Consider the following 72,089-nt stretch of genomic DNA (forward strand, 5'->3'; position numbering starts at 1 on the left):
ATATCTTGTTTCTCATAGTACTTACACCCACTAATTTTAGCATCCATTAATGATCCTTGCCTGAAACCATTATTATTGTAGTGGTAGCCAAGGGGTGATTTTCTAATTCCATCTTTTCTTCTCCATTTATTAGTTGGAATTCTGGCATGTCGTCTTCATCCATGTCCTCTTTGCCTAGTTCAGTCTGGTCCAAAGAAGGCTTTATTTTGTGAGTTGTTTTAGTAGTTACTTACTTGGTGTTATCATTAAAATATTTGAAGCGAGGACATTGTTTTAAAGAGGAAATTCTGCCAACATAATAGGATGTGCTGTTCAATAAATTTTAAATGGATTGCAAGTTAAGTGGGTCTTTAAAAAATGAGCACAGATAAAGGCATTTTGCAAAATTTGTCAAAATAAACTGGTCCAAGACCCCTTTCCAAGCTCAGTAAAGGGTTCAGGGTCAAGTCTTCATTGTCTCATCTCTCAGTGGGAGGGTGTTGACTCTGTCAGAGATGGAAGACTGAGTCACATCAGGCACCATTTTTTGCTCATAGGTCAGTAAACTGCCCATGTGATACTTGACACTGTGATGACACAGTTGAGGAAGAGTGGGTAATCGTCACAGACAACTCCTACTAATTCTCTTTTTTCTTTAAGTTTGTGGATTTGTTTGCTTGTTTCTCCCTGATCCTTATACAATGGAGTTGATCTATATGCTGCCCCATTATCCTTTTACAGCATATTGTCACATTCAGGCATACATAATGGGGGCCACAAGAGGGGTTAAGTAAAGCCATTTATATAGATGATGCAACTAACTCAGAGTCCCACCAATGCCTTCTTGCCTGCCCTCCCTCTCTTTTCTGAAGTTCCTTGGACAGTGCTCCATTGTCCCAAACTTGACCCTAGCCGCTAACCAGTTTCCCCCATGACTCAGTCCAAACACTGCCCAAACCTTTACCTTCACCCCTCTGGGGTTTTGCATCTGGGCAAGTGGCTCTTGTTCCTGGCCAGCCTTTGATCTTATTTCCTGGAATCCTCCACTGCCACATCTGTCAGTTTGAGGTCTCTGACCCCGTCTGGCTTCTCTTCTGGGCCACTGGCCCTCTCCCAAAGACAGCCAGTTAATGAGTTAGGGTCACATTGCTTCCCTGTCTATCCTGACTTAAAAGGGGGGAAAATCCATTTCCCATTTGGTTCTTCAAAAGGGACTAGAATTTCTCAAAAAGAATCTCCACTGAGAAATAAGGATAAAACAGAGACCAAAAGATTAAACAAGTAAACACTTTTTTTTTTCTTAATGAATTTATTTACTTATTTTTGTCTGTGTTGTGTCTTTGTTGCTGCTCACGGGCTTTATCTAGTTGCGGAGAGCGGGGGCTACTCTTTGTTGCGGTGCGCAGGCTTCTCATTGCGGTGGCTTCTCTTGTTGTGGAGCATGGGCTCTAGGCCCGCGGGCCTCAGTAGTTGTGGCACACGGGCTCAGTAGTTGTGGCTCGTGGGCTCTAGAGCACAGGCTCAGTGTTTGTGGTGCACGGGCTAGTTGCTTTGAGGCATGTGAGATCTTCCCGGACCAGGGATCGAACCTGTGTCCCCTGCATTGGCAGGTGGATTCTTAACCACTGTGCCACCAGGGAAGCCCCAAGTAAATAGTTTAAAGAGACCCCAAGCTTCACACCAAGTTTAATTTTGAGCACAGGTTATATTAAGTGGCCCAAGTTAGAAAACAGGGACCCATAGTACTGATGACTACACCATTCTTCAATTTTATCTTTTAGGGAAAGCCTTTGGTGGGGGATGTCTTTTTGAATTATTGAATGTTTTCTTGTCTCAACTTCTAGGAAAGGGACAAAAGTATAGCCTCACAATCTCACAGTCTCAATGAGAGCTAAGGATAGGCCTGTGGTGGTCAAATCACCTGGGCCTCATACAAAGTCTGGAATAGAGTAGGTGACCCAGTGAATGTGCACTTGAATTTCCTTAGAACATCCTCCTCAAAACTTTTGTAGATCCCTGAATTTCCAGTATTTAGGCATTGGGACTATAGCTTCCAAACTGGAGGACTAGAAAATAACGTTATATGCAAATAGGCAGCTTTCAGTTGGCATTAGAAACTTATACCAACCTAGGTCCACATCAGGCAGCCTGGTGTCTACCCAGGACATTCCTTTCTAGGTGGTTGGAAGGACTCAGGGCACTTTATAGCTTTTGTGCATAAATTCCTAAGACCTGAGATTGCCAAAGTGTTTTGAAAAGGCAAGTGGAAATATGGAAGCAGGGTTAATGTGGTGTATAGTTGTCTTTGTTAAGCTTTCCAATGGCCACATCATTTTCCAGAAAGAAATCAAGCCTTTAATTACTGCCTGATTTCCACATTAATGTGTATTTTCTCTTATTTTCAAACAAAAACTTGGAGTCATCAGTTAGACAGACCAACACTGAAACCTTGGGGGAATTGTTCAATTGCTGAAGAGTTTCTTCATCTGTAAAATGGGATCATGGCTTATCATATAATGTTGTTATAAAGATTAAGCAAAAAAGAAGGGACCTTGCAGGGAACCAGCTTGAAATAACTTGTAAGTGGTTTCATTCCAGAGTCTCAGGATAAGAACCCAGTCCAATTGACCCACTGACTTCAACCTTGTGAGATGTTCAGCAGAGAACCAATCAAGCCCACCTGGACTTCCAAACTTACAGAACCATGAGATAAATGAGTCTTGTTTTAAGACATTAAAGCTTGTCATAAACCAGCACACATTCCTTCCTTCCTTTTTCTTTCATTTGTAAACATTTATTCTTGGCATAGTCTGTGTTGGGTACTGCTTCAGGCACCCTATAAAAATTGGGGCATTTAATGCACAGAACACTGCTAAGGAAGTGCGTTTCCACATCCCCATTTCCACAAGGATGACTGTAGGGTTATAGAATTTGGGAAACCATCTGGTCTCTCACCCAAAGCCTTCTGCAACACCATGTTATCTCCACTTTCCCCTCTTCCCTATAAGATTTGGATTTTCCTCTGCCCACATGGCTGAGAGGGGTTGAAGAATCTGAGGGCAGGGGAGGAGTGGGGAACATTACTTCTGAGGTTACCATGGAGATAACACAGCATCGAGATGGAAGCAGCACTTGGTGACTTCTGAAAACCTTGGATTATTGTCCAGCTTGCTTTCATCATCTTCCTCTCAGCTCTTCAGAACCGTATTTGGCAGAGTCAGCCGGAAGTCCTGCTTCTGATTTGGAGCTCAGGAGAAGAGATTGTGATAACAATAACAGCTAACACTTAAAACATATTTATTCTGTTGCAAGAATTAATTAATCTTCAAATCTATCCTCTGCCTTGCCCAGAGGACTGCCATGCCAAGTCATATTGGAACCTGAGACAGAAGCAAGTATGTGTGCCCTGGATTCCATGAAAGCAAACACATCAACAATGTTTTCAAAATTGACTTCATTGCTTGTCTCATTTTCAGTTGAGAGAGTGCCATGTTGATGATTTTTCTTCACCAAGTGACAATCTTACACAATTTTTAGTTAACTTAAGCTGAAGTAAAATGATCATAAATTATAATTTGGTATAAACAAAACACTTAATCTGAAAATAATGTCAGTTTTAGTCCACTTACACTTCAAGTTTCAAGATTTTCCCAAATACTTTAATGTTCTGCAAAAAAATTAGCCACTAATAAAATATATAAAAACATGTGTATAGAGACACACATTTTTCCTGTTACCTCAAGCTCCATATGACTCAACAGAGAAATGGTCTTTATTTAAAATATTGATATTTGTTCATCATTGATGTGTTTGGATTAATTCTGATTTCTTAAAAAGATTGCATTAAATTATTATTTATCTTGAATACTGATTTCTTGGCATCCCCTTAAATTTGACGCCTGAGGTGAGTACCTTACTTGCCTCACCCTAGTCCTGGGCCTTGCTCAGGGCACACACACAGCTTCTAGAGAAACATCTCTAGACTTTTCTGTACATTGAAGAAAATCCTGATATTGGCTGTCTTATTCTTCAGGGATGTATTGACAGATTTTGACGTTTCAAAACTCTCAAAGTGTTATTGCCTTCTCGGTAACTTCAGTCTATCCTAGGCTAGATTAGAAAAACACAGGGCTTTGCAAAGATTCGGTGTGAAAAAAAAAAATCTTGCAAAGACCATAGTTGCACTAGTGTAGCTGGACTTGTAACTTTAGTATGAGACACACTCAAACTAATATTTAAGGGGATCAAGAAGACTGCTGAGGGCCAGTTTACAAGCCGAGTAAATGAGCCTCCTAGGAAAGAGAGAAGGCAGGTGTTCAATTTTCCACAATGTTAATTATTTGACCAATGGTGTCTTTATTGTTTTAATAATAATAGTAAAAAAGCATCAGTGCAAATATATTCCGGGTCATAGAGACAACTACTCTCTACTTATATATTACTAGACACTAGACACATTTATTTCCCTATACTCCCATTTGTGTTTTTATCAAAAAAAAAAAAAGATGAGAGGAGAGTTAACTGCATAACTGAGGTGTCCATTTTCAAGTGAAGGTCAATTAATGTCCACAATCCATTTGTAAGAACAAAGCTTCAGTAACAGCTCAAACAGGCAAACAATGTGAGAGAGTGGGATGGGTATTGACTCATCACACAGTGCATTGTAGTATCAGCTTGCCGGAACCGAAAAGATGCTGTCGAAACAGAGTAATCAGTGTGCCATGTTTAGATTTCAAATGGCAATTTAGTTTCAGGAGCACAACACAAGATGCACATTGAATTAATATTTTAATTCAAATGTAATGGCTATTGTTGTTTTGCTTCTGTTCCAGTTGTGAATGGGTTTTGTATTATAGTTGTATATGAGACACGAGGACAAAGAGTTAATACAAAGCTTTATGTTTGTATACACTGAAGATATATTGTGATAGAAATTATATCAGAACTTGGCATACGTGCAATTTTTTTCTTCCTTCAGACAAGAGCCGTTATGTTACCCAAGTGTAAAATTCTGAGGCTGAAAGCAATGTCTTGGCTTCATAGTGAATACTTGGGAAGGAGAGAGAAGGTGGTTCTTAATCCAGATGAGCTAATAGCTTGTGGCACACAGACTTTCAGCCATGATGGAAGAGACATTTGGGAGCTCTGTCTCCTGGACCCCCTTCAACCATAGCTGCAGGCTTTGCTTAAGGAGGAAACGGGTCTGAGCAGCTCTGTAGTTTGTTCAAAAAGTGCTAGAGCGAAGTTAGAAGGGCTCTTGCTTCCTCCTTACACCAAACAGCCTAATGAGATTGTTAACAGCATTGTGAGAATCCATTATCACCGTTACATTTTAGCAAGAGGGTGTGTACATGCGGGGGTCAGGAGGGATGCAGCAAGCCCACGTGTGGGCAGAGTGCAGAATTGTCACTGCCGCTACATTTCCAAATCCCGGAGCTGTGAATTTGGCTGGTAAGGGTCTGGGCTTCCAGCCAACTGCTAAGCTGTCCAGGTAGATGACAAACTAATTAGGGAACTGTGAACCAATTAGCACTTGGGCTGGGTTGGCTGGTCTGTCTTAAAGATTTCTTCACTGAATGTTTGGCAATAAGACCCATCTCCATGCCCCCTCCTCCCACTGTCTAGATGGGTCATACAATCTGTCTTGGAAAGGGGGGTGCTTTAGCCCTAGAGACATTAGTAATGTTCCAAGCAAAGTTTCAGTCCTACAATGTTAGCTTTCCTTTGAAGGTGACAATTGTCTCCGAGAGATGACCATCATGCTTTAGGGCAAGCGGACTGGGCCAACCCTTCCACAGTGAAGAGGCAAAACAAAGCAAGCCCTCCTGGGAGACTGGAAAGTAAAAATCTCCCTGACCAACATATTAATCCATATGTCACTGTCACCTCTGATACAGATTCCAGAAATGGGTTTATTTTCTTATCTTCTGAAGCATCCTTGACCTCCTCTTCTGTAGATCATAGACACCTGACCTTGCTGCTCTCCTCCCTGGAAAGCTTTGCCTTTTGCCTTCACTGGTGCAGGTCCCCTACACCCATCCTGCCCTGTTGGCTTCTGTTGTCCTATGGTTGAGGAGGAGAGGGACTCCCCAGAGGGGCATCTTCTGCTTAATTAATGTTTCCTGTTATATTTTAAGAGCTATTCAATGCATCTGAGGAAATGGCTTACTTCTGATCAGTAACAACAAATAGTCAAGAAACACGTTTCTCATTTTTTTAGCAAGTATGTTATTTTCTTAGTATATAATACCCACTGAGTGGCAATAAAAATTGGGACAAAGGAACAAGGGACTCTGTCCACCACTAGAATCTTTAATAGGAATGAGTGATTCCTAGGAATCTCCTCTGAGTGCCTGAATCTAGGTGTTCTCTTGAGTGTGCACCGTGGGGGGTTTGTCTGTGTGTGCCTGAGTGTGTGACCTAGGACCACAGTCTTACTTATGGCATGTCAGCCATTCCATCCTAAATGGAGTCTGACCCCTCCCATTCATAAGAAAAGGTGATTTTAAGAGACCTCCTCTTTGAGAATAGACTTATCATGGCGCTCAGGACAGTGTTTCCTTGGTTCATGGTCTGCGTGCATGATAATATGTTTGACCTCCCTTATTCTAGAGGAAGCAAATAAAAAATGATGTGTATGGTTCAAATGGTAATTCTCGCACACCTTTGTATGAGCAGCCTCTGCGGTTCTCATCTTAGCACCTTGACATGTCTAGACAAGCCAGGAGAGTTTTGCATGATGGGGAACGGGACATTGGATTGAAGACAAAGAAGCCTCTTGGGATAGGATTTACTCAAAAGGTGGTTTCTTTCTTTCTCCAGATCCAATCAATTTACTGTGGAGCACTGTGCTGAGAGAAGGTCTGAAGTGTGTTCCAGACCCTCCATCAAGCATGCTGGACTCTGTGCACCACAGCTGTCATGGAGGTAGGAGGTGGGGATGGTGACATTTGTAATCTCTGCCTTAAGGACAAGACAGTCAATATAAAAATAAAAGATTGGGCTTCCCTGGTGGTGCAGTGGTTGAGAGTCTGCCTGCCAATGCAGGGAACATGGGTTCGAGCCCTGGTCTGGGAAGATCCCGCATGCCACAGAGCAACTAGGCCTGTGAGCTACAACTACTGAACCTGCGCGTCTGGAGCCTGTGCTCCGCAACAGGAGAGGCCGTGATAGTGAGAGGCCCACGCACCGTGATGAAGAGTGGCCCCCACTTGCCACAACTAGAGAAAGCCCTCGCACAGAAACGAAGACCCAACACAACCAAAAATATAAATAAATTAATTAATTAATTTTAAAAAGATGCCTCTCTCTCTCTTTTTTTGCGGTACGAGGGCCTCTCACTGTTGTGGCCTCTTCCGTTGTGGAGCACAGGCTCCAGATGCGCAGGCTCAGCGGCCATGGCTCACGGGCCCAGCTGCTCTGGAGCATGTGGGATCTTCCCGGACCGGGGCACGAACCCGTGTCCCCTACATCGGCAGGTGGACTCTCAACCACTGCGTCACCAGGGAAGCCCAAGATGCCTCTCTTTAAAAAAAAAAATAAAATAAAAATAAAAGATTGATTAATGGGTTAGATCTCATTATAGTTCCTATTCGTCACCATTCCCTGCATCCACACGTGCACATGCCATGGCCTTATCATAGGTGGAGTACATTCCTCTTACCCTTGACTTTGGACTTGACCATGTGATTTGGTTTGACCAATGACATGTGGGTAGAAGTGAGAGCTGACTGATTCTGAGACTAGGACTTAAAAGGCCTTATCTATTTCTACTTGCCCTAGTCTGTCTCTGCCCCCACCATGGATGACACATGCCTTGGCTAACACCCTGGTCCCAGGAGGAGTTTGAGAGATAGAACAGAGCTTCCCCAGGCAAGCTTCTCTAGCCAAGCCTAATCAGCTGAACTCCAGCCACTCTGAGGCATGTAAGTCTTGATAGTTTGTTACACAACAGGAGTCATCAAGACAATCCACAAACAAAAACCTTGGTTACAAAATGAAAGTGTGACTCTGAGTACAGAAGAGTATCATTTCCCCAGTCTAGCATCAAGTGACTTACATCTGAGTCCCAGGGCAAGGGGACTGAAAACAAATACTTGCCAGTAAAATGGCAAGAGGCGTTTCATTAATAAATCATAATAAAGACTCGGAACCTGCTAATGCCAGGCAAAGCAGGGTTTTAGCCCTTATTGAAGAATGTAATACTTATGGGGCTGGATGTAAGGGTGTGGTGCTTTCAAAATATGCCTGTAAATTCTTGACACTCTTACCACCAAAAGGTGGTAAGGGTGTGGTGCTCCCTTGATTACATGATAGTCTTAGTATTTAGAAGTGACTTGCTTCTAATAAATATTATGTTGCTGTGACACCATGTGGCTTCCAAGGCTAGGTCATACAGTTCCATCTCCCTCTCTGTCTCTCTTCCTCTTTCTCCCCCACTGCAGTCACCCCTGCCCTTAGAACCCAGATACCAGGCCATGGGGAAGCCAACCAGCTACATACAAAGACCACATCCAGGTGGTCCAGCCCTAGCTCCAGTGAATGTTCCATCTAATCCTCAACATTAATTGTCAGAGATGGATGTGAATGACCTTCCAGATGATCCCAGCCCCCTGTGATGCTGAGTGGATCTGAAGTGACCTGTTCTCTGAGCCCTGCTCAAACTGCAGAATCACGAGCAACATGAATGTCATTGCTTAAGTAGCTAGGTGTGATGCCAGAAACTCCATTTCTGTGCACCAGTGCCGAATCAAATCTCAGAGACAGAATTTTGAGTGAAGTAGAAAAGAATAGCTTTATTGCTTTGCCAGGCAAAAGAGGACACAGTGGGCTCGTGCCCTCAAACACTGTCCCAACCCAGGGAGATTTGGCAAGGAGTTTTATAGCATTGGTTCAAGGCCAGGGTTGCTGACAAGGATCAGGGTGTGTGCAGGGTCTGGATTCCTTTAATCTGGCCTCAGGTGGTCTCCTGATGAGCTTTTATGGTTCTCGAGGTTATCAAACTGTTACCTTCTCTCTGGAATGAAGAATGCTTCATTAAGTAGTTAACATCTCCATTTTTGGGGGGTTTTAGTTCTGTAGAAGAGCTCAAAGATACTGATATATGTATACCTTGAGGAGGAACCAGGACCCTGTTCCAAGGCTACACTCTTGTTTCTTGACTGCTCCTGCCTTGTCTCTGCATCTGCTCCCTTCCCTGATTAGCAACTGTTTGAATCTGCCCTTTGGAACTCAGGGAAGGTCATGGAGACTGAAGCTTATTTCCTACAACCAAGAAATGGGGGGACACAAAAGGGCTTCCATGCCTAGGAGGGAAGACCCACAGGGTCTTGTTCAGTTTCGGGTTTGTGGGGTGATATTTTATGCAGCCACAGGTAACCAGAATGAGGGTGTTTCTTTTTGAGGGATAATATTGGCCTGTGGAGGACACAATTGTATAAACCAGCAAGCTCCATGACTGGACCAAGAGAAAATTACTTTCCAAGGGCTTGAGGAGGAGGTGGCCCTGGCAGCTTCAGCATGGACAGGAGATGCACCCACATTTCCCCATGACTTGAAGGCACCAGGAGCCTGAGCAATGAGAACAAATGCTGTGGAGTAACAGAGAAGTCCATGTGTGCAAGAATCCAAAGACACCCTGGGGGGTCACCCCCACGTGTGTGTATGGGCTGGCCTTCCCATACTCTGGACTGATGTAGGCCCGTGTGTGTGACCGGCTTTTCCTTCTGGGCCGCCTTGGCCTGGAAAGCCAAGCTTGCACATTTGTTATGACACTCCTGTTTCCCAAAGCCCTCACATACATCATCTGTTTAAGTGCTCACATTAACACCTGTGAGGTAGGTATTCTCATTCCCAGGTCTTGCAGCCTGTAAATGGCAACTCTGTCAGGAAATCAAGTCTTGGTTCACTCTCTGGACCACAGCTGCCCTGGCAAATCAAATCTTATTTTTAATGTAAGTCCAGAGAAAGCTTCTTAAATTAGCTCTGGGGTGAATTTAACCCTTATCCTAAACCCTCAATGATTCATCCGTCCTGTGAGCTCAGAGCGCTGCATAGTAAAATCCCATGAATTCAATGTCCATGAACGTAGACTTTGGGGTGGGAACCAGATGGATGGTCTCTCCTTGATAACGTAGACACACTTAGTCTGGCCCATTGAACCAAAGGTTTTGTGTTAAGGCCTTTCTTCAAAATAATCTCTAAGGCATGCACTTTATAAATGGAGGCCACATAAGCCTAAGGCTTGGTGGTGGGTCTGCCTTGGTCTTGCAGGTGTCACCTTCATACCTGCCTGAGGAGCAGGCCTGCCTACAGGTGCTTAAGGTCCTTCTAGCTTGGTCCCTTGACTCTTTTGCATTGTGTGCAAGGTCTTGGTTTGAGCACACTTATTCCTTCTCATTGGCCTTTCCCACCTTGGAATCTTGCTTCATAGGCAGATCAGCATCTTGGCTGATACAGATTCTGTCTTTAAGGTTCAGGAGAGCTCACACCATGCCTTACTGGCATTGACCACAGACCTAGGTCCCAGATATCTGCCAGGCAGCATGGGCCAATGGTTGACCCTCGTTTGGCCTTTCCATAATTATACACCCTGAAGAACTCCTGCAGTCAGTCTACAAGTTGGATTGTTTATTAAATAATCACTATTCTACTGGTGAAATGGTGCCTCTGCAGAAATTGAACTTGTGGTGGCAAAGAGAAACCCCCATTCCATACCTCCAAATCCTCCTTCCTTAGTATAAGTGTTGTCACTTGAAATTGATGATACACAGTTCAGGGGATTGTCCTTAACTATTTGGAGTGTGAATTGGAGGCAGTTTACCAACATCTATCTTTTTTTTTTTAATGCACATAAACTTTGTTCCAGCAGCTAGATTTTCAAAAATGTATCCTACATCTGGGTGTCATGAAACATCTGAGGAGTCTTATTGTAACTTTGCTTGCAATGATCAAGTATTGGTAACAACCTAGATACCCATCAATGGAAACTAGTTGAATAATTGGTTTCATCAATACATGGGAAAGTGCTCAGTCTTTACAGAGAATTAGGTGAAGCTTTAACAAACTTTGTAAGACATATTTTCAAGTAAACACAAAGAACAAATGAAAAGAACAATGACATGATTCAGAAAAGTGTGTAAAGTAAAGCACAAAGAGCACACACACAGACATACATGTCAGTCCTACAGAGAAGATTTTGGAAAGATAAAAGAGAAACAACTGTAGTAGTTACATCTGACATTCTGGAATGGGAAGAAAATTTACTTTCAAGATACTCTTTTTGATGTTTGAAGTTTTATTTAATTTCTTTCTTTCTTTTTTCATGTACATGTATTAATTTTTTAAATTAAAAGAAACCAAAAGCTAAAAACAATATTGACATAGAAAAGTTGGTTCAGGATTGTCAATATGTAAGGTATGAAAGCACAGATTTTTCAAAACTGAATCACAGGAAAGTCAAGGGATATTCACACTTTGGAAAACAAATTGCATCCCAGTCCAGGGAATAGGGTTAGGAGTAGGTGGATGAGTTTGATTTGAAGACTTGAGGCCTGGAGAATCTTGCTGCAAAATTGTTCTTTATATCCTAAATTGGTCATGGTCCTTGGGTTGACCATATTCAATATTTTATCAAGGCACCTTTTCTTATATTATAGAGAAATGCTATATAGCACTATTTCCAAATCAGATTTGGGCCACTTTGTTCCAGCTGGTGAAAGCCAAGCTCAAACTGGCATCCATGGTGCTGCCTGCTGGTCCATAGCTTTATTTCAGAATGTTTCCCACTTTCATGAAAAATACCATCTTTGTTTTCATTTACTTTTTTTGAGACTATGATTGGAATTTTACGGCTCAGAGTTTTCCAGGGTGAACATTTAGGTGTAGTCCAGGGGAAGGGAGCGGCTGCCAAGATCCTTGCCTCCTCCCCTCCCCACAACCCCATCTTCTTCCAGGACCCCCCTGCTTCCTCCTCCCACTTCAGCTGGAAAAATTTAACATTTTACCTACCTTGGGATTTGGGGTAAATTTTTATTTGAAAGATTGAATGTCGCTACTCAAACACATTTGGAAAATAGTCTTTTATTGCAGTTTGCACATAATGTTGTTTCAAAATAAATAGAACCCAGAAAAATTCAGAAGCTAATGCTAGTGCTGAAAATGAGACTTTCCTAAATGTAGTATAATTGAGATAAAATGGCAATCTTTGGGCTTGAAAAGAGGTGACAATTTGAACAGAAGAAATACGAGGTAGGGTTGAGCACAAGATTTTTAGAGCCAGAATGTCTGGGTTTGGATTCAGTGCTGCTAATTACTAGTGATGGGACCTTAGGAAATCACTTACACTTTCTGCCCTCTCATTCTCAAATATAAAACATAGAAATGATCATTGTGGTAGCGACAACCGTAGCTTTGTTGTGCAATTAAATCAAATACCTGAAGGGCTTAGGCAATGCCCCACGCACAGTAAGGGTTATATAAACATTAGCTCTTGTCCTTTACCTTCTTCATTTGGCTTAATGCCATGTTCAAGTGTGAATCTGCATGAAATATTGGAAACATTTAATTATTTGGAGTTTTATGATATGTTTTGGCTTTGGGGGAATTCAATCACTCTTAGGATATGGAAACAGATTATTCAACTTCTAAACATTTGAATTCCATACAGATTGTTCAGGAACACACTAAACAAGACAGATGAAGCCGTTCTGTCCAAATATCTTGGTAAGTTTTTTAAAATTTATTTATTTATGGCTGCTTTGGGTCCTTGTTGCTGCGCACAGGCTTTCTCTAGCTGCCGCGAGCGGGAGATGCTCTTCCTTGCAGTGCGAGCGCTTCTCATTGCGGTGGCTTCCCTTGTTGCAGAGCATGGGCTCTAGACGCGCAGGCTTCAGTAGTTGTGGCACGTGGGCTCAGTAGTTGTGGCTCGTGGGCTCTAGAGCGCAGGCTCAGTCATTGTGGCTCACGGGCTTAGTTGCTCTGCGGCATGTGGGATCTTCCCAGACCAGGGCTCGAACCCATGTCCCCTGCATTGGCAGGTGGATTCCCAACCACTGCGCCACCAGGGAAGCCCTCTTGGTAAACTTTAGATGTAACCGACATGCAGTGAGGTCTACAAATCAACTGTTCAGATTGATGAAATTTTACATGTGCAGACACCTGTGTAACCACCACTCGGACCACAATGGAAAATGTTTCTAGCAGCCCCAAAACACCTGCTCCTTCCCAATCAATACCATCCATACAGGGAACTCTCTGACCTCTAGCCATATTTGGCCTTCTCTGTTTTTAAACTTCATCTAAACGAAGCATTCAGTGTGCTGTCTTTTTGTCTGGCTCCTTTTGCTCAGCACATCTGTGAGGCTCGCCTATGTCAGTGTGTGTCTCGGCTGGTCCATGGTGTGGATATACCACAATAATTTCATCTGTTCTGTGGTTGACCTTAGGGTTTTTTCCAGTTTTTGGCTTTTTGAATTAAACGGTTTTGAGTATTCTCATTTGTGTTTTTGGTGAACCTCAGCCCTCATCTTTCTTGGGTATATTTCTAGGAATGGAATTGCTGGGCCATGGGAAGGCTTTTGGTTGGTTCAATATATAGAGCTGACCAATTTTTTCTTAGCATCTCCTAAAGCAAGTTAGGCCATTCTCATCCCAGAATGGAGGCCAACCTTCCTGCAGCATCGTGGCATGATGAGCTGTTCTGTGGATAAATTCACTGAGCAAAGAATTCTTAAGCACCCAGGGAAGCATTGCACTAACTGACGGAGGGGGTCCAAGAACAGACATCTGAGCTGGAGACCCTCAGACCTCAGGCTTCACTTCTGCAGTTTCTATGGAGCAAGGCTTCTTCTGGCAGGCCAGGACCCCTACCTTCAGGGACGCCTCGGGCAGTGAGGGTGCACCTCTCCCTCCTGGCAAGGTGAAGTTCCACATTTCTGAGTCAGGCAGATGGATCATTTGTGAATTTATGACAGAAAATATATTCTTTAGACAGAGTCTTCCCTGATTATTGGAGCAAACTTGACTACTAGAAACTGCTTCTCTACATCAGCTCCTTGGTAACAGAGGTAAAAGTTTCTCGCTTTGCCTAACCCCCGATGGTCGAGTTTCTTGCTCTACAAGGGACTGGACAAACGCATGGTGAGTGCAGTGGAAGTGATTGCTCCTCCTTTTAAAGGTCTCCTCAATACTGCTTGTCATCCACACAGTGCAGACTTAGAACCATCCTCTCTCCTCCTACCTAATCCTCATGGCTTTTTTCCTCTATTCATCTTGTTTGGAACTAGACACACGGTATGGAATAAGAATAATAGTGGTTAAAGCACAAATTCAGGGGCCATATACCCACATTCAAAACCCTGTTTTGGGTTTCCCTGGTGGCGTAGTGGTTGAGAGTCCGCCTGCCGATGCAGGGGACACGGGTTCGTGCCCCGGTCCGGGAAGATCCCACATGCCGCCGGAGCGGCTGGGCCCGTGAGTCATGGCCGCTGAGCCTGCGCATCCGGAGCCTGTGCTCCGCAACGGGAGAGGCCACAACAGTGAGAGGCCCGCGTACCGCCAAAAAAAAAAATTAATTAATTAAAAAATAAATAAGTAAAAAGTGTGTTAAAAAAAATAACAACAACAAAAAACAAAACCCTGTTTCTGTTCCTTAATAGCCATAGGGTCGTCATCACTTACCTGCACTGTATGTAAGTTTCCTTGTGTGAATAAATAGGTTAATATGCATAGAAGTGCTCAAAACCATGCTAGGCTAAATCCTATATAATTAGGACTAATTATTATTTAAGAGTCCAGAGAGGACGCGGTGTTCCCACCACATGCCTGCACTGGTAAGCATCATGAAAAACTAACAAAAATTCTTTGTTACTCTGATAAAAAACTTATAATCTACTTTAATTTGCATTCATTTATGAACAATAAGATTAAACATATGTTCATGATCTTTGTTATTTTTAAATTTTATATTGGAGTATAGTTGATACACAATGTTGTGTTAGTTTCAGGTATACAGAAAAATGATTCAATTTTACATATTTATATTCTTTTTCAGATTCTTTTCCATTATAGGTTATTATGAGATATTGAGTATAGTTCCCTTGCTATACAGTAGGTCCTTGTTTGTTATCTATTTTATATATAGTAGTATGTATAAATTAATCTCAAACTCCTAATTTATCTCCACGCTTCTTCCCCTTTGGTAACCATAAGTTTGCCTTCTATGTCTGTGAATCTATTTCTGTTTTGTAAATAAGTTTATTTGTAACATCTTTTCAGATTCCACATGTAAGCGATATCATATGATATTTGTCTTTCTCTGTCTGACTTACTTCATTTAGTATGATAATCTCTAGGTCCATCCATGTTGCTGCAAATGGCATTATTTCCTTCCTTCTTATGGCTGAATAATATATATATGTACACAGTGGAATATTATTCATTTTGTTTTTTATTTTAACTTTTAAAGCCATATAGAATTTGTATTATTTTATGGCAAAAGTTAGGAAGCAAACTTATATTTTTTTAATTGTTTAGCCAGTTGCTCTCTGAACTGTGGTTAAGATCCACTGATATAAAACCTCACCAGTTCTTTGAACAGTGGTGCACATGGCTTATCTCAGCGTGGTCCACTTTCTCTTTCTTCTTCCCTCCTGTCACTCTCATCCCTTCCTCCTGGGCTCTATCTTCATGCAACTCTCCTCCATTCCTGGGGCTTGTTTAGGTCTTTACACCATTGTACATACCTGCAATGACTTCCTTCACTCTCCACCCTCATCCAACACTTTCTGCTAGGAAAATGAGACATCTTTTAAGATCCAGGGAAGGCACCACCTCTGTTGTGCATCCTTTAATGCTGTAGAAAATAACCTCCTCTTTGGGCTGCAAGCTCTTCATCAGCAGTGGTCCAATCATGATCATTTCTGTATCTTCAGCTCCTCTGGTAAAAGGCAGATGCTAGAATAAAGTCCCTTCAATAAATGAATTAATGATTGACATCTAAGCAAAACATCATGCCTGTAGAGGTAAGCTACAGCAGGGACATTTATTGGTTCTCTTCCCAGCACTCAGGACTGGCTTCTCCTCCTAGAGTGCACTGATTGCCAACAGGAAACTCACCCTTCTCCCATCCCCCCACTGTGCATTTGTGATGAGATTGACAGTCAGCCCAGAATATGTAATTGACTTAGGACAACCAGCCCACTCTGGCCACAGTGATAACTTCAGGACCCAGCATGTAACCTGGCCAGCATCCTTAGCCCAAGGGGACATGTTCTGAGGTTGCAAGGAGAGGACAGCCTGTTTCTTCAGAGGACGAAATTGAAAGGTGCCTCCCTCCTTCCCCCACAACACACACTGGATGTGAAAGAGGAAGGAGGTAAACCTCAGAAGCTGTTGGTGGTCCTCATCAGACCTCAATAAGAGCTTTTCAGAAAATGTTGCCCAGCCAACCACAGCCAAGAAATGATGAGATAGAACCCTATTCTTTAATATAACATTTAAATCCTGGATGGTACTGCACCAAAAGTGGACTCCCTTGAACCACTGAGTTACATGAGCCTTTGAATTCCCCTTGTCATTTAAGCTACCCTGAGTTGAGGTTTATCTTAATTGTAACCATCAAAGCAAGATATGATCAATTAATGCTGTAAGGACTAAAGCTAATCATCACCAACCATGGAAACTAACATTTCTAGACAGCTTTCTAGATACCAGGTCACTGTTAGCAAAGCAATTACCCATGTATTTTATTAGTTGTTTCCATAGATTAAATGTTTGTGTCCCCCCCAAATTCATAAGTTGAAACCTAACCCCCAAAGTGATGATATCAGAAAGTCGGGCCTTTGGGAGCTGATTAGGTCATGAAGATGGAGCCCTCATGAATAGGATTAAATCATGTTCTTTTATAAAAGAGATCCCACAGAGCTCCTTAGCCCCTTCGACCAAATGAGGACACTAAGAAGGCACCTTCTACAAACCCCAAAGTGGGTTCTCACCAGACACTGAATCTTGCACTTCCCAGCCTCCAGAAGTGTAAGAAATAATGTTCCTTTTTGCTGATTAAAAGCCACCCGGGTTATAGTTATTGTTATAGCAGTCTGAAGAGTCCAAGACAGTTGCTTTGAATTCTGTGACATTCCTAGCCTAGTTCATGGCACAGAGTAGCCCTCAATAAACAATAATTTCCATAACTTCACTTTTACCCAATATACTTCAGGCATAAAAATCAACAATTTGATTTAGGATAATATTATAAATAACCACTTACAAGCATGAACTGTTATCCTTAACTTTAGAGAATTCATGGAGTTTAAGAAAGCATCAGATGGAAGCTATAAAAAAGTCGCATACCCCAGCTGGATGCAAAAGTTAAACACCAAGTGATCCTTTTTGGAGAAATACAAGTAGTCACAGCCCTGGGAGATAGAGCACAGTCAGAGGAAACACAGCCACATCTCACCAATGGTGGTCCAGCCCATACCTGACCTGGAGAGATAGTGCTGGAAAGTCAATCATTGGACCTGGCCTTGTGGCCCTTCTATTCTAGTGGAGAAACCAAACAATGATGCTAAATGTGGTCATTTAACTTGTAATAAACTGTGTGCTTAGGGATGCTTCAGTAGAGAGTGGTCATGGGAGGCCTCTCACAATGGATGGCTTGTCAGTTGAGATATAAGGTGTGAGAAAGGGTCAGCCAGGCAGAGGACACGAGGAAGAAGAGTCCCGACGTCTGGGCTAACATGTATAAAGGCTTCAACTGAGACATGGAAGAAAAAGACGCACAAAATTCCATTGGCCTCCAGAGAGGACAGACAGGGCAGTTTACAACTTGCAAGAGCCAGGATGTGGCTATGGAGAGGCTTGTGAAAGATCAAAGGTGGGGACCCCCAAGGACAGGGGTGTAGCTGGGACTGACGAATGCCTTTAAACCTGCGCCAGCGGTGACCACAGAGAGGGCTGAGGCCACTGACACCAGCATGACCCTGGCTTGGCAGATACTGACATTCCTTTACTATGTGGTTCCCACAGTGCTGGGGCTATTCATTAGGAATGAGTATTATTAGTGACCAGACTCGGGAGGGAAGAGGCCACATATGCAGAAAGTGGGAAGAAATAAGGCAAGTGGGAGAACAGGAGGGCAGACCACATCACGGTGCTAGGGTCGCAGGGTCAAGGGTGCGGGGTCCTCTGGTTCAGAGGCATTGAGTTAAACCATGGGTGCTTGAACCTAGAGACCAACTGTTGCTCCTGAGAAAGGGAGTGTCGGGATAATGGGGCAGGGGACATTGGGTTTGGGTCATTTCTAATGGTGAGGGTCTCACTTGCCTCCTCTGAGAGGTGCAGACAGTGTTTAGCGGTACCACCTCAGCCTGGGTATGATATTGGTCCCCAGAGAACTAAGTACCTTTCAATTATACTAATACTTTGCAAGAAGCTACTGTGTTCCAGGTACTGCAGCAAATAGTGCCTCTATATTGAGTGAGTGCATAATGTGTTATCAAACCTGGGATATTTTTTTTCTTTCTTTTTTTTTTTTTTGGCCATGCCACATGTGGGATCTTCTCAGTTCCCCAAGCAGAGTTTGAGCCCGTGCCCCCTGCAGTGGAAGCGTGGATTTTTAACCACTGGACCGGCAGGGAAGTCCCGAACCTGGGACTTTTAAGAATGATGGGGGGTGGGATAATTTCTAAACCCACTGGAGTTCTGGGACAACTGGCCATTACTAGGTAAACGGGTGAATGGTCGTCTTGTGTGTACCTCCCTGCCCTTAGGGTGGTGTTTGTTGACGGACTTAATGTGCGATGGGTGTTAAAAATTGTTTCTTATCATCTTGTCCGTTAAGAGGTGAGCAAATGGCAGAACTGGAGAGTCAAGAATATACTGGGGGGCCTAGACTTAGATACTCCTTGATTCATATTCTGCCACCACTGTTTACTCTGAGTTGTTTCACCTCTCTGAGCCTCAGTTTCTCCATGTGTAAAATGGGAATGTTGATTTTGATACCTCCTTTGCCAGGTGTTAAGAGTCTGAAATGAAATAATGTGTACAAAGGGGTTAACACGGTGCCTGGTACATAATAAGCAGCGATAAATGTTAATTTACAGGATTAATTCTCAAGGATGGAGAGTGACCAATAAAAAGTTGTATCAAGACTGTCAAACACACCTTCAACAGACCTGTGTCGCCCATCCCTAGGACCTGGTAGATACTCTCATTTACAAACGACATGCACACACACACATACACCCCTCCCCAGAGCATTTTCCCCCTTGTTCCCCAGGGGAGAAGTCCTGATCCACTTTCCCTCCTAGGAGGCTGAGTGGAGAAGGCAAGGGGAGATCCGAGGTACACATAACTCCAATTCAATCTTTCCAATCACTAGGGATTACTCACCACCAAGTGACAGATGAGAAGAACTTAGTAATTTGAAGGGCTGGGCAAAGAACACATATTCTAACATGTTGCCGTCACTGGTTTGGAATTACTGAGCATTTTTCATTTCAGCATTCAGTGAATTGTGCTGTCCTGAACTGGGGTTGGCAGTTCTGAGGAAGTCCTGAGATTCACCCAGAGACTGAGACTCAACTCCAGGGATTCATACCTTAGCTGGGTTTCAGATAACGGCCGTTGGCTTCTGAGCTTTTCCAGCACCTATATAGCCATTCCCTACCTATTTCCTGTCTTCAGTACTTAGCATAGTTTCTGTTTCTTGGTCCAACCACAGAATGGAATAAATATGACAAGAGTGCTAGGCAGGAGGTACATGAAACACTGGAAGGGGCACAAGATGTTTTCTTTGGGTACCAGCAGATCAGTGGAAGCTAAACTGAAAAGAGGTGACATGCAAATAAGACCTTGGAGGATGAGTATGAGCAGGGAGTTTAAGGAACAGAGAGAAGGAGGGCATTAAAACCATAGGAATGATATGAACACATGTATGGAGACAAGGTGTGTCTGGCAGATAGACAAGTGTGTATACATGGGTAACTTTTAAAAAAATTTTTTATTTTATATTGGAGTATAGTTGATTTACAATGTGTTAGTTTCAGGTGTACAGAAAAGTGACTCAGTTATACATATATCTATTCTTTTTTCAAATTATTTTCCAGTTTAGGTTATTATAGAATATTGAGTAGCATTCCCTGTGCTATACAGTAGGTCCCTGTTGGTTATCTGTTTTAAATATAGTAGTGTGTATATGTTAATGCAAAACTCCTGATTTATCCCTCCCCCCACCTTTCGCCTTTGGTAACCATAAGTTTGTTTTCTAAGTCTGTGAGTCTGTTTCTGCTTTGTAAATAAGTTCGTGTGTATCATTTTTTTAGATTCCACATGTAAGCAATATCATATGATATTTGTCTTTCTCTGTCTGACTTCCTTTGCTCATGCAGCTCAATATCAAAAAAACAAACAACTCAATCAAGAAACGGGCAGAAGGGCTTCCCTGGTGGCACAGTGGTTGAGAGTCCGTCTGCCGATGCAGGGGACACAGGTTCGTGCCCCAGTCTGGGAAGATCCCACATGCTACCGGAGCGGCTGGGCCCGTGAGCCATGGCCGCTGAGCCTGCATGTCCAGAGCCTGTCGCTCCGCAATGGGAGAGGCCACAACAGTGTGAGACCCGCGAACCACAAAAAAAAGAAACTGGCAGAAGACCTAAAGAGACATTTCTCCAAAGAAGACATACAGATGGCCAAGAGGTACATGAAAAGATGTGTAACCAGTAGGAGGTTGTCAAAATTAGAGTAGCCCTTTTATAGTGAGGTTATAAAATACTGCTTGTACTTGACTCTCTCTTAGCCCACTAGCTGTGGAGAAACCAACAGCCCCACCATGAGAACACTTGACAGTCCCATGGAGAGGGCTGCTGGCTCAGGAACAGAGGCCTCCTGACAATAACCAGCACTAACTTGTGAGCAGGTAAGGGAAACACTTTGGAAGTGGATTTCCCAACCCAGTCAAGTCTTCAGATGAAGGCAGCCATGAACAGTAGCCTAATTGCTACTTTGGGAGCCAGAATCACCCAGCTAACCCTCTCTTGGATTCACAGAAACAGTGTGAGATAATAAGTGTTTAATGTTTGAAGATGCTATGTTTTGGGATAATTTGTTATGCAGCATAGGTAACTAATACATAGACCACCAAATTTACCTCTACGTAACAGGGAAGAAAAAAATATGACTCCATGTTGGATCTGTTTCTTTTACTTTGACCTTTGCTTTCCATTGTTTTTGTTTTGTTTATAACTATAAGCATACATGGTGGCCTTCCTCGGGGAACCCTGCTTCTCTGCCTGAATATTAAACTAGAGTGCCTTTGTTCAGCTCACAGGGAAACACCCTGACCCTGCCCACCTGTGAATCACTGCAGAAAAGAAGAAATTAACACACCCCCTCTCTGAGGCTGGCCCAAATCAGGAGATATTTTGCAAGACTTATGACTTTTTACTTTACTTCCTCACCTCCTCCCGCCTCCATTCTATGAAAGAAATTAGCATCCAGACCCTGATAAGATGGTACTCTAGGATGCTAGTCCACCATCTTCTCGGATGCCTGGCTTTCCAAATAAAGCTGCTATTCCTTGCGTCAACACCTCGTCTCCTGATTTATTGGCCTGTTGTGCCGCCAGCAGAGTGAGAGCTTGGAATCAGTAACATCTACTTTGAACTCTAAATCAGAATAGTCCTATGCTATGTTTTTTTGTTTAGAGCTGCCACACAAAGGGACCTTCATCATGGATGACATTGCTGCAATAAATACAAGAACCCCCAAAGTGGCATATTCAAGGGACATGTGTCATGAGGCAACCTGGACCCTAGATGCTTGTCAGTGTGGCTCCACATCTTTGCTTTTCCCTGCACAGACTACACCCTCCTCTGTGCAGGTCACTTCCTTTGGAAGGCTGTAGGTTTCTTCTTCCTTATAACTCTAGTTGGCATACGGTTTGTATAGCAACACTGGCTCTAGCCTTGTATGACCTTATTGATGGAGAGTCAGTCCCAATCTTACAGCATATTTCATGAGACTCAATTCATTTCCCAAGAGTAAAGCTGACTGGCTCCACCTGAGTCAGGTAACTGCCCATAAACTTTGCAGGTGGGACCCAGAAGCAGAGTCACCCAGTACGATCATGACTATCCCGGTCTCTCTTTTAGGATGGAATAGGAGATCCATTTCCAAACGTGGTTATGGAATCTGGCAAGTACTTCAAATGTGTCTAGCATATGTAGCCCCAATTAAGAGCTTCTGAGAAAGCCTGCTGTGAGATCAAGATCACACACTCTCTCCGTTTTTATTAACTCACTGGGGTGTGAAACACTCTCTTCTGAATGAGAAGAGACAGGAAACATCCTCCTCCACATGACAAAAGCCTGTTGGCAACAAGGCATTAGGCTTCATGACTCAAGCCCATAGTTCTACAAAAGCAATTCCAAACTCTCCAAAGCAATTATACATCATATGATATCATCAGAATAAAATAAATATAAATCCCGGGATTAATATGAAGGCATAAACAACTGCTGACAGCCTATAAACTGTATTAGGAATACTTTGATAAACTCCTAGTTTTCTGTACTTCCTTCATCCTCATGACAATAGCTGTTGAGATTCAGCACATACTGGGGACATATGTGGTAAGTGTCTTGGTGGCGGGGGGAGTAAGGAAGGTTGGGCATTAAAAAAAAAGAAAGAAAGAAAGAAAAAAGAAAAAGAAACAGAAAGCAGGAGAAGTGGACGGATGAATAATGACTTTAAGGCAGTGGGGCAGGGGGCCCTGAAGAAGAAGTCCATCTCCGGAGGCCAGGGAACCCCCTTTCTCCCTTATGACCTCTCTATAAAAGGAGGTGGCTGGTGGTGTCTTCATGACTTTGCTCTTTGTGCTTCCCTCCAGCCCTCAGCAAAAAGGAGGCAATTCTGAATGGGTTATTTCTTTCAGAAACATTCACTGAACAACCATGGGCTGAAGGGTCATGATCTTGTGCAACTCAAAGACCGATGCAGGAGATAGTTGAGCAGACAATTAAAGTTCAATGAGACCGTTGCTATATAATGAGTATTTTTAGGAAAAAATAAATGTGTGCCCAGGGATGTGAGGAGAGCTCTCAACTCTGTTGTTTTGACTCATGGAAGGGGCATTGTTAAGGGCATTGAATTGTGTCCCCCTAAATACATAGTTGAAGTCCCAAACCCCAGTACCTCACAAGGTGACCTATATGGAAATAGGGTCATTGCAGGTATAATCAGTTAAAATGAAGTCGTTAGGATGGAACCTAATCCAATGTGACTGAAGTCTTTATATAAAGGGGGAAATTTGGACACAGTGACATGTATATGGGGAGAACGCCCTGTGAAGATGAAGGCAGAGATCAGTGTGCTGCTTCTGCAAGTCAAGGTGTGCCAAACACCTTGTGTGCCAGCGAATCACCAGAAGCTAGGGGAGAGATATGGATCATATTCTTCCTTAACCTTCAGGAAAAAAACCAGCCCTGCTGACGGAAGACCTTGATTTTGGACTCTAGCCTCCAAAATGGTGAGAGAATAAATTTCTGTTGTTTCAGCCAACCGATTTGCGGTAATTTGTTATGGCAGCCCTAGCAAAATAACATAAGCTTTTTTATAGGTTCTAAAGATTAAAAGAGGGAAGGTCCTCCAGGCTTAGAGGCCAGAATAGGGATGCAGTTGCTTGAAGAAAATCAGCTTTGAGGAACATGGCAAGATGCCTTGTGTTGCTGAAGGGAATGGTAGACAGTGGTATGAAGTATGGCTGTAGAGAAAGACCAAGGGGTTGTAAAGTGACGCTTTCTGAGTTTGCAACACATTATTATAAAACCTGATGTAGAGAGAGGGATAGAGGCACTGGAATAGTTTGAGGGCTGCCTGAGATGTGTCCACCTCATGCCTGGTATTAACAGATATTCAAAAATTATTTGTTAGTGAATAGGCAAGCTTTGGCTACTTCAGTGCAAATAAGCAAGACTTGGAACCCTGGCATATCCAGCCTCCGTCTCCATCCAGGTAGCCTCCTGCATGAATGTTGCTTTTGATTCCTAATCCCCAAATGAAAGAAGAGCCCTAAAAGTAGAACCCTACAATTATTCCTGGAATGAAACAGCCAGTGTTAGCGCAGGAGGGTGTGGGTCCCTCTGCTTCTGTTTCTCCCACGCTCCTCTGCCTTTCAACCTCACCCATTGGAACTATGGGTTGTCCAAGTTCACTCTAATCTCAATCATATGTTTTGGCACTTAGAGAAAAGTGTAGGATGTGTTGAGAAGCCAGAAATGGTAACTAGAAGGGGGGAAAAGAGTGACCAGCAACTCGGAACTGCTCTCTTATAAGGATTGGATTTCTCCACCAATAGCATTGTGGTGGGAGCCAGAGGGGGGCAGCCTTGTAGCAAAATGCCCCGAGTTAAATGCATTCACTTCTTTCCCTGGCAACTTAGAAGGCAGCTAATTTACACGCTACCTCCTATTAGTTTTGGGGAAAAAAACATAGCTAACAATAAGGAAGAGAATGTCATCTCTTTCTTCAGCTTAAACATGCCTGCTTTGGTGATGAATGGTTGATCTCTAAGCTTACTGTTTTCAGGCTATAAAAGCTCTTTATGTCACTCTATAAAAGAACATTTGAACTTATTTAGCTATCTGAGTTGAAATGTTTGGGGGAAATTAAAATGCAATGGGAATTAACAAAGTGAAGCTGTAACCTGATCGGTGAGGGCTGCAGGGTTTGCATAGAAACTTACTCCATTAGGAATCCCTCCTCCCTGCACCCCATGCACCCAGAGCAGCCCCCATGCACAGGAGATGTATGAGCTAGGCAGCACTCCAATAGCAGCCATCATTTCAGCAAAGCTCTCCCAGTCACTCATTTCTCATGCACTGTTGTGATCCACATTCACTGGGGACCCTTTGGCTCTTAAAAAGCTGCGGCTGCCCAGAGGAGGTGACAAGATGTTGACAAATCTGTGTTGTTTTTCTCCTAAAAACTGTGTTTCTGGAGTGCCCTAGGTAGAAATGTGCTTCCCCCGCATCCAGTGTGCCTCTGTTTTGCTTGCTCTGAGACTGTGAGGTCCGAAGTTCTGAGAGATTAGCTAAGTACCCGTGCTGCCTTCTCCCTAAGGAGTGCTCACCCCACTGGTCAGCCACCAGGACGCTGGCCTGGATATATTACTGCAAAGGTTAAAGCATCTTCGAGACAGGCTGACCATGGACCAATTTGCCCAGCACAGTATCCTCTTGGCGTACTTTTAATTGTGTCCCCTTCATGCTCCAGAATGTCCTGGTTTAGATCCTATATCATATGATTGATCTATTCATAGAAGTCTGTTCATGCTTTTTTGGATGCATTTTGTGCCCAACTTGGGGGGATATGGGAGCTTAGGGACTCAGATAAGTTTGAGTGAAGCGTTCTCTTGGTTTAGGTTCCCATAAGGGCAGAACTGAGTCAAGGAATTGGGTGCAAGTGGTGTATTCAGGAGGTGCAGAAAACACCTGTAGGGGAAAAGGGGAGTAAGAAAAAGGGACAGCAGCCAAAAAAGGTGTGCTAGCAACCCACACTGTGGGCACCTGGAGCTTAATTCTCTTGAAGACATGCTGGCAGACAATGAATGCATCAGAATTCTTCCATGCGTGGGGGAGGAAGGCTCCCAGTGATGTTTTCCTCGCACTTCTTGTCTGCCTTCAGGAGGGCAAGGCAGCCTTCAGCTGCTTTGGAGAAAATCCATAAGCAGAGTTACAGACACTGGTGCATATTCTGAGCAAACTGAAGGGATATGGCTCAAGGCATACGGGCAGGCACTGATATTATTGGCTACAGGAGGAAAAGATGAAATAGAGAAAAAAAACACGAATGTTGTGGAGTACCCACATTTTTCCTGATGCTTCAGAATTTAGCTTGATAGACACATACACCCCTTTAGTGGCTCTTTCATCCTAATAGTGACATTATTTTAAGTACAATGTGTCATGTATGTCTCTCCTACAAAACTGTGATCTCCATAAGGAGACCACATTCATTGTCTTCACCATGTTCCTTCAATGTAGAGTGATAATATTTGCTAAATGAATTAATAAATGAATAAATTGTGCTCATTTATTTCATATACTTTATCACCCTATATTTTCCACTCTATTTAGGAGGTATACATTATTATCTCCAACTTGTGGGTAAGGAAACAAGAAGAAACTTTCCCCAATATCACATTGCTAAGAAGTTCAAATCCAGGTTTGTCTAAACTCTAAGCTCACCCTCTTCCAGCATAATCTTCCCATAAAGGGGAAATATTGATACACGAAGTCCCCTACATATGAACCTCCAAGTTGCAAACTTTCAAAGATGTGAACGTGTGTTCACATGTCCAATCAGGTAAGTTAGTTCACATGTCTGACTACATTGTCATGTGCGTGCATCTTCTACAAGTGGTTGTGCTTTTGTGTACTTTACTGTACAGTACAATATAGAGTACAGTAGTACAGTGTCTTTATGTCAAGCCGAGGATGTCCAGAAGCAAGCGTAAAAGCAGAGGTGATGTAGCTGATACTACTGTACTTTTCAAGGCATTGTACTATAAGATTAAACATGTTTTCTTTATTTTTTGTGTTTGTTTGCATTTTACGTATTATTTGTGTGAAAAGTATTATAAACCTATTACAGTACAGTACCATATAGCTGATTGTGTTAGTTGGGTACCTAGGCTAACTTTGTTGGACGTACGAACAAACTGGACTTACGAATGCACTCTCGGAACAGAACTCGTTCATATGTAGGGGACTTACCATACATAAAGATCTTCCTGCTTCTGCTGGCCTCTGTATTTCAGCAAGCTGTGTAACAAATCCCCAGATACTGCCTAATCCTGGTTCCCATTGCCTCCCATTCTCTTGGCCCCTCATTCAATTTATCTTCCTATTTCAGAATACGTCAGACTCAAGCCTGTTCTAACTACTTGAAGTCTTAGCCTGGAAAAGCAACATTTTTTTGTTTAAACCTTCAGGTAAGTGAAAAAAAGCCAAAGTTTCAGAAACTAATGCTTACCTTTCCCTTGAGTGATTCTCCTCATCAAAGAAGTAAAGACATTTCAGGATGTGTGACATCATTATTTTTTTTCTTCATTGTTCAACGTCTGGTCATGATTCAATGGGGAGGGGAGACCACAGTGTTGGGCTGATAAATGTTCAATAACCAGCTTTCTTGGAAAACCTAACCAACCAACCAACCTTTATTTGCAGCATATGCAAATTTTCATGGTGTTGATATTCCCACTATGGCCAATTTCAAACTACCCACGTGAAGTCATTGAATGTCTATGTCAGGAATAGATGAAGAGCAGCACATTATTTTATAGTATTTCCACCACATGGATACAATAGATGTAAATAACCTCACATGCATAAATAATGGTAAAACATAGTGAATAATTAGAAAGCAATGAATTTTGAGTATTTATTATCTTTATTTTTAATGCAACTTATTTCATTGTGATTTATTAATTTAATTTTTAATAATGGCTGTGTCTAACAACTGGTACCAAAAAATCTGAAAGTTTAACAAGCACCTCTCATGACCTGGTGTAAGCTGACTACAGCACACCATTTTGGAGACTCTTTCTTGAACAGGTACTTCCTTTTGTAGACTCTGCTCAGATCTTTTTCCTAAGTCCATAAGAGGAAGGGGAAATTGGTCAATGACATCATTTAAGATTCTGGCTGAACAGCTAGAGTGAGAACCAGCTATCTTCTTGATGTTATCAGAGTCTGAGACCCTTTTTGTATAAGTTAATGTTTGCCACGACCCTCATCCCTGCCCTGCCCTTTGGTATCCTGTGTGTCCAGAGGCTGACACCTGAGTACTGTTCATGTTGTCTTGCTTCTGCTTGAGCTCAGCCTAAAGGATGCAAGACAAATGAAGGCAGAAGAAGAGAAAATTAGGAGGATAGTGTATATACGTATAACCACTCTCTTTCTGCCTCATGGCAGTTCGGACATGAGCCTTATATGACTCCTCTTGGGCAACCATTTCCCATGGCTCTCCCTGGACCAGTCCCAGGTTCCTCCTCTCGGCTTCCTCTGTAACTGTGACTGTTCCTGGGTTGCTTCATCAACCCTCAGTTCACATCTGTGTAAATAGTCCTTTTATTAAACTATTTTCAGCTAACTCCTTTGCAGTGTGCCTTGTATGTTACCCGCACTCTATATGATATACTAAGTACATTTATCCCGTGATATATCCTGCTGCCTTGGTCTGTAGGAAACCTAGTAGCCTGATTCCTCATATGGGGAAACACTTTTCTATGTGATTTTCTCATTGTGACCACCCCATCACATCCAGGAGTTCCTGAATATCATTCTCTCTGCCCAGTTACCAGCCATAAGTAGGGAAAAGGGGGTGGAGTCAACTACCTTCTCCAAAATAGAGTTTCCTTTGCCCCCACGTGCAACTTCATCCACTCAGGTGGGTGTACCATCAAGTCACCTTGGTTCGTTAGCTGAACATGACTCATGCTTTGCTCTGAGAGCCAGGCCTCAGCTCCAGTGTCATACAGTCTGTCCTACGGGATCTGTAAAGAAACCAGGCACCTGCTAAGGGCATTTCATAGTTCCTATCCTGTTCTTCTGGCACCACTATTCCCTCTGGGTCCTTGCCTTGCTCTTATGCACAACTTTCTCCAGCCTGACATCTTTCTTGGCCCAATGTCCCATCCCCATGCATGAACTTGGTTGTCAGAACTTCCTAGAATCAATAATAGGTCATCAGACTGATATGAATTGAGTGTGTACCATGCACCATACACTGTGCTAAGGATTTCACATGTACAGACTCCTCTCCCATGGAAACAATTCAATGATACTGGCCCCTTCATTATCTCACTCTTCCAATCTATCACTTACCAATCATGAAGGCCATTTGTCTGTTTACACTCAGATGCCTTCCCTACCCTTTTCTCCACCTGCTCTGTGTTACAGGGAACTACATTTCCAGGCTCCCTTGACTGCTAGCTTCTGAAAAGGCACTGCCAATGAAAGAACTTGGCAGGATATAGAAGGACAGGGAAAAGGTAAGGTTCTCCCTCTCTCCACTTGGGGCCTCATCTCTGCAGCAATTGTGCTTCTGTTGTGGCACCAGCTCCCTCTGGACAACCCGGTCCTTAATGGTCCCAGCAAGCCTGCCTCAGTTCCAGCTTCTCCAGGGTTCCTGGGATTCCTTCCTTTGTCTCTCCAGCCCTAGATGAGACAGTGGCTTTCTATAATTGTTAATCTCTGGATTTCCCTTATCATCTCTTTGCTATTTTGACTCTTTATTTTTTAATTTAACTTTATTTATTTTTTATACAGCAGGTTCTAATTACTTATCTATTTTATACATATTGATGTATACATGTCAATCCCAATCTCCCAATTCATCCCAAGACCAACCCCCATCCCCCACTTTCCCCCCTTGGGGAAAACCCCCATCCCCCATCCCCCCTACATATGTGTCTACATATGTGTCTCTATTTCTGCCTTGCAAACTGGTTCATCTATAACACTTTTCTGGATTCCACATATATGCATTAATATGCGATATTTGTTTTTCTCTTTCTGACTTACTTCACTCTGTATGACATTCTCTAGGTCCATCCACGTCTCTACAAATGACCTAATTTCATTCTTTTTTATGGCTGAGTAATATTCCATTGTATATATGTACACATCTTCTTTATCCATTTGTCTGTTGATGGACATTTAGGTTGCTTCTATGACCTGGCTATTGTAAAGAGTGCTGCAATGAACATTGCGTGTGCCTTTTTGAATTATGGTTTTCTCTGGGTTATATGCCCAGTAATGGGATTGCTGGGTCATATGGTAATTCTATTTTTATTTTTTTAAGGAACCTCCATACCATTCTCCATAGTGGCTGTATCAATTTACATTCCCACTAACAGTACAAGATGGTTCCCTTTTCTCCACACCTTCTCCAGCATTTGTTGTTTGTAGATTTTCTGATGATGCCAATTCTAACCAGTGTGAGGTGATACCTCATTGTAGTTTTGATTTGCATTTCAAAACTACAGCTTTTCATGTGTCTCTTGGTCATCTGCATGTCTTCTTTGGAGAAATGTCTATTTAGGTCTTCTGCCCATTTTTTGATTGGGTTGTTTATTTTTTTAATATTGAGCTGCATGAGCTGTTTATATATTTTGGAGATTAATCCTTTGTCCACTGATTCATTTGCAAATATTTTCTTGCATTCTGAGGATTGTCTTTTCATCTTGTTTATAGTTTCCTTTGCTGTGAAAAGCTTTTAAATTTCATTAGGTCCCATTTGTTTATTTTTTTTTATTTCCACTACTCTAGGAGGTGGGTTAAAAAAAGATCTTGGGCTTCCCTGGTGGCGCAGTGGTTGAGAGTCCGCCTGCCGATGCAGGGGACATGGGTTCGTGCCCCGGTCCAGGAAGATCCCCACATGCCACAGAGCGGCTGGGCCCGTGAGCCATGGCTGCTGAGCCTGCACGTCCAGAGCCTGTGCTCTGCAACAGGAGAGGCCACAACAGTGAGAGGCCTGCATACAGCAAAAAAAAAAAAAAAAAAAAAAAAAAAGATCTTGATGTGATTTATGTCAAAGAGTGTTCTTCCTGTGTTTCCCTCTAAGAGTTTTATAGTGTCTGGTCTTACATTTAGGTCTTTAATCCATTTTGAATTTATTTTTGTGTACTGTGTTAGGGAGTGTTCTAATTTTTCTTTCACATGTAGCTATCCAGTTTTCCCAGCACCACTTATTTAAGACACTGTCTTTTGTCCATTGTATACCCTTGCCTCCTTTGTCATAGATTAGTTGACCATAGGTGCGTGGGTTTATCTCTGGGCTTTCTATCCTGTTCCATTGATCTATATTTCTGTTTTTGTGCCAGTACCATACTATCTTGATTACTGTAGCTTCGTAGTACAGTCTAAAGTCAGGAGCCTGACTCCTCCAGCTCTGTATTTTTTCCCTCAAGATTGCTTTGGCTATTTGGGGTTTTTTGGGTCTCCATACAAATTTTAAGATTTTTTGTTCTAGTTCTATAAAAAATGCATTGGTAATTTCATAGGGATTGCATTGAATCTGTAGATTGCTTTGGGTAGTATGGTCATTTTCACAATGTTGATTCTTCCAATCCATAAACATGGTATATCTATCTCTCCATCTGTTTGTGCCATCTTTAATTTCTTTCATCAGGGTCTTATAGTTTTCTGAGTACACGTCTTTGACCTCCTTAGGTAGGTTTATTCCTAGGTATTTTATTCTTTTTGTTGCAATGGTGACTGAGATTTTTTCCTTAATTTCTCTTTCTTTGTTAGTGTATAGGAATGCAAGAGATTTCTGTGCATTAATTTTGTATCTTTACCAAATTCAGTGATTAGCTCTAGTAGTTTTCTGGTGGCATCTTTAGGATTATCTAAGTATAGTATCATGTCATATGCAAACAGTGACAGTTTTACTTCTTCTTTTCCAATTTGTATTCTTCTTATTTCTTTTTCTTCTCTGATTTCAGTGGCCAGGACATCCAAAACTATGTTGAATAATAGTGGTGAGAGTGGACATCCTTGTCTTGTTCCTGACCTTAGAGGAAATGCTTTCAGTTTTTCACCATTGAGAATGATGTTTGCTGTGGGTTTGTTGTTTATGGTCCTTATTATGTTTAGGTAAGTTCCTTCTATGCCCACTTTCTGGAGAGTTTTTATCACAAATGGTGTTGAATTTTGTCAAAACCTTTTTCTGCATCTATTGAGACGATTATATGGATTTTATTCTTCAATTTGTTAATATGGTGTATCATATCGATTGATTTGTGTATATTGAAGAAACCTTGCATCCCTGAGATAAATCCCACTTGATCATGGTGTATGATCCTTTTAATGTGTTGTTGGATTCTGTTTGCTAGTATTTTGTTGAGGATTTTTGCATCTATATTCATCAGTGATATTGGTCTGTAATTTTCTTTTTTTTGCAGTATCTTTGTCCGGTTTTGGTATCAGTGTGATGGTGGCTCCCTAGAATGAGTTTGAGAGTGTCCCTTCCTCTGCAATTTTTTGGAAGAGTTTGAGAAGGATGGGTGTTAGCTTTTCTCTAAACGTTTGATAGCATTCACCTGTGAAGCCATTTGATCCTGGACTTTTGTTTTTTGGAAATTTTTAATCACAGTTTCAATTTCATTACTTGTGATTGGTCTGTTCATATTTTCTATTTCTTCCTGGTTCAGTCTTGAAAGGTTATACCTTTCTAAGAATTTGTCTGTTTCTTCCAGGTTGTCCACTTTATTGGCACAGAGTTGCTTGTAGTCTCTTAGGATTCTTTATATTTCTGTGGTGTCCATTGTAACTTCTCCTTTTTCATTTCTAATTTTATTGATTTGAGTCTTCTCCCTCTTTTTCTTGATGAGTCTGGCTAAAGGTTTATCAATTTTGTTTATCTTCTCAAAGAACGAGCATTTAGTTTTTTTGATCTTTGCTATCTTTTTTGGTTTCTATTTCATTTATTTCTGCTCTGATCTTTATGATTTCTTTCCTTCTACCAACTTTGGGTTTTATTTGTTGTTCTTTCTCTAGTTCCTTTAAATGTAAGGTTAGAATGTTTATTTGAGTTATTCTTGTTTCTTGAGGTAGGATTGTATTGGTATAAACTTCCCTCTTAGAACTGCTTTTAAAGCATCCCATAAGTTTTGGATCATCATATTTTCATTGTCATTTTTCTCTAGGCATTTTTTTGATTTCCTCTTTGATTTCTTCAGTGATCTCTTGGTTATTTAGTAACATATTGTTTAGCCTCCATGTGTTTGTGTTTTTTACATTCTTTTCCCTGTAATTGATTTCTAATCTCATAGTGTTGTGGTCAGAAAAGATGCTTGATATGATTTCAATTTTCTGAAATTTACTGAGGTTTGATCTGTGACCCAAGATGTGATCTATCCTGGAGAATGTTCCGTGCACACTTGAGAAGAAAGTGTCATCTGCTGTTTTTGGATGGAATGTCCTATAAATATCAGTTAAATCTATCTGGGCTATTGTGTCATTTAAAGCTTCTGTTTGCTTATTTATTTTTATTTTGGATGATCTGTCCATTGGTGTAACTGAGGTGTTAAAGTCCCCCATTATTATTGTGTTGCTGTCGATTTCCTCTTTTATAGCTGTTAGCGGTTGCATTATGTATTGAGGTGCTCCTATGTTGGGTGCATATGTATTTATAATTGTTATATCTTCTTCTTGGATTAATCCCTTGATCATTATGTAGTGTCCTTCCTTGTCTCTTGTAACATTCTTTATTTTAAAGTCTATTTTATCTGATATGAGTATTGGTACTCCAGCTTTCTTTTGATTTCCATTTTCATGGACTATCTTTGTCCATCCCCTCACTTGCAGTCTATATGTGTCCCTAGGTCTGAAGTGGCTCTCTTGTAGACAGCATATATATGGGTCTTGTTTTTGTATCCATTCAGCCAGTCTATGTCTTTCGGTTGGAACATTTAATCCATTCACGTTTAAGGTAATTATCGATATGTATGTTCCTATGACCATTTTCTTAATTATTTTGGGTTTGTTTTTGTAGGTCCTTTTCTTCTCTTGTGTTTCTCACTTAGAGAAGTTCCTTTAGCATTTGTTGTAGAGCTGGTTTGGTGGTACTGAATTCTCTTAGCTTTTGCTTGTCTGTAAACCTTTTGATTTCTCTGTCAAATCTGAATGAGATCCTTGTTGGGTAGAGTAATGTTGGTTGCAAGTTCTTCCCTTTCAACACTTTAAATATATCATGCCACTCCTTTCTGGCTTGTAGAGTTTCAGCTGAGAAATCAGCTCTTAAACTTATGGGAGTTCCCTTGTATGTTATTTGTCATTTTTCCCTTGTTGCTTTTAATAATTTTTCTTTGTCGCTAATTTTTGTCAGTTTGATTACTATGTGTCTCGGTGTGTCTCTCCTTGGGGTGATTCTGCCTGGGACTCTCTGTGCTTCCTGGACTTGGGTGGCTATTTCCTTTCTCATGTTAGCGAAGTTTCCAACTATAATCTCTTCAAATATTTTCTTGGGTCCTTTCTGTCTCTCTTCTCCTTTTGGGATCCCTAAAATGCGAATGTTGGTGCATTTAATGTTGTCCCAGAGGTCTCTTAGGCTGTCTTCATTTCTTTTCATTATTTTTTCTTTATTCTGTTCTGCAGCAGTGAATTCCACTATTCTGTCTTCCAGGTCACTTATCCATTCTTCTGCCTCAGTTATTCTGCTATTGATTCCTTCTAGTATAGTTTTCATTTCAGTTATTGTATTGTTCATCTCTGTTTGTTTGTTCTTTAATTCTTCTAGGTCTTTGTTAAACATTTGTTGCATCTTCTTGATCTTTACCTCCATTCTTTTTCCGAGGCCCTGGATCATCTTCACTATCATTATGCTGAATTCTTTTTCTGGAGGATTGCCTGTCTCCACTTCATATAGTTTTTCTGGGGTTTTATCTTGTTCCTTCATCTAGTACATAGTCCTCTGCCTTTTCATTTTGTCTATCTTTCTGAGAATGTGGTTTTTGTTCCACAGGCTGCAGGATTGTAGTTCTTCTTGCTTCTGCTCTCTCCATATAGGCTTTTTTAAAATTGGCTTTGCTGGAACTTTTTATAAGGAGTCTCAGACTGAACTTTTAAAAGGGCCAGGAATGCCATGCCAATGGCTTGTCATAGATCTCGTCATAGAGATTTAGGTGAATTTCTCCCCTTTCCAGTTCCCCCAAATTACTTGAGATTCCTGCACCTGTTAGGAGTTGACCCTTCTAATTTATCTGGTAAAGCTTCTGGGAACCTAAGAGCTTCCAATCTCCAAATTGTTCTGGAGTCTCTGAGGAGGCAGATGGGCATAAGGGTCCTCTGCTGGTACCAAGGATCTGGTTCTTTGTAGAGTTCAGACAAAGCAGAGGAGTCTTCTCTGGGTCCCTTAGTTGCTGCTAGTGTTGGAGGGTCTCCTGCAGAGGTGGGGGGCTGCTGTGGCTCACCACAGGGACAAGGACACCAGCAGCAGAATTTCTGGGAAGTACTCCTTGTTTTGACTCTTCTTATATCTTGAAACTAATTCCCTGTATTGAATTCTATTGAAATATCTGACCTGTAATTTTCTTTCCTGGCTGTACCTTGATTGATATACTTCTCTACTTCTTTTCTTCTACACTCACACCTCTGTATGTGTGTATGTGTGTGTTTAATTTATTGAAAACATCTTCTCCCGTAACTATTTGTTCCCTTTATAGCATTAACTAGCAATCACTAGCTATAACTAGTTATAGTAATAACTATTTGTTCCCATTTCCTTGTTTATTGTCTGCCTTCTCTGATAGGCTGTATGCTTTGTGAAGGTAGGCATCTTACCTATTTTATTCATTACTGTATTTCTAATACTCCAGTAGATGATTGTTTCATGGGCACTCATGTCCAATAAATGAATGAAAAAAAAATTAATGAATCTTCATTTTATGTATAAAGACACTCAAACTTAGAGTGATGAATTAATTTTTCAGATCACTTGATTTTTGAGCTATCAACTAGCCCAGGGCACTGCCTTCCTCATGCCAACTGATGTTTTTCTTATGGAGTTTAGAATTGTGACCCAGATTCCTCATGGAAGAAGCCAACCTATTTCATCTTAGATCTCCCACTCATTATTTCCCTAGCACTGTGTGAAGCCTTTATACAGTGTGTATTAGGCTTTTGAGCCCTCCTTCCACAGCATCCTGAGCCCTATTCCCCATTATCACTCCCATCCCTTGGGTGGGCCAAATTTCATTCCAGCCTTGATCCCCACCCCTTTGAAACTGACTCCCAAGATTCTCAAACAGTGCATAGTGTCTGGGAGAACTGACGTATTCAGATACAGGCCCAAAACAAGTTGTCTCCCCAAATGGCCAATTATCAGAATCTCCCAAAGAGCTTTTAAAAAGCAGACTCGCAGGTCCAATCCCAGACTTACTTGTTAGGTGAGAACTGAGGAATCTGTTTTTAAGAGGGTCCCTTGTATTCTGTGAGTCATCCAGGCTTTGGAACAACTGTCACTGCTACCACAGGAGAACCAATGTAAGAGAAATCACTGGGTGCGGGTGGATATAGAAACAAAACAAAATAAAACAAACAGGAGTTTTAGGTAAATGAGAGGAATGGGACAGTTTGATTCTCAAATATTGTGATTCTCTGGATCAGAAGGGAGGGATTGCCTGTGCCCAGGATTGCTGACCAATCATGTCCTGGGACTGCTTCCTGTCCCTGGTGTCCATCCTTGCCTCCTCAGCACTCTGTGTAGTGGAGCCCTGACAGTAACCAGGAAACACTAGAGTGTTGTCTAACCTCCCTGTTAAGTTTGTCAGATAAGTTATGGAATATCCAGTTAAGTTTGAACTTCAGATGAACAATGAACAGCCAATAGTATATATAAAGTGTGTGTGTGTGTGTGTGTGTGTGTGTGTGTGTGTGTGTATATATATATATATATATATATATGTATATATATATATATATACATATATATATATATTACATTTAATTTGAAATTCAGTTTTAAATGGTTGACTTGTATTTTTGATTGCTACACCTGGCAACCCTATTCTCTACAGTGGTCAAACATTAGGCAGGTTGAAGCATTAACCAAGACCATACTCCTTTCTAAGGGGACATTTTGAACTTCTGTTTTTGTGAGTCACGCATGGAGCCAGTTATGAGGAGGTCCTCTTTAATAAACATGGCCTCTGCTAGCCTTAGCACTGGTAGATTCCATTTTGTGCACATTTATTTAGTATATATGGCTGGCTGTTCTAAGGGCCCCAGGTCCATCCCAAAGATCTTGGAGGCAAATACTTAGTGCTCTGGAATGACTTGGGAGAGAAACTCCATCCATTTCAGAAGAGCAGTGTCAATTCAGCTAAACCAGCTCACTTGTTTTAGTTGTCCAATTTGTCTTTTCCATTTTTGGTTACTGAAAAGAAGTTTAACAAATTTGTCTGAAGGCATATCCCGCCTTACTTTACCTTTCTCATAAATGTGTATCAAGCACTGAACATTTTCATGAGTGATGGGATTATTTTCTATTCTTGGAGAAGCCTCTGTATTTGTCATTTATTTATTCATTCAACAAAATTTTTTTTGAGAGTGTGTTATGTGCCACATGCTGTTCTAGGTGTTAGGAATGTTGAAGTGAAAAAACAAACATAGTCTTAAGGAATTTGTGCTATGGAGAAAATAAGGAGGGAAGGGGGATAGAGTGTGCCTCTGGGGAGGTAATGGGGCTACAATTTTAAAATATTGATTAGGGACTATCTCACTGAAAGGTGACATTTAAGCAACAATTTAAAGGAAAGCTACTTTTAGGATTCTAAGAACTCTTTATTGGGTTTGTTTAATCTTTATTCACTTTAAAATGTGTACATTTACCTAAAAAGAAGTACTTCACAAAAATTCTATCACTTACTAAGATATCAAATTTGTAAAATGATATTGGAATCCAATGTATTTAATGTAAATATCCACTTTTCCATTTCAAATGGACCAACTCAGGAATACATAGTGAATTACAGTTATTTCTGGTTAATGTTTGACCAGGCAGTGAAGTATTTAACATGCACACTCTGGAGTGGGACCATGTGATTTCAAATCCTGTCCCCACCACTTAATAATGGTATTATATATGACAAGTTGCTTTAGCTTTCTCTGCCTCCATTTCCTAATCTTAAAGTGAAATAATGATAGTAGTTACCTCAGAGTATAGTGAGGATTAAATAAGATAATGCAAGATCCTCTCACATAGAAAGTTCTTAATAATGTGCTGATAAGCTGACTCTCCAGAAAAAAAAAAAAATCCCTGATATGTAGCATTTGCCACTTTCCTTGGTGTAAATATTCCTATCATGGTCAGTTTCAAGCTACCAACATTGTCGTTGTGGAGTTGGGGAGAGATGCACACAGGAGGCTCTAATGAGCTGGTGCAAGCTGGCTGTAATGCACCACACAAATGACTCATGCTGCCGTATTATCAATGGTATTTATTTCTAGAAATACAGTCGTCTGAAGAAAGTATCTTTATGTACACTTATTGATGGCCTTAGAGTAGTTTCTCAATCTTGGCATTTTGACATTTAGGGCTGGATATATTTTTTTATTGTGGAGGGCTGTTTTGTGCATCACAGGATGTTTAACAGAATCCCTAACCTCTACCTATGAGACACTGGGAAATACCCTCCTGCCCCAGTTGTGAGACCCAAGAATGTCTCTGGGTATTGCCAAATATCCCCTAAGGGACAAAATGTCCCTGATTGAGAAGCATTGCTTCAGAGAAATATAAACATAAGCTAGAAAAATATATTTCTAGAGGAAATATTTTTAAAAGAAGACAAAATTAAAATGCCCATGTGGGGCATTTTATATGGCTGCAAATGCAGCAAAAAGAGGATTGGTTTCAGGTAACTACTGGTTAGACAAATTGAGACTTTGGTTATTATCAGGAGAAAAGATGGGCTCAGACGTCATAGTTGGGAAACAGCACGGCAGACTGGCTGGAGCACTGGAGGTGGATGGTTGTGTGATGCCCCCACTTCAGTAGCCTGTTGATATCATAAAGGTCTCAGCTCCAGCCTAGACTCTGTACCTTATTAGCTGTGTGATTCTGGGCAAGTCACTTAAGCACTCTGAGCCTCAGAGCCCATCATTAATGGAAAAATGATGAAGACTGACTTAAATGGGTTGTGAAAATAATAGTCAAATCTTATAAATACTTTTGAAAGAGGAAAGAAAAGATCCTTGTTAGCTCTGGGTTTTGGGGATTAGCAGTTCTCGGGCGGGGACTGATGGAGACAGGAAGGTCAATGGGAGGGGTGGGCTGGGAAGGTCAGTTGATGAAGTGCCTGCCCTGTCACACATGGCTGCAGGTCACTGCTTGGAAATGTGACAGAAAAATGGGACCCCGAGCTAATGACTTTCAGGTGTGCTGGCCTGGCTGTTTGGCCACTGGGGAATCATGTCAAGGCTAAGGCTAACGCTCAGGACTGCCAAGGCTAACATCCAGGCCCAGGGTAAACCCACCAGAGCCTGGGCCCTGGGGCCTCCCACTAGACTGCGGCTGCTGATACCCACACCTGCCCACTTGTAGACACAGCAGGTGCTGCCCAACTGCCCCTGCTCCCAGAAGCTCCCATTCCTTGTCACCTGCCCAGCCCAGGAGTAGTGTCATTGTTCTTCCCTTCTCACTCCCAATCTGGTCCCCAGGGAAAGCCCTGCTGGCTGGAGTTAGGCACGTAGACAGAGAATCTCTCCATCCTCCTTCCTCAAGACCCTTGCTCTATTCTTTACACCCTACACCCTGGTCCATACCTCATCAGGATTCCGTGGTGTTCCTTTCTCCCTTTCATCAATCATCCATGGAGATGGACCCAACCCAAGCCGCATTGTACCCAAGCTCTTCTTACACAACAGCCTCTGATGGGCTGCATAGCAAAACTGAATGTCACAGATGCAGCATTCAAGACTCCCAAGGACACGATGGAAGGTAGCCAGAAAGGTAGGCATGCAGACGGGCAGAGTCAGCTCAGTTCACAGATGCTTGTTGATACCACATAAATTCCACCTGACCCCAGGCTTCCAGGAGGATCTGCTCTGACTCCACAAGTAAGACTATTGTGAAAGCGTTTTTGTTCTGGGCCCTACAGACATGTGTCAGAATCAAGACAACACTGCTTATTTCTTAGCTGTGTAAGCATGAGATTTTTAACCGCTCTGTGTATCAGTTTCCTCATCTATTAAGCTGTAATGGTATATTCTTTCACATGATTATTAGGAGGATTGATGCTCCCTCAGCATCGGAACTCCCACTTTGGGAAGGTGAAACCCCAGGGCCATTTTGGTGGAAGGCACAGTTTCAATACACTCACAGAAATGAAGCAAACTCACAAGGTTTATTACTTACAGATCCCAGTACAGGGGTGCAAAGAGCTGGGGGAAAGGCAGTCCTCCATCCCAGGTCATGAGTGAGCAGGAAATAGAGAGGAGAGTAGCGAGCACCTAGGGCGGTGGTCACTAATATTTAGTGGGCTCAATTCTACGTGATTATTTTAAAAGCTGTCCTCAGAAAATCAAAGCGAGAATTTGTAGGGGGAATCGTAAACTCCAGTCCTTATCTAAATGGCCAGATTCTGGGTGTGAGCAGGGTTGCTATACTGTAAAATGCCTGGGCAGCAACCCAGAATGGCTGTTTTCTCATCAAACACTTTTGGCAAGATTGGAATTGACGTGGAACCTAGAACCTAATTTTAGTTTTAAAAATTAGGAAAGCACCAGACACACAAAAGATGCTCAGTGTTTTCCCAACGTCATCTCTCCCCTACATCGATCTATGAGGGATACAGAGAAACCTTGAAGGGAATAGTCTATTCTACTGAACACAGCTGGTCCCACAGTCCCCTTAAGCCAGGTGAGGGCATTATGACAGGTGAGACCTGGGGTAACTGGTGGTGTTTGGACTAGATCACTCCATGGACTGTGCATTTCAGTATCAGTGTGTAACTCAAAGAAATGGTTTGCCCCTTCCCAGAATTCAGCCAAGGCCAGTCAGCTCCAGTCCAGCCATCCACCCCATTTTGAAATACTCCATTCCAAATATGCTGTCCCCCAAAGTGTTGATGAATTTGGCCTTGATTACCCCAGATCCAATCTCATTCTGTCCTGGTTATGGTAAATAAACCAGAGCCTATTTAAATGGATTTTTACTGCAGGGTGACCTTTTGCAGAGACTTTTTATTGAAATAGCATCACTGCTTTGAGGAAGGCCGGAGTTTCATAGAAGAAACTTGTGGCAATTTCTCCCCTGCACTGTTGACAGTCTTGGAAGAAAGAAGAGGATGAATGCTGAACTAAAATGAGGGAGGCTGAAAAACTCAGTGGAATCAACAATACTGATTCTTTCTCCAGTTCCTCATGCATGTCCAGGGTGTTGAAGAGATCATATTCTAAGAGAAATTAAAGAGTCATGGCAACTTCTGTTGTTTATGAAATGCATTTTTTAAATGGTATTTCAGAAATGAATGAGCACAGTCACTGTGGTATGGAGGCAAGGTGTGAGGTAGGGATGTGTGTATGTGTGTGTGTGTGGTAATGGAGTGATTATGAACTCCAGGAAATGACCCCTTAGGTCATCCCCCTTGTAAATGGCATTAGAATTCACTCATGATTTGGGGGCCTCATTACATATCACCCACAGCATCTGTCCCTTAATTAATCCCTGTGCCTCAAAGCTCACCCATGTCCAATCTACCCAAAGATTTCATCAGCAAAATCTTTCTAATATACAAATTGTACAACACATTCTCTTGCTCAAAACCCCTTCAGGATAAGCTAGTGTCCTACAGAATAATATTCAAACTCTTAAACCTGGTATTTATAAGTCCTCCCAAACAGCTTTTCTTTACTTCATCTCCTGAACCCCAGCCTTCTACGTTTCAGCTAGAGGAGATCTCCAGGGCTTGCCGTATCTTTTGTCTTCACTGTTGAACATGTCTATATGCCAAAGACCTAGTTGCCCTGTTGAGAGGTTGCCCTGAAAATATTTTCTACTGAAAAAATATAGGGACTATGAAGGAAGTACACAAATACAAACATTTGTTTATGTTCTCTCCTTTTTATCCTTTGCTTTCCTGTGGTTCCAACATTTTCAAGAATACATAACTTCTTTGATGGAATCCACGAGCATGTAAGTCCAGGTTAGAGTGAGGGACATTGAAAGTGTGGATAATCCAAGTTTACTTCTCATTTCAGGGTCAAGTATTCTTAGAGATAAGGCTCATGCCTTATAAAGAGAGGACTGTGCCATCTTTGGGAAAGTATCAAATAGCTAATCAAGAGACTCAGGCTGAATGAGGGTGAGGAAGACCTAGCCTGACCCAGCTAGGGAGAGAGGGAGGGTCGCTGGTGTTCTCATCCCCACAGATCTGCTCCTGGAGTCACAACCAGCCTCCATGAACCTGTTCCTCCTTCAGAGAAAACCTTTGATGACAGCCTACTCTTGACAATGGCTGGTTGGCAGTACATGTTGAGTCCCAGTAAAAATCCAGCCCAGATAACCAGCATCTCTGCACTGACTGCAAAGGAAAATACTACCATTTCAGAGAACCAGGACAATGACAAGCTGTAAATTGTCTGCTCATTGCAGAACTTTTTCCCCTAGCTCTAAGAGACAAAATAAGCCTTTTACCTGAAGTGAATCTTTTGGAAAGTATCTGTCCTGTGTTGAAATTAATTGGATCCTCGGTTATCTGAGATGCACTAAAGTCATTAGTTTCACTAGAATATGGAAATAACTGAGACCCATCCATGATTCTGAGGGGTCACAAAACAACAGATGCCACCACACACCAGCCCTAGATTCTGAGAGCTGTTCCAAGGGCTGGGCATATCTCAGAACCCAGCCAAACATGGGGAACCTAGCCACAGTGGGCTAGATCCTTAGAAGGAAGCCAGAACTCTGTCTAATCACTGAGCTGGGCCACTCACTTGGAAACCAAGAGCAGGAAGATCCAGCTATGGGTGTCTGGATAAAGTCAGAGTGTGAATTCAGGTTTTCTTACCTTCAAATCAACACGTACACATCCTACACTGTGGTCTCTACCTTAATTCTACACTGCTACTGTTTTACTATGTGAGGCCATACCTAGAGGAATCCTTCACGCCCTAAGTCTGGTCCACAATACATATAGAATCATGACTCTGGAGGCTGTGTCTCTCTGCCTTTGGTTGATTTTAATATGATATGAGGTCCTGGAAGTCCCTGTTATTCATTTTATTTATTTATTTTAATAGCCTAAGTTCAACCCCACTAAGCAAATCAATTCAGCACCAAGGCTAAAATTTACAATATACCCACCAATACTTAGGCTCAACAAGATGCATTAAGAGGCTAGTTAAACACCAAATGCAGTATAAATCTCAGGCTTATAGGTGTGCTGAAAACGTAAATAGCTTCCGAAGAGCTTCGATCAATACCAAGATATATGTGCTGGCTCAAAGTGTGCGAATAATTTACATTTTAAATCAGCTCCGCCTTAGGACCCCTACCCACCCCCTTTCCTGGGCTCTGCTATTTCTGTTAATGGCACCAAATTTCTAGTATCTAAATACTGAATTTTGGACGTCTATTAAGATATCAAAACTGAGACTGAGGTGGCATCAGGGTCTGCGTGTTGGTTGGAATCCAGAGATAGAAATGAGAAAGATCTGAAGAAGGGGATCACAGGAGATGAGATAAAGGTGGGACCACAGAGCATCACGGAAGGTATAAATAGGTAGCATAGAAAAAAGGGCAAGTAGCAGGTTGGTACTGAGAAATCTGGAAGCAGGTAGAAGGTGCCTAGTCATACCAAAAAAAGGTGTCTTGGCAATGTTTAACTGGGGCTAGACTGGACTTGCTCTAGAAGATCATGGATTCTGAGCACCAGCACAAAGTAAGGGTCTCACCATGGGAACACCAGACATGGCCACAAGATTTGAGGTGGTGTGAGAAACAAGGCAGACCCAACGCTCACTGCCAAGCCAGGAAGTCATTGTTTGCTTTATGCTGGGCTTGGCTTTGAGGCTGAGGTGGGACTGAGCTCACAGGTGAGTCAGGGACACAGGGCTAAGGATATACAGAGAATCTGCAATCTCTCTTCTCCTGGAGCATATTTTGCAGCCCCTGCCTTCCCTGGGTTGTGGGACAGAAGTATTTTCATGATTTTTCCCCCAAAGGAATTCACTCCATACACAGCCCACATTGCAAATACCTGGGCATGAAACTATTTTTACCTGGATTATTCAGGGATAGGAGACCTTCACTGATCCTCATTTTCTTCCAGATGTTTGGCATTGATCACCTTACCTAATGGACCAGAGAATCTGACCATCTGGGCTGCAATCCCTGCTCTCCTGCCCACTAGCATTGCCACACCAAGCAAATTATCCCACCCCTGAAAACTTCCCTTTCCTCATTTGCAGAATAGGAGTAACAGTGGAAGCTCCCTCAACGATTTGATAGAAGGATTAAATAACATAAAGGCATTGAGCTTGGCCCATAATAATTTCTCCACTCACTCTTATATTCAGTAGTATTTATTGGACAAACTCTACAAGCCAGACACTTTTTTACCCTTGAGAATACAAGGAAGAAGCACAACAAACCCTTGCCTTCATAAACTTACATTCTAGTTGGGGAGGCAGAGAATCAACAGTGAACAAAAGGACACGTGGTATGTCAGGTGGTGAGTGTTACAATGAAAAGATAAAAGTGTAAGGCAGTAGAGAGCAGTGCTCTCTTAGCTAAAACTGTCAGAGAAGTCCTCTCCCAAGAGACTTTTGAGCAAATATGTGAACGAAATGAGAGAGCAAGCTATGCTGAGTCGTGCAGGAAGAAGTTTCCAAGCAGAGGAAACAGATGTGCAAAGGACCTGAGGCTTTCAGTCTAAGGAGCAGCAGGGTGGCTAGAGGGATTGGAGCAGAGTGAGCAAAGGAGAGAGAGGTGGAGACAAGTGAGCACGGGTGGCCTTGACATCTCCGGTAGAGACTCTGGTTGTTATTCTAAAGAAGAAGGGAAGTAATGGGAGGATTCTGAGACAGGCAGCTTCGTGATGTGATTTACAGATTGAGAGGGTAGCTGTGGCCGCTCTATGGAAGGTAATGTGGGGACCTCTTAGGACTTCCTTGCAGTTATTCAGGGGAAAGTTGATAGGGATGGGAATGTTCCTGCCTCGTAGCATTGTCTGGTACATTGTCTGATATAGGTTAAGGCTACAAAAAAATGCTATCTATCTTTATTTTATTTTTGTTAACTTCCCCTTAGATGTATGTGTGTGTCTCTCTCTCTCTCATTTTGCCTCTGTGGCATAGGCAGGACCCCTGCCCCAGTCTTGCCAGTCCTTCTATGTGAGAGCATTCTCTTGCCCACCCCCTGCGGAGATAGTGCTGCTGGAACATCAGAGAATTAGCCCAGTCTTAGGGAGCATCCTTGGACCCCGTGTGTTTTGCTAATGACAGGAGATACACATTCAGAAGCATAGCTTTTCCTGGCAGGCTTGAGCCTCAGTGCAAAGCTATGGATCATCTTTCTCCCCATTCTCCTTGCTGCTCCCTTGACCCACTGGATGACCAGGCTAAACTATGAGTGGCCTGGAGTTCCAGGGAGAGGTCAGCAGGCAGAGGGCCTTTCCAGTGGACATCATTTACTGTAACTGCTGGGTTCTGAGGCCTCACTCCCACTACCCAAAGGAGATGTCACGGTCAAAGTAACAACCAAAGGAAAAAAGTGGGAATGGATGCATCCCAAAGACAATATTGTCAGGGAAGATGGTCTAGCAGGACATGGATTTTTCCATTAGTCTGAAGTGCCAAACTCCTTTGAACTCATACGTCAGGTCATAAGGTGGCCCTACCTTCCCTGGCTTGATGCAGTGGGGAAGGGCTTATTCCAACTTCCTCAGCTCCTCCTGGGACTGACAAACAGCTGACAGGGATATGAGCACAGGTCCGTTCTGATTCGTTTCACTAAGTTTGGTTGCTACTCCAAGAAACCTCCTTCATGCGGATGTCTGCTCTGCCACCCGTTTACCCAGCATTTCCGTGAGCCTTCCAAATAGTCCTCTGGCTTTTCTCCCTCTACCCCAATGTCCTGCTGCAGATGAGTCTGTATTGTCTCCAGAATGGGTGAATACACCAGCTTCTTGGATGTTCCACCTGCTGTCACTCTTGCCCTGTTTCTAACATAAACCTGGCCAAGCACCCTCCCCGCAACTCCTGACTTCTTTGGTTCTCCAAGGGCCTCACAAGAAGGTACAGTCATCTCTCGATATCCATAGGGGGTTGGTTCCCAGACCCCCACAGATATCAAAATCTGCACTTGTTTACGCCCCCTGCAGTTGGTCCTCAGTATCCACAAGTTCCCCATCCAACTGTACAACCAAGTCTATGTGACTCATCTTGCACCTGTCATGACTCCACCCCAGGCACTCTAGCACAGCCTGAATCCTCAGCCCCCAGGGAGGTTGCAGTCCCCTCACACACTTCTGTGCCTTTACACACACCCTCCCTCCTGTCGTTTTCCTGACCTTGCATCCAGCTCAAAAGCCACATTCCCCATGAAGCTTTCCATGACGAGCCCAAGAAATGAGATTGCTCATTCCTCTGGGTACTTCATATATTTTCCTACCTTTATTTAAAATTTCCCAAATTGTTTTCCAATTATCTGTGCATGTAGCATTCTCTTGTATAAGTGCATCAACTCTCTGAAGGCAGTGGCAGTTTTATGTTGTCATGCACAGAGCATTTGTACTGTTGGTCGCAAGGAGTTCTATGAAGTAGATTTAGGCAAAATGGATGAGTGAAGAGTATAATAACCCAGTGAGTCACAGCTACAGTGGGGAAAATCCCCAAACACATTATAATAATATTAGCCATTTTTTTCCATTATTGACTCATTTACTCTTCACATAAATCTCATGAGAGAGGTATTTTTATCCCCATTTTGCAGACATCAAACTGAGACTAAGTTAGGTTAATTGAATTGTCTGAGGTCTGACAAGTAACTTGTGGTGTGGAAGCCAGAATTTAAAGCCCACTCCATCGAGCTTTGACACGTGAGCTCTTAGCCACTGTAGAAATACCCACTCCCATTGTGGTAGATGTTGCTCTGTTGGCCTGTCTTTGACAAGCCCTGAGGTTGGACTTGCAACGAATTGAGGAATTAGGTAAGAGAGGCAACTGAAGCCGAATACACAGTGTGTCTGCCTCTAACAGGGTTTACAGACTTGCTTCTCTGGGATGTCACCAGTTCAAAGCACTTCATGCAAAAACGAGTGAGGAGAGCCCACATGACTTAGCTCAGTACTTTGTTTAGAGTTCCAGTTCATCCTTATCAACTTCACCATCCAAAGAGGGTTCTTTCTTTCTCTGCGTAGAGTTTTCAGACACAGAAGGAACTGTGGCTGATTGGTTATCATGATAAAGCTTTAATTTTGTACTGGCTTTGATTTGGAGGCAATCATTTGTGCCTGAAAGCACTGTGCAAGGGTAAAGGAAGAAACGGGGATGATGTTACCAGGGGTTCCTGAGCAGTTCATGGGCTGTTTTTCCTCTGGAAGCTCTTTGTCTCAAAAGTCTATTTCATGGTGCACCCAGAGCCCCTTTGGACCTTCCTGTATTCATTCAACAAACACCTGTTAACACCTAATACACCAGATCTTTTAGGCTATCTTGGCAAACAAGAAGAAGGCTCTTAAAACCATGAACCTCATATTATACAGGGAGAGACAAAAAATACTCAGGTAGATAATGATAAAAATAAAACACTTTTGATTGCAATAAGTATTACCAAAGAACTTAATAGGAGGAAGGGAGAGAAAATCATGGAGGTTGTGTGACTTTATATAGTGTGGTCAGGGGAGCTTTCCTGGAGAAGATGTCTTTTAAGTAGAAGCCTGAAGAAAGAGAAGGCCGGCATTGGAGCATGGTGGAAAGGGGGACTCAGGCATAGGGAGTCAGAAGGCTGGATTGGCAGCCAGAGTGTTGAAGAGCATGTGTATCTGTGACGGTGCTCAAGATCAGGATGGCATCAATGTTGCCTCTGAAACTTAATTTTTTTTTTAAATGACATATCGTTTTTTTAAAATATTTATTTATTTAATTTATTTATTTTCCTTATTTTTTTTTTTTGGCTGCGTCAGGTCTTAGCTGCGGCACACGGGATCTTTGCTGAGGCATACAGCATCTTTTCGTTACGGTGCACGGTCTGCTCCGGCTTCTATCTAGTTGTGGTATGCAGGTTTTCTCTCTCTAATTGTGCCAGGTGAGCTCCAGGGTGTGTGGGCTCTGCAGTTTGCAGCATGTGGGCTCTCTCATTGAGGCACGCGAGCTCAATAGTTATGGCACGCAGGCTTAGTTGCCCCACAGCATGTGGGATCTTAGTTCCCTGAGCAGGGATAGAACCTGCATTCCCCACATTGGAAGGCAGACTCTTGACCACTGGACCACCAGGGAAGTACCTGAAACTTAATTTTGAATAGCATGTTGCCTGTGCACCAAATGAACTAGAAAAAATGCTGCCTCTCTCCTCCATTTCTAACTATATGAACTAGGTCTCCTACCACAGCATTCTAGTTTATCCCTGGTGTTCATTCAAGTTGAGAACACACTGCTGGAGAATCTCCTCAGCTGAAAATCACCCCATTAACAGAATGATATGGATGGTAACTCTGAAGTCATCTGCAGTCACCAAAGCTTCTGTTTCAGGTTTGCGATGAGCAGGGGACCAGGGCAGCTTCTCTAGCACCAGGGCCAACTTTTTTTAACACATGACTTAGAGAAGCAAGCAATTTCATATGAAAAGGCTGAGTTCTCTTTATATGGCATTCTGTGCTTCAAAAACAGAAAAGTCTCTTGGAGGAGGTGACTTCAAGGTGTATACAATGCCAGCTGATAAAGAGGAGAAAGATGCACATTCGGGATAGAAGAAATAAGCTCCTTAGATTTAGAAGCTTGTATCAATTGGTCCATGCACATGTGGAGATAAGCCAGATTGGAGAAGGTCTGGGCTGGAAAGAAGTCAAGGTCAGAGACATGAAGTTCAAAGGCCAACAATAGGGTGCCTTGAAAGCCAGGTCTGAGCATGTTCATCTTGCACTTCCACTCTGGCCTCTCTCTGCTTTCTTGGGTGTGAATGGGACTTCTTCCCCATCCTCCTTACAGGAGGTTTCACAGCTAAACTCCATTCTTTCAACCATCTTGGGAGGTACAATTATTCCCATTTACTGCATAAAGAGACCAAGACTCTGGGATTAACTGAGTGGTGGTGAAGCATCATTCGGACTCATGTCCCACGTGTGTCCGCAAAGCTACACCACAGCTCCATCCTTTTCTTGCCTGCATCCTGCCTCATCTCTGTGTGCAGCTCAGCCTCTTTGTGCCTTCGAATCTCAGCCCAGTTAGGTACCACGATCATCCCATTAGTACAGGTAAGTAAACTGAGGTTCAGGCATGTTACATCAGTCCTCTAATGTTGCACTGCTAGGAAGTGGCAAACACGTTATTCAAACCCAGAGGTTTCTGCTCCTAAGAGCACACTCCTTGCCCCCCAGGACCCAGTAGCTGTGATTATTATTATAATTATATTATAATTATATATTATAATATATATTATATATTATATAATATAATATAATTATATTATATATAATTATATATAATTATTATATAATTATATATAATTATATATAATTATATAATATATATAATTATATATAATTATATATATAAATATATATATAAATATATATATTATATTTATATATATTATATAAATATATATAATATATATTAAATATAAATATATTTTTATATAATTTATATAATATAAATATATAATTATAATATATTATATATTATAATATATATTTATATAAATATATAAATATAAATATATATAATATATATTATATATAAATATATAATTATATATATATTATAATATATAATATATTATAATTATATATATAATATAAATTATATATTATAATTATATTATAATTATAATTATCAGATAATTATTATTGTTCTTAGTAATGAATGATTGCTCCGGGTGATGTCGGAAGTGCAGCAGCGAGTAGGCAAGAAAGGTGCTGAGGCGGCCAGTCTGCCTGGGAGCTGCTGGGGCACCAGGGACCCTCGGGAGCCTCGGAGCTGTCAGCACAGCTCTCACTAGGGAGTGAGCACCACCCCGGCTTTCTCAGGCCTCTCTGAAATCCAGCCAAGGAGCAGGCCCTGAGCAAACGCTCAGACAGCTCCCCCAGCCTACAGTCTCGGGCACGGTGCCCTCGCCCCTGGAGATGGAAACAGCCAGGCCCCTCTGACTCCAAGATGCCTTATTGCTCCTGACACCTTGGACTTCAAACCCACCATCACTGTCATTCAGCATCTACCCGAAGGGGCACGATGTAGGGAGGGAGGGGGGAGAGGAAAGGGAAGGGACCTCGAGGCGGCGAAGGCAGGAGGGGGAGAGAGGCCGGTGGAAAGAATTAAGGACCCACTTGTGGGAACACTTTGGCGTGTTGGGCTAAAAGCCCAGCTGTGTGGGATCAAAGGGGACCCCCAGCACAGCCCAGGGCCAGAGGATCAGCACCTTGCAGGGCTGGTTATGCCTTAATCTTCCTTCTTCTAAGCCTTTGAGGGTGAACTGCAGCCCCTGCCTGACAAGATGCTGCCCCGGGAGACAGGTCTTCAATCCGGGGTTTCCAACAAGAGGCCCCTAAGGGGAGTGTCGCAAATCTGGATTCTTCCACCAATCGTGAGGTGAACTCACATCAAGAAAAAAGAAGTCATTCCCTTCTCAATTCTCTTTCCTTCTCGAGATTACCTTAAAGGCAATGCATCAAGTTAGTTCTAGAGTGTCTAGAACCCTTAACTCCTTTCGAAGCTTTCGTTTAAACGAAGAAAGAGCCAGGTCTCTGGTAGGCAAGGATGTCCAGGTAAAACATAATATCGTTGTCGAGTTTTCATTGTACTTGGACAGTTAATAGCTGCTCAGAACAGGAAGCATGCCTTGTCTCTCTCCAGTCATGATATAAAGTTTCTGTTTAAATCCTTATACTGGACGTTTTGAAAAGTGGAAGAAAATAATAGCTCAGGCTTTTGCAGATATTCTGAATGCCTTAAGGAGACTCAGGGCTAACTGAAGACAGGGAAATAGGACCCAGGATGGCAAGCCTGGACAGCTGGCCTCCCAGGGCTCCGGGAATGTCCTGGAGACAGGATAGCCAGTCCCGGGGCTGCCTGGTGGAAAGCCAGCTCCTGGCAGCCAAGGGGGCCCCCTGAGCCCCTTTTCTCTCAGCAAACATCCATCTCTCTCCTCTTTGTCCTTAATGACCACAGCCAGAGGGGAGTGGCTTTGACTCCCAAGGAGGCTGTTTGTATCCAGCCTGTGAGGAGAGGCCCAAATTGGCATTCCACATCATAATAAAAAAATTCCCAGCAATTATTAAAAGATTCTTATCTCTTGCTCCCTACGTGGATAATGAGGTCCTTCTCTGCTGGACTGAGACAGGCTGTCTCGGCTCTCATTTAATGAAACAGAACCAAGTTTGCAAATGAGCCTGCCTGGCTCTCCCCCCTTAACCTCTGCTTGTCGACTTGTACATCAAACCTCCTGGCTTCTGTCCTTCCTTATTAACAGCCTGTAATCTTAGCAGGGCCCTTGCCTTGGCACTTCCTCTTTGCCTGTACAGATCTGGTTTTCCCTGGACATAACTTGGGGGGCGGGGGTTTGGGAGGACAGGGTGTTGCTTTTGTCTTTCTGGGACTGAGGTTTCAGGGGCTCTGGGTGCTCCTGGTTTCATCCAACAAGAAGAGGGGTGGGCAGAAAGAGAGAGAAAGCTTTATCTGGAAAATCACTAGCACTTTTCTCCTGGGAGCCATTGGTGCTAAAAGCTGGGTTTGGTAATGCTTCTGATTGAAAACCTCTACCTGAAGCTGTGGGTTTCAGGGGTTCATTGTTATTGTGTTTTTTTCCCCCAGACCCAGTCTACTCCTGAGGGCGGGATTAAGTCAGCTGAGTCATCAGGCTAAGAGTCATTGTGTTCTACTTTCCCAAGTCACTGTGTCTTGGTCTTCCAGGGACTTTCCTTTATTTTGATCCCATTTCAACAAAAATCTTTGAAATAGAAATAACTCTTCTAAGTGGAATGCTTGACAGCGTTTTCTTAAAGGCTCATGCCCTGCTGGGGAAGGGGCAGTTTCACCGACTGGATTGATCCATTGGTCTCTTATGGATATCAGCTATTGTTGTCCCAACATGGGAACTGATGGTGTCTCTGCTCCCAGAAGGTGCCAACTCTCTCTGTCTGGTCAAGTGTGGCCAACACTATAGCTCTTGAGATAGATGACATTTGGAATAATAACCACCCACCATTCTAGGAGGGCTTCACTCAGATTCTTCGAGATTCTGTTCCGGTTGTCTTGCTAGCTAACCAAGTATGCCAAAACTTAGTGACTTTGAACAAAAATCATCTTATTGTATGTACCTCATGATTTTGTGGGTCAGGAATTCAAGCAGGGCTCCATGGGCCTATTCTGCTGCTGCTTGTGGCGTTGCCTGGGTTCTCTAGGTGACATTCAGCCAGTGGCTGGCTTAGTCTGAAGATCCCAGGTGGATCCACATCTGGAGGAGGACAGGTTCTCTTAGCAGGCTGCTCATCTCACCTGGGCTCCTTTCCCTCATCATGCTTCCCAAGGACTCTCCAGTGGTCTCTCCAGAAGAGCACTGGATTCCTTACACAATTGCCCAGAGATCTAAGAGCAAGTGTTTCTAGAGACAGGAAGTGGAAGCTGCTGGCTTCTTATAACCTGAGCCTGGACCCTGGCTTTTCATCGCTTCCAAGTCATCCTGTTGGTCCCAGCTCCCATAGACTCTGCCCTGATTCCAGGGAAAGGAAGATACTTTAAGAGTAAGAGCTGGGCTCCCAGGCCAATGCCTTCAGAAGAAGGTACCGGTAACACACAGAAATGCCTGGAAGAGATACTGGACGTGGCCTCTTGATGGACATGACTGAAGGAGTAGCGGGAATGGGGCCAGCCTGCCAGTCCTCAGATGAACTCAAGCTTAGAAAGTGACAATCACAGGAGTATGATTCCCAGTATCTAAAGATGTTAGGGGAGGGACTTCCCTGGTGGTCCAGTGGTTAGGACTCCTCGCTTCCACTGCAGGGGGTGCAGGTTCTATCCCTGGTTGGGGAACTAAGATCTTACATGCCACATGGTGCAACCAAAAAAAAAAAATATGTTAAGGGAAACCAAGGATCTAGGTAGATGGAGAGCCTGAGACCTAGGTTTCATCTTCCAAAGGAACTCAGAGCAAAGAGCTTAAATGAATGCCAGTCTTTATGCCAGTTATCCCCACAGATGGCCCCTCACAGCTTGGGAAATAGGGTAACCCAGAGTCAAAGCTGACACTCACAGCCAGGAGAGTCAAGCCGTGAGCTGCTGTCTTCCTTTTCTGCATCATGAGTCTCCTAGGGAGTCACCCAAAGCTAACGTTATCACTGCCTCAATCAAATGAGGTCCTTTTCAGGAAGTTGGGGTGTGGCATTGCTTTGCCATTGGAGGTCTTTTCTGCTTATGTAAACATTACTAGAATCTCAGTACTTACTATGTGAGTCTTGTGGGGATCCAGAAGCAATAGCTTCCTACCAAGGCAGGAATACCATCTCCTCTGCATGTCTGTGCCCCTGCCCCTACTACTGTCATCTGTTCTGCCGTCCACAAGCACTCCTGAGAGATAAACTTGAGATATATATATACACTGATTCTTCTTCCGTATTTTTCCCAGCTCAACACCAAGATCTCCCCATTCCACTTGATTATCCTCAGAGGCACACAAGAGAGGAGGAGATTTCAACGGTTCCCAAACCTAGCTGTGCATAAAAATAACCTGGGAAATTTAAGAAAAATATGCAGAGTCCTGGGATTTCCTTAAAGAGATTCTAATGCAGGAGGCCTGGGCTGGGACTCAGGAATCTGTAGGTCCCCAACTTCTCCCTGGTGATTTTGATTTGAGCCTGTGCCCTTCTAGATACATTTTATTAACTCCCAGCTATGCTGGGTCTTCATTTCAAAGGGATGGAGCCAATTAGCCCTCTCTGTTGGTGAGACCAGCTTGGTTATTGAGGAGACAAAGGCACAGGGTGTGTTTTCTATAGCTAGAGCCTGACCTATGACCTTAGCCAGCTGCCTTGCAAATGCCATTGGTCACCAGGGCAACCCAAACATAGAGAGTTAATGGTTCAGAGCAAATGCATCTTCACTATTGGCGTGGGAGGAGGGAGGGAAAGACAACTCTCTACTATGAACAGGCCATACTGAATCTGTCACTTCTGAACAGCATCATCATCTTTTATTCTGAAAATATATGATGGAACTAAACACCTCCTTGGCACTTAGCATGAGGTTTAAGACTGTCTGCCATCTAAGCATAGAGTCTCACACCTACCCCTTTCTTCCAAGGAGGTCTTTGTTTAAACCAAGATAAAATAATACATCCATGTTATATAGTGGTTCAGACACAGGCTCTGGATTTAAAGACATGGGATGGAATCTTGGCTTTAGTATTTGTGAGTGGTATGTGGACAAGCAAGAAAAGTCAGCTCTGTGCCTCAGTTTACTTATTCTGCAAATTTCTGGTAAAATTAATACCTATCTTGTTCTTAAGATGAAGTATGAGATAGTACTTGTAAATAATAAATTTGGCACAGTGCCTGCTGCATGGTAAGGTCTCAAGAAATATTCACTATTGATAAACCCCTTTCTCATACGTGGCTCTCCTTCTGGTCCCCAACTACAGTAAAAGCCACCTTGATACCCCAATTGGCCAAGGCATAATGGAGGGGTCTTCTTCCTCTCCCTTCTCTCTCCAGCTACCATTCAAATATCTCTGATCTAGCCCGTTCTTCCTATTACCCATAAAATGTCCAACTTTGCCTTCATCACCTCTGCTTTCACGACTGACATCGGCTCAAGCTTGTCTCCCTACCAACAGTTTCTCTTCCTGGTGATCATTCCCCAACTTGGTCCAGAAAGATCCTTCTAAGAGTTGAATCTTTTTCTTTTAAATAGTTTTTTTTTTTTTTTTTTTTGGCAGTACACGGGCCTCTCACTGTTGTGGCCTCTCACAGTGCGGAGCACAGGCTCCAGACGCGCAGGCTCCGCGGCCATGATTCACGGGCCCAGCCGCTCCGCAGCATGTGGGATCTTCCTGGACCGGGGCACGAACCCGTGTCCCCTGCATCGGCAGGCGGACTCTCAACCACTGCGCCACCAGGGAAGCCCCTAAGAGTTGAATCTTAATAGCTCATTCTGCTTGAAGAATTTATTGGTTTCCTTTTCCCATGACACTGAGTTCAAGTCCTTTGCTTGGTATACCAAGCCCTTCACACCTTGTCCCAAATCTCCCCTCCAGACCACCCACGTTGCTTTCCTCTGTATCAGTTAGAATTCTACGACTATATAGATGTCCTTCTGTGTTTCTCTCTACAATATCTTTCCTTCTGGCCAAGACATCCATCACCTTCTTTTCTCCATGGTAAGCCTCAAGTCATGCTTAAAAACCCAGTCTCAGTGTCAGAGGTCCCTCTTTGATGCCCTTGGTGGAATCAGTCTCTTTGTCACCACACCTTGTTTCCTTACTCATCTCAAAGTGGGGACTCATCTCAAAGGACTTATTTAAGGACATATATCAAAGCTATATTGCCAGCACCTGAGGTTCAAGCTAATATGATTAAGAGCTCAGGCTCTGAGGGCACATACTTCTGGGTTTAACTCAAGTCCTAACCTAGCTGTGCCTCAATTTCTCCTCTACAAAATGAGCATAATAAAAATACTTTTTTCCTGAGTTATTGTAAAACTTAAATGAAATCGTGCAAGAAGAGTATGTAGTATAGCATACTAGCACTAAATAAATGCTGGCTACTTTTTGTTTGGTTTTCCTTGACGGAAGGCTGGTCTTCCACGTGAGTCGAGGGCAGAGCCCTGGTCTTTTACAGCTTTGTATTATGAGATCCCAAGGCAAGGTCTGGCACTTAATAGCTGCTCAATGAATGTTGAAAAAAGAATGAATTAATCCCAATCCTGAATTTATTATTAACATATCATCTGATTATTCTACTATCTGAAATGTGATGAGCCCTAAGCTCAGATATGAAGGGCCTAGCTCTCTTTCTACTCCTTGCTCCCAACCTTCATTCCTTTTTCCCTCCCTCCCTCATTCCCTTCCCTCCCTTCCTCCCTCTTTTTCTTCCTCTCTGCCATCCTGTAGTCCTTCCTTTTCTTCTTAGCTGCTAATATGATAATTTATTAATTTACAATGAAAAATAGATCTGTTGTAAGAACAAGGAACACTTTTATCCTAGTGATAAGCCATCATATTACCAATTTCAAGCTGTTCGAGAGCCCAGATCATAATTAAAAATTACTTGTCTTACTTGGTGAGGAACTAGTGCCCCCCGCCAACAGGCACGTAAGTAAATTGAGAGTTAATTCTCCAGCCCCAGTTCAAAGCCTGAGGAGATGTTAGTCCCAGCTGACAGCTTGACTGAGGCCTTATAAGAGCCAGACTCGCCCAGCTGAACTTCTGGACCTGTAAACCTCAGAAACTATGTGAGATAATAAATCTTTGTTGTTGAATATAAATTGCTAAGTTTTGGGTCATTTGTTACACAGCAGTAGATAAGTAATATATTCCTTGTCAGCAATGCCTTCTCTACTTGCAGACAAGGAGAAAATACTTGGAATTTAGAAGTTATTCAAGAAAGAATTATTTTGCGTAAAAGGGGATGTGATAATAAAGTGACTGACAGGGGTTATTTTTGAAAACAAAAAGTATTACTAATATGGTTAAGACAAATGTTAGTAGTACAAATTAAATAGTGTAAATAGAAAATAAAATTTGAACTCCTCTTCATTCCCCAGTCCTGTGCCCCAAAACCAACAATATTATTTTATCTTAGAATATGTATAGTCATATACAAGTAGACATACAATAGTATCATACCCTGCATCAATGGATTTTGAAGTTTGGTCCCAAGACCAACAGCATCAGCTTCACCTGGGAACTTTTTAAAAATGCAAAATTTCAGATTTTGCCCCAGACCTATTGAATCAGAAATTCTAAGGTGGGTGCTTTAACAAAACCTTCAGATGATTCTGATATATCATAAAATTTGATTCTATGTACCATTCTGTAGCTTACTTCTTCCACTTGGTAGACTTTGGACACCTTTATGTGTCATTAAATATATATATATATCTGATGTATTCTTTAAATTGCCACCCAGGACTTTATCATAAGTATACATCACACTTCATTAAACAATTCCACATCAATGTTTCTTTCCAAGTTTCTTTAGTATCATAGGCAAGGTTAAAATAAAAAGGCTTGTGTTATGTTTATATATGGTAGATAGGTAGGTAGATAGATAATAAACTTTATGAACATTCTCTAGGAGAAATTCTTAGAAGTAGTATAGTTGGGTCAAAAATAAATGCATTTTGACTTTGGACAAATTTGATAGGTTCTCTTAAAAAATATTACATTGATGTTTATTAGTAGGTCTAACTCTTGAAATCTACTTCTATATTGGGCATTGCTATAAACGTTTAAATTTCACTTTCATGGGTTAAAATCACTACTCCCTTTATACTGCATTTCTTAATTTATGAGTAATATTAAGCACTTTTCATAGTTTTACTGACTTTCCCCTGCTATGAACTGCCTTTTTCAGATCATTTCTTTCCAAAATGAAGATTTCAGCAAAGACGTTATTCTGACTTCTTTGGGAGTCTTTTTGAAGGAAAACTGCATTATTAGCATCCTGCCTGCAGGCTGGGGGAATGATGCCCATGGACTGGATGGTGTTTTCCTGCCTCACTAGCTGCATGCTGCACCCTGGTACACTGTTCTACCAATGAGGTGTGTTAATTTCAAGGCCCATGATGATAAAATTATGGATGGTTCAGGGCAAATCCAGCTCTATTGCACAAGCAAAGCTCATAGTGCACCTGCAGAGAATGGATCTGAAAAATTTGACATTATGAGCTGATTTCGTTCAGGTTCAGTAAACATTTTTGGTAAAGGGCAAGATAGTAAATATTTTTGCCTCTGTGGGCCATATGGTCTCTGTCATAACTACTCAATTCTGAGATCATATCTCATAGACAACATATAATTGAGTGTGCATGGCTGTGTTCCAACAAAACTTTATTTACATCAACAGACTGTGTGCCAGATTTGACCCATTGGCCTATAGTGTCCTGACCCTTGATTTAGACATTCTTAGTAGATGAAGAGTTTGTGCTCATACCTGTGATTAAAAATGATTTTTCCTGGTTCTCCCCTTTTCCCATCTCTACTTCTCCTCATTTTTCTCCTCTGCTTTTACTTCTTCTTTCTCTTCCTTCCTTCCTTTCTCACCTCTCCCTTCCCCCCCCACCCTCTTCCTCTCCTCCTCCTTCTTCTTCTTCTCAATAACTTAGTAATGTAAAGCCAGTTTCTTCAAGTCTCTGTATCTCAGTTTCCAAATCTATAAAATGGTAATGACAATAGGACTATATGAAAAGGTCATTGTGAAGAGTAAACTAAGAATTCTAGAAAATTCTTTGAGAGATATACACATCGATATCTATGCGTGTATATGCAATATCTCAAGATAGGGAAGAGTCATAAGCAAGAAATAATTATAATTCTGAAATGAAATATTTAGCTTTCAGACAAGCATATCTTTTAATGTGTTTTCTTGTCAAATTTCAATATTTTATATATTGTACAAACTGTCAGTAGTGCTAGAGTGCCTTTCCCCTCCTTGTGTTCTGGTTCTGCCTGGTGGACGAGGAGCTCTTCAGAGCTCCATTCGTTTTACCTGGAGCCAGAGCATCTTCTACTGACCCATTTCTATTCACTAGCTGGGACTCAAGTCTGTCCAGACCATTTATCAAGGATGGTACAAGTACACACTAGTCATGTCACGATCTTTTGCCAGGCTCAGCTTACTAAATTGGAATGCTTTGAATAGGTAGAGTAATTGGAATCAAACTTGATTTTGCAATATCATTTTGAGCACTTTCTGTTGAACAGTGAGTGGCCTCTGCACTTACCCAGCAATTCTAGTTATATGTGTTGTCCCAACCTCTGATTCTGGCTTTTTCCCATCTTCACCAGCCCTTACTCCTTAAGTGTCAACATGACAACATGGGGCCTCTGGAAGGAAGTATGACCAGGCAGTCTGAAGAAGTTTTGTTTTTTTTTTTAAATTTTATTGAAGTATAGTTGATTTACAATGTTGTGTTAATTTCTGCTATACAGCAAGGTGATTCAGTTATACCTATATAGTATATTCTTTTTCATATTCTCTTCCATTATGATTTATTATAGGATATTGAATTTAGTTCCCTCTGCTATACAATAGGAACTTTTTGTTTATCCATCCTATATATAATAGTTTTCATCTACTAACCCCAAATTCCCAATCCTTCCCTCTCCCTACCCCGCCAGCAACCACAAGTCTGTTCTCTATGTGTGTGAGTCTGTTTCTGTTTCATAGATAAGTTCATTGAAGGAAGTTGAATGTACTGCTCCTTCAAAAAATACATGGTTATAAATATAGAGGTCTAATATTAAGTATAGTAAATATTATACTTTTTGTTATGGATTAAGTTGTGTTCACTCAAAATTTATATGTTGAAGTCCTAATCCCTAGTGCTTCAGAATGTGGCTTTATTTGGAAACCCTGGAAACAGGGTCATTGCAGATATAATTAAAGTTAAGATGAGATCATACTGGAGTAGGATGGGCCCCTAACCCAATATGACTCATGTCCTTATAAAAAAGGGAAATTTGGAAACAGGCACAGACACAGGGATATGAAAGCATGTGGCGATGAAAGCAAAGATCACAGAAGCATCTACAAGTCATGAAACACCAAAGATAGCCAGCACATCACCAGAAGCTAGGAGAGAGGCATGGACCAGACTCTGGCTCGCAGCCTTCAGATGGAAGCAACTCTGCAGTGTGATTTTGAACTTCCAGCCTCCAGAACTGAGACAATAACTTCTTTGTTTAAACCACCAATTCGGACGTTTTTATCGCAGCTCTAGCAAATGAATTCACTTGTAATTTATACTCAATAATACTAATAGTAGTAGTAATAATAATAACAAAACTCTGCATTGAACAATAATTATCCTCCAGTCTTGTGCTAGGTCTTATTTTATGTGCAATATTTCATTTTGTCCTCCCAAATACCCCTATGAAGTAGGCGTAATTATTAGCCCCTTTACATGGATAAACTAACAGAGGCTTTTAGAGATTTTTAGAAGCATTTCCAAGATTACACAGATGGAAAGAGGTGCATCAAGGATTTGAACCCCCCTAATGCCAAGTCCTGTGGCCTGATTCACTTTGTAATTCTATGGAAACTCAGGAGAGTCCCTCCGAGGAGTGATCACTTCCCATCAGCCTCGGTAAATGAGAAGTAATAAGAGATACGGAAAGTAGGATGTTGACAGTGCAGCAGTTAAGTGGCAGAGAGAAGCCCAAATGGACAGGGAGTTATTTGTGGGTGTTGCTGATTTAGATCTCAGCTTGCAGATCTGAGTCATCTGTTTGTCCTCCGATGTTCTGTGCTCGAAAGTAATCGAGGTGTTGGTCCTGGATCAGCCTCCCTGAGTTTGAGCACTCTCCCTGTAATCACTGGCATATTTTCCCACACAACAATCCTGGTTATGAATCCAATTGCTACTTTCCTCATCAGGACTCCAGGGAAGCTGCTGGAAACACACGTCACACTAGTTTTGGGGCCTGGGTTCATCATGCTGAGAGTCAACAGATTGGGCCAGAACTAAGTTCAGAGGTTAATTGGAATCAAAACTTTGGAAATTGTGAAGTTACTCAATTAATTATCTGTGACTCCTCCCTGTCTTCCCCTTTTTTGTCTTCACACCTGAGAAATGTCCAGGGAGCAAAAGGCACTTTCCTCACACAGGTGTTCACCTTTGTCCCAAGAGGTCAGTAGTGTCTTTTCATCATGTGGGCACCCTAGAAAATACAAATACACATTCTCAGAGCTCTTACAGATGGTGCTTCGGAGATGAGAGAGCTTGTGACATAACCTTAATTCCTTCCTGAATCTAGAGGATTCCACACTGTGGCAGGAAGCTGGGTAAGTTATCTGGAGGCAGAAAATTGATGCTTTACTCACTCCCAGTGTGGCTACAAGAAAAGGCTAGAAAAGCAGACCAGCTTGGGTTTTCTTCCTGTCTCTGCACTCGCAAGTTGTGTGCCATGGAGAAATTTCATATCTTCTCTAGCCTCATATGCCTGATCCACAAAATGGGAGTGATGCACAGATCTGGTGGTGGTTGTGAAAAACAAGTGAAATTTTGCATCTAAATCACTTAACACAGAACTTGGAGATGTAGCAATTACTGAGTCAAGGCAAACTCCATGGGGATGCTTTGCTGTTGCCAACCCAACACTTTCCCTCTCCCATCTCCTTGTTCCTCTCTGTGTGACAAACTGGCAGACAGTGGCTCCATGTCCTGACTGATCCCTTGTGTATGAATGGCCCTGACTCCTAAGACACCTTCCCAGATGCTGTAAGACTTCAGCGTGAATTGTTGGCTTGGACTTTACTCTTTCCAGAAAGACGGGTCCGGGGTGAGATGGATTTCAGCTTCCAGAATTCACCGTGGGGCCCCTTTCCTGCTTGTTTACTAGGTGGGCTCCTCTTGGTGTGAGGGAGGTAATATGTTTCACAGTGTGCTTTTTAGATTGCCTCTGCCCAGATGTTCCTCTGTGTGGGTTCCCTGAGCAATGTGGGAGGGAAGGAACACCCTGGTGTCAATGGAATTTCAGCCAAGAGGGGTTGCACCACCTTGCTCAAGTCCATCCACCTCCTTTGTTGCTCTCAGGAAGAAAGATTGTATGTCAGACTGAAGGCTCAGAGGCAGTGGTCCTGAGACCACTTTTGATATATTCTCCCCTTTCATTAAGTCCATACCAATGACTGCTTATTTGATGAAACAGGCATTAGTGCCTGAGCCATCTTTGAAGAAAGGAGCCCAGTTATAGATAGATCTATAGGTAATAGGTATTCCCCAAAGTGGCCATGCAAGCAGTAATGTGTGATGGCCAGAGGGACTATAGCTCTTTGTTTGCTAGAGCCAGCCCCATCCAGTCCTGTCCATTGTCCTAGTCAGCATCTCTTTCCTCTACCCAGTTTGAATCTGGAAGTATATAAACATTCTAGCTATGGCTCAGAGTCAAGGCATCTTGCCTGGAGGTCCAGGGTAGACATATGATCTTCATAGGGAGGTATCATCATCCCCAAATCAAAGGATGAAGGGCAGTGGTAGAAAGTTATCATCAAGAGGTCAGCTACTTAACCAGGCAGGATTGATAGATACCCAGAAAACAGAGAATGAAGGACTTGGGACAGGATTACAAAAGGAAATATTGGAGTGACTGTGCTTCTCTCCCTTGACTGAAGAGCTTAGATTCTAAAATCCAACTCACATTGAGGGTGCTGACCAGGTGCTGGGCATGGTGGAAGATGATGATGAAGCCCCTGCCTCCCCCACCGTCTTGCCTTGCAAAGAACAGACTTCATCAAAGACAAGAGGTTTGGGTTTCCAGACCACACTGGCCTTGAGAGGATGATCTTTAGATGGGGGTTAGGAGTAAAGGGACAGGGACAGCAATGTCGTAGTAACATGACAATAACAAGAAACACAGAAAGAATGGGAAGATAGAATAGCCCCTTTATTTATTTTTTTGATTTCCCATGAATCTCTAATGACAGTAATTGTAAATGAAGTATTCTGCTTCCCTTAAGGGAGTGGAGCTGGGAAAGGGTGGAAGAATGAAGAGGGTTAATCACTGAGGCTATGACTTCTAACTTAAAGCTAGGTTTGTGTTCATAGGGAGAATTGTCCCTTTAATGGGATGCTTAGTACATGCAAGTTGTGCTAACTTCTTCATACGCATTGTCATGTTTCATTATCTCACAGCCAACTGAACTAGGGCCTACTACTACAGATGAGAAAATGGATCTTAGAGGAAAGGAAATTATTTGCTCAAGGTCACTCATTCAGGAAGTGGCAAAGCCAATTCTTGAATCCAGGAGTCCCAAAGCCTGAACACTTAACCATCATGTCACCTGTCCTTTTGGGGTTCTTAGCCTTCCAATTTCCTCCCTTTCCAGGAAACTTCTTTCCCAAAGTCAGCTGAGCTAAGTCTCTGCTCTGTGTTGCTGTCGCACCAATTAAACTCTTCCCAGTTTTGCTGTAGTCATGCTTTCTTCTCTAAAGCTACATCATTCTAAGGTTGTGTGTTTGGCTGTCATTTTGCTCAAAAAGTAGGAAGCATGGGAAAAACCTTCCTTGCAAAAGAGCTAAAATAATTCTATCATAATGTCAAATGAGCATCAATAAATTACTGATATTAGTGGAAATGTTGGTTGTCATAATAATAAAAAAGTATGGCAGTTATAACAATTACAACAACACAACCATACCCCATTTTTAATGAACACTTACTATGTATCAATTCCTACTATGAGTGCTTTATCTGTAAGAACTCATTCAATCCTCACCATGATTCTCATGGCCTGGACTAAGATGAGGTGAGTAAAGTCCTTGGGGACAAAGTGTAAGGAGATGCTCACTGTCAGGGTTGTGAAGAGGGATGCCTTTTTAAATGAGGCATCCTGGGTGCCCCACTTGCCTCACCCTAGTCTTAACCCTGCCCTAGGAGGGCTGTGGGACTGAAACATTCACAGTCACATGAACCTTTACAAAGTAATCAACCTGAACTTAAATAGAATTGGTATTTTGGAATCCCAGGCAAGATGGTTCTTTGGGACACTAACAAAGTCACTATTCCTTATCCCAGCAACCCATCTCTTGATTTATTGACCTGTATGAGCTTGGACTCAGTAATGGAAGGAAGGAAGGAAGGACGGAAGGAAGGAAGGAAGGAAGGGAGGAAGGGAGGAAGGGAGGGAGGGAGAGAGGGAGGGAGGAAGGAAGGAGGGAGGGAAGAAAGGAAGGGAGGAAGGAAGGAAGGAAAGAAGGGAGAGATGAAGGTCAAGACTTGTTTAGAAGCCAATGTGCGGTGCTACATTGTCCCTGCCTGTGTATTAGGCAGGACATTTTTTTTGTTCACATGAGAGAAACCCAGTTCACACTACTTAGGCAAAATGTGGAATGTATTTTTAAAATGTAAGATTGTAGTATGTAATAAAAGAATAACTAAGAGCCAACTATAGGTAAAGCACAGATATTGTGGATTCAGGATTAACTGAAAATAGAGAATTGAACTCTCTATTATCAACATAATCTTTTCTACAAGGCTTGTGGGGTTTCTGCTCAAATAGAAACTCAGGCAACCTCAGCTGAGATCCCACACTGGAATTCTCATGGTAGATATGCAGATGGGGCCTCATTACCTGTGTAGTGACAATCATATTACCAGAAAGAATATGATAAGGGCACATATTTCTGTGCTGTAGCATTTCTAGGAATAGAGAATTAAAATCTGGTGATCAATCAGAAAGAAGAAACATCATGAAATATGACATGATAGGATGGGTGGGATTTTGACAAGTGAAAGCATAAAACCAGGACTTTGAGGGGGAGGGAATGGTATTGACAAATGCCTGAAACAAGATTTCAGAGCATGGTGTTTGGCTGGATTGTAGATTATAAACCATGGTATCGTGGGGTTTAGGCAGAAAAAGGAAGTGAAAATATTGTGGTGGAGAACTTTGAATATATGAATGAGGAATTGTATGTATTTAATGATGTTCATTTGTTCATTTATTTATTCATTAATAAATATTTATAGGGCATTTGTTAGACACCTACTAAGTCTCTAGGTGCAAAGATAATTCTGAAACACAAATACTTGCCAGTGTAGAGAAACTGATCGTGTGAAAGGGAGCTGTGAGTAGCTGAGGGCATCTCTTATTGTTCAGATGGTGTTAAACAGTCCTTCTTATTTGGGGGCTTTATAGAATATTGCCGTGGCGCCAAGGTAAAGGCCCCTAACTTACCTCTGGCTTTTAATGAAAAGACCGTTGTGTGAAGGAATCAAGGAAGCTCTGAAGCTTTTTAAACAGAGGAATGACACGGTCGGGGTTTCCCTTTAATAAGATGGTACAGGTGGGTGTTGCAAGGGGAGATTGGAATTGGGAGATTCTGGAGCAGAAAGAACAGTGTGTGTGTGTGTGTGTGTGTGTGTGTGCGTGTGCGTGTGTGTGTGTGTGTTGGTGGGCTTGTTACAAGAGTTTGGGTAGGAGAAAATAACAATTTAATAAATACAAAGCCTGAATTTCAAAACAGAAGGAGAAAATGGAAGGACATTTTAGAGGACTCCATAGTCCCCTGGGTATGCTGGCCATTGAGGGATATTGAGGATTCTGTTGTCTGGGTGGATGGTGGTTCCCCTGGACTAACGAGAAAGATCAAAATTAGTAGTAAGTGTGAGCAGGGAAAGGGAGGGGAAAGTTTAGGACACGTGGACTGTCTGGTACCATAGACTTACTAGGAGAAGCTGGAAATTGGTTCAACAGCCTTGAAGGTCAGTAAGGAGGTTGAGGATGCAGAAATTAACTTGAGATCTTCAGTCTAGAGCCACCTTTCTAAACCAGGGTTCCAAAAGAATTAAACCCTAATGTCCTAAGGAATCCATTGTACATAATGGATTGACTTTCCTCCTGTGCATGTAGAATATTAATTATGTGCCATCCTTGAGAGAAGTGAGAAATGTTATTCAAAGCATCAAATGATCCCACTTGAGAAAGGCTAGTTTAGAAGTAATGGCTGCTAGAACTGAGGATTAGTGAGAACATTAGGCAAAAGAATATAACTCATGCATGGGCTTCCCTGGTGGCTCAGTGGTTGAGAGTCCACCTGCCGATGCAGGGGACGCGGGTTCGTGCCCCGGTCGGGGAAGATCCCACATACCGCAGAGCGACTGGGCCCGTGAGCCATGGCCGCTGAGCCTGCGCGTCCGGAGCCTGCGCGTCCTGAGCCTGTGCTCCGCAACAGGAGAGGCCTGCATACTGAAAAAAAAAAAAAAAAAAAGAAAAAGAATATAACTCATGCAAAAGGGAACCTAGGTAAAAAGATTAGTTAGATCTAATGTTTAGGAAGTAAGAGGGAAAATAAAGGGACTGGTATGTCAGTAAGGATAGGAATTTCGAGAAAAGTAAGAGAAGACATATCCTCCGTTGCTGTTGTTCACAACGTACCCACTGTCTGGAAAACTCTCTATCCACTTCTTTTCCTGTTGACTCCTATGCATGTTTCAAAGGTCAGGGCAGGAACCGAATGCTTCAGGAAGCATTCACTGCCACACCTTTATCACCCAAGTATGTCAAAATGCCGCTTCAGAACACCCAGAGCACCCTCTAAATATCTTTGACACATTTACTATATTGTTTTGAAATTTACAGTTTGAATAATCACTTCTCTTACTAGATCTTGAATCAAAGATCATGTTACATTCTTATAGTCCCATTTGGTGGGCATGGAGTTGTGCCACCCAGATTGTCCTTTATAGAAGAGCTTAACTGTCAGCTCCTTCAAGTTTTGCCTCAGCTGCAGAGCTCCATCTTACCCAAGGAGATTCCTTTCCTATGGCAGACCTTAACCAATGATGGATCAAGCCCAATGTGAGACAACACAAGGGTCCATACACACTCCAGAGCTTCCCATACGGTTTCCCCAGTCTTTGTCAGGCTTCCACCACAAGTTGATTTATCTGTCGTCCTGATCCTACTTTTTGCCTCACCCTTCCAAAAATATTCATGCCTAATGTAACACTGTGTATCAAATTCTATGTCAGCATCTGCTTGTGAAGGGCTCAGCCAGTGACTCTCCAGTATCTAGAACATAGTCTAACGTCAAGTGAGATCAATGCCTTTTTGTGCAGAGAAGTTGAATATCACCAAAGTTGCATATTGTATTCATCCATTCAATAAAACTTAAGTATCTATCTAGTGTGTGTCAGACTCTGCTCTAGTCACTAGATTTTGACATAGATTTCATTGACCTTGGGTGTCTTTGAGAGCAGTGAATCAGGGAGGGGGGCAGAGATAATACAAAATTGTAAAATGTTAAGGAGAATGAAAGTTGAGGTGGGTCAATGCTATGTTAAATGTAACACACTCTACAGAGGTTAGTCAGTTTTGCTTTTCTTTCAAGAGTGATAAAAGGGAAAAAAACAGAAAGAGATGAGGTGTTTCTTGAAATTGCATGGTTGAGACTGATGGTGCTAGTAACATCTGGGGTCTCTTCTACCCCTTGGCACTCTACTTGACTACATACCGCAACCTTCTTTCATAAGTGGGATGAAATAATTATTTCTGGCCAACCTAAGGTGAGCAGAAGAGATGTGCATCTTTTACAATCTTGGGCCATAAAGCTGTCCACTGAAGGGTCTCTATTTTATCTTCACCCATACTGCAGAAGAATGGAGAGGAACCCAGGAACCAAGAACATAGCAGAACCGTGAGATTTAAGAATTAACCATGAGCCTTAATTCTTGCATGACTACATGGCACAGACACTCTCCACATTGACTTACTCTGGACTCTGATGCAAGCCAGAAGTATCAATACATTATTACTGTTTAAAAACCACAGAGATCTTGGAACTCTTCGGTAAGGCAGGTTGTCTACGCTAACTCATATATATGGTATATAATTTAAGGGAAACTTTCTTCTTAGAATGGGAAAGGCTTGACTATATTTAGAGGCTGAGGGGATGATGCCATGGAAGATAAATTGAGAAAGCAAATGAGAGAGTGGATAATCATTAAAGCAATTCCCTGCAGCACAGAAGGAAGTGACCCAGAACGGGGTCCTCTGTTTCCTATGTTTTGCTGTCAAGAATGAAAAGAATATTGGTCATTTTTATATCAGTGGTTTTACTACTAATTATTAACTAGAAAGAAATTATGAGAAAGGAACAAGGATCACAAACATATGGAAGTAACAAAGGTTCAAGAATCTTTTCATGTTGTTACACACAAGGTGTGTTACAGTAAAAAAAAAATCATGGTAATGCAAACATGAATTTAAATCTTGGCTTTGCCATATCCTAGGTATAAAGTATGAAAATGATTTATTCTAAGATCATTTATTCAGTTCAGCTGTAACACGGGTAAATTGGCGAACACCTCACATGGATTATTATTATTTTTTAGTGTGTGAAGACATAATGAAATGTCATGTAAATTGCAAAGGAAAATGTTTGGTAAATTTTGAAAATCATGCGATAGCTAATCTTTATTGAACACTTGCTCTGTGTCAGGCACTGCTCTAAGCAAAATATAAGCATTAAATCATTTATTTCTCATAACAAATCATTGAGGTATGTTCTTTTATTACCATCAATTTTATAGATAAATCCATTCAAAAAGCATTAGCTGCTAATACTTGTTCTTGGGTAGATGGGTATGTATTTTTTTTCTATTTTCATATATTATAAGAGGTGCATATTTTACTTTTATAATAAGAAAATAAAATGAATGTGATTTTTAAAGCAATGAAAATATTCGGTTTTATTCCTTTTGGGAAAACAAGAAGTATGGTTCTTGAATGTGATGTTTACCAAACCCCAGCCCTACTGAACCTTTTGTCAGGGTCCTAAGGCTATTCTCCCAGATACCCTTATAGCATATAGACCTGTATGGAGAATCAACAAAGCTAGAGCAGGGGCTGTTCTTAGCTCTTCGATCCTCCAGTTTGGGTGGTACCCAAGCGAATATGCCTCTAACCCTCCGGGCTTCTCCCCACAGAATGTCTCATGGGTGGTTTTTTTCCCAGTGGACAGCTGAGTGTTCTTGGAACATGACTCTTAATATCCCCCAGTGATCTCACTGGGGACTCTCTGAGAATCTGTATAGAACCATCTCAGAATTGTCCTGCTGAGGGGCAAGGAAGTTAGGATATTTATTCACCAATGTCTATCCCTGACTACTCTTGGTGGTGTTCCGCAGTGGGACAAAGTTCTCCTGTGGCCAGAGGACATCATATGTCAGAGAAACATTGTTCCCTTTTGGTATCATGGGAGATTGTTGGCTGGTGACCTCTGAGGTAAGCTGAGGTGTCAGTATCGGGCACCAACATGATCCACTACAGATGCTGAAAAGATACATAAAATAATAAATAAAAAAGATAACTAGCAGGCACCAACAGAGTCTGTTACAGATGTTAAAAAGATAAATGAAATCACATGGTAAATGCTCAAGAAACGCTAGCTGCCATAATTAAAATGATAACATTAGCATTATCATAACTAGTGCAGAACTCACATTGAAATCCAAGTCTCTTGGGAGTCCAAGTTTCAGAGTATTTTAATTAACAAGAGGATCTTCAGGTTTCTTTTTGGTTGTTCTCCTTACCCCTTCCAACCCTTATGGCTGCTTGGACTAATTTTTAATTCCTCATTCTCTGGGTAGGAATAACTAAATGGGAAGCATTTTTATAGACTACATTTTCCATCTCTGAAATGTTGTGCTTTGCTTCACAAAAACCCCCAAACTAGCATTAGCCTCTATTGTTGTTTTTATTTCTCTAAGCTCTGCCACTTATGGCTCTGGGGTCAGGTGACAGACATCTTGTTTGTATGAAGGTTCCCAAGGGGTGAACTACAGTCAAACCATGTTACTCTGGAAGAGTTTAAGCCATTTTAGCTGCTCAGTGGAGATCGCATCCCAGGATGTAGGCAGGTTTCCAGGACAACTGGCATTTGATGGTTCATTGAAGGATGGCCAAAGCAGCTACATATTGGTGCTTTGGAAGTCTCAAGCTTTTGGTTCAGGAAATCCAAAACATATTTACTACAAACATTTTCTCCTCAATTTTTAATCACATATATATTGCAAGGGAAATGTATTCCATCTGTTTTTTTTTTTACTCATTTATACTTATATCATCCAAATAAAATTTTGAAATTTATTTGATGTTCCACATTAAAAAAAAATACTACAATGGAAGAACATACAGTATTTGGGAAAAGACAGTGCTTCTGCCCCTCATGCTGATAGTGACTGTGGGTCACTGAAATGGCCTCAGAGTCAACACAGTGAATTGGCCATGCCCTGGATTCCTTTGAGGGAAGGTTTCAACTCTCTCAGTGGCAAACACAATAGGCAACAAAGGGCTCATCTAATTCTATTCATCACAGAAACTTGGCAAAGAGAAGAGCAACGTCAAAAGAGGTTAAAAGACCTCAGATATCAACGAGTCCAACCTCACTGTTATTTTAGAGCTGAGGAAACTGAGCCCTAGAGGGAAGAAATTCTTTGCCTGATGACACATGGTTAATTAAAGGCAGATCTGGGGTCATAAACTCAGGTCTCTTGAGCCTAGAAGTAGTGGTTCTTTCTACTCTTTCTGTTGTAAAGCATCAAAGCACAAATGCAAAATCAGGCTGTAAAACCCAAATCATAAGAGCATTCAAAAGTCACAGACCGTTATGAATTTGGGGGGAAAAGGGATCACAAAGATTTTAAAAACTGGCTTCCTCCCTCAGAGCGCAGGCTCTGGGGTTAGATAGGTTGGTTTCTTGTTGCAATTTACTTCCTTGATGATAATGACCTTGGGAATGTTACTTAACAACTCTGAGCCTCTATTTCCTAATCTTCAAAATAGGTTAAAATTAGCATTCATGCACTGGACGTTTGTGAAAATTAGATAAAAGACTGGGTGTAAAAGCACTTGATGTGGTAGCTACCACAGAGCAAATTTTCTAAAAAGAATAGTTTTTTTCTTAGTATTACTATTATCATGATTACTCAGTGGTCTTCCTTTCTAGAGCAGTGTTCTGCTCAACTGTGTTTTGTGGAACACTATTTCCAGCAGATGTGAACTGTCTTATGAAAAATAATGTGAGGAAATATCCCATATTTTCATATGTTTTGAAAGTATTATATACTCCACCATTTTCTTGGAGATTCTTAATGCATAATATTCACTCGATAAAGTCTCTGAGAAGGCGTGCAGGAGAGAAAACTGTCCAATTTTGTTGAAGGCAAACATTACCAAAGATTGCTGAACTTTATTCTAAGAACACACATTAATTAGCACTCTGTGGAATAGCTTTCTTTCGCACATCAGTTTGGGGAACGAAGGTACGGGAGAGAAAACAGGTAGATGCAAAACTGTAATGCACAGCAGCTCACAATCCCTCAGACAAAGGTGCAAAAGTGCGAGCTGAAGATCATCTTGCAGAAAGACACTGTGAAGGGGCTATCAAAGCAGGAGAGGGTCAGTTGGAGATTACAGTGAGGAAGTGTCTGAACGCAGAGTCAAGAAAGTGCTGAGGAAGTTCTGGAGAACAGCAAAAATCTCACTTTACACCTTCAACAGCGGGCTGGAGTAGGAAGAAGCTCTGGCTGGAGATTTGGGGACCAGCTTATCTTCTTTTTTTCCCCCAAAGGCAGGAAGCATCCTGGGCTCATTTTTACGTTTACAACAGCTAGCACAGAGCCTGGGATGAAGTAGGGACTCAATAAATGTGCACTGGGTTGAGACCAGATCTAAGTGGATGTGAAAAGCCGTGGTTAAGGAATCTGGACGTTATTTGGCAGACAACGGGGAGCCGTCGAAGCTTGTTGCTCGGAGGAGTGACATGTTCCGAAGGGCACTTTAGAGAGATTGGTTTGGCAGCATGTCGGGGATGCAACCAAGGAGAGAGAAACTGGAGGCAAGAATCAACCAAGAATTCATTTACCATTTCGAACAAGAAAAATCTGGACTCAGGGAAGGGCTGTAGGGATGGCGATGTGGCTGTAAAAGCAGCTGCAGAGGTAGAAAATTCATGCAACTTTCTATCATGATAATTACTTTTTTTAAGTTAAAGAGAGGAAAATTAATAAGGATTACAAGTGATTTCATGTTGTGCAAAGGGAAAGAAATAGATCTGGAGGTTCTGTTTCGCCCCCTGGAAAACTAAAAGAATGATGGTGCCGTGGGCAGACGAGAGGAAGTGGAGAAGGTGGACTAGACTAAATTGGGGAGAAAGCTAAAGGTTGGCCTGGAGGCAAATTTGAGCTGCTAGCAGGGCACCAGAAGGTGCACAACCAGAAAGCATTCAGGAATGTGCAATGGAGACGTGCAAGCTTGTTCCCTGCCCTCTCATGAATGAAGATGCTACCAGCAGTCCCATCTTGGTCCAGTCCCTGAGTCAACCCTGTAGAACTGACTTAGCTCCTCCCACAGGTGGTGTCTGGACATGACCATGCTCTTTGTGGGAGGAGCCCCAGACACTCACCTGCCCACTCAATTAAATTCTTTTCCTGTCTCAGTGGTTTTCTTAAGAATACAGCCTCTGGAATCAGACTGTTTGGATTTGAATCTCAGCACTAAAAGAAGAGAAGAGTTTTTCATCCTCTGTCTTCTCTTCCATTTTTCTGCAAATTTGGAATAAATAGAGCATATATGTGATACAGTTTTGTTAAGAAGAGTAAATGCAGAACATTTAGAAATTTCTCAACATACAGTAAGAGCTCAATATACAGCATTTTGGCCATTTATT

Source organism: Tursiops truncatus, chromosome 15 (genome assembly GCF_011762595.2).
Source record: "Tursiops truncatus isolate mTurTru1 chromosome 15, mTurTru1.mat.Y, whole genome shotgun sequence".
In the NCBI taxonomy this organism is placed as follows: Eukaryota; Metazoa; Chordata; class Mammalia; order Artiodactyla; family Delphinidae; genus Tursiops; species Tursiops truncatus.